Here is a 72,089-nt window from a genome sequence, read left to right as displayed (position 1 = left end):
AAAAAATTGTTGTTTTAGGCTAGTTGTGTGCATAAATTCCTAAGATTATATTTTTCATTGAAGATACTAGTTCTCCAAGATTAAAATTGTTGTATCTTTAATTATTCTATTGTTTTCTCTCAATTTCCTTCCATGTTCAATTTATATTGGTTGTATAAGAGTGTATAATTATTAGTTCCTTCATTAGAGCTAATATATTTTGTATGGTTTGTATATGCGTAGGCAAAATATTGTTAGGAAAGAACTAAGAAAGAAAAAGAAAAAAGTATGAAAAGTGCATGTAATGAGGATAATTAATGATGTGTGCACCAACAAATGGAACGAAATGGATATCACTTTCTATATGGAATAATAATAAGACTAGTTATATAACTTTGAAAGGGCCTAATGCTATGTTCCACAGTGGTTCACGAATGGGGACAAGGATGAGAACAATGAGGGATGCATTTAAGATATGATAGTCTAGAGGCCTTTTTTTTGGGATGGCAGGGGCTAGTAGTATATGTATATTATACAAATGTCTAGAAAGAAAGATATTTTATTTTAGAATGATTTTATTCCCTTAAGTGTATATATTTAGAATGCCTTATATAGAGAAACATTATAAAATAATTGTTTGTCAATTATAATTTGTGCAATTGGGTACATCAAACAATTTTGTAATATTGGAGAGGATCATAGTGTTGCAAGGTGTGCGGCCTTGGTCTTTATGGAGTACAAGTGGTGGGTTTGCGACATGGCTTAACCGCCTCTCATAGATTCTATGTGTCTGGTGGTTGTAGTGGGCATTGACAAGTCGACCTTTTGGTTCAACAACAACTGTACCCAATAAATGGTATCAGAGCTAGGTCGTGGGTTCAAACCTCGCTTGCGCTAAGGGGGGGATTGTTGCAAGGTATGCCCCCTTTGTCTCTGTGCAACACAAGCAGTGGGTTTGTGACATGGCTTAACCACCTCTCATGGATTCTATGTGTCTGGTGGTTGTAGCGGGCATTGACAAGTCAACATTTTGGTGCAACAACAACTGTACCCAGCATATAGTAATATTGTCTGTAGTACTTAAGAAATAAAGTACCATTTCTAGAAGAATTTGATGACCATCATAAAAAATCATCTTTACGTACATATTAGGTGTTATTTTTTAATATCAGGTGACACTTTAAAATGTGTACTTTTTTACCCTTGTGTGCATAAAAAATCCTACATCTTCCATTATTACCACCCAAAAGCCAAAACAATAGCTATAAGTCACATACAAAGACAACCAAAAATATCATCCAAATTTGATGTACTAGTTTGCAACTGTGGGTGCATCAAGTTAGCTACAACGACTTCTAGAACATTGCCCCAATATGTAGTCTTGATTTTTTAACCTCTAGATTTCTTATTTATGCCCATCTCTTTGGTATATAGATTTATGATATTCATTCATAGAGTCATCAAATTTTGGCTATCTATTTCTTTTCTAATTTATGCTCATTGTTTTTCCCCTTTCAACTAAATCTACTTCAATCATATAAAGTTCATCTTGAGTAAAAAAATAATTTATAGGAACATATCCACATTTTATCTTATAATTTTACATTTATTAAGAGAATTTCTATAATGTATTTTGTTGTGAAATTACATAAGTATGGTCATATAACTCTAAATATAATCCTTGACTACACCTTATGGTCATCATTTTCCAGACATGTATATAAAATAATCCTTGCATGTACTTAGACTAGGCTCAAAGTAAAATTATTTTCAATAAAATAATTAGCTTCACCTAAAATTTCTTTTCAAAACTAAATAATTTAAAATTGGATTGAACTATTTGATTATTGTTTGAAGACTGGTGACATTAAATTTTGGTGAAAGTAATTTTACATTGTATTCGATTTGTGAAACAATCAAGTGCTAGAAATATATCAAATTTCTCAACTGTACATATCATTTATTTCATTTATTTGGTCAATATTTATTTGAAAAAAGGCATTCTAAAATTACAGGGGCTTCACTTAGTAAACCTGGGTTATATCATGTGCGTTCATGGCATACTAAAGAATTCCCTTATTTTCCAAAAATATTGCCCTAAAATCCTTTTTTGTCACCCCCTCTGAATACACAACCTGAATTAAAAGCCCCCTTATTTTCACCAACTATTGCTTTTTTTCTTAGCCCGAATTATAAACCCCCCTATTTTCAGTGATAGGCAATATATTGTACCCTCATTTTTGGGATATTAAACCCCCAATATGAATGCACATGATATAATATTGCCTAGTCAATGAAGCCCTCGTGTCTAAAATATCTAGATGAGCAATTGATTCAGACGAGACTTGACATGTTTAACCATGTGTACATCCACCTTGCATTACCATCTATTTATTTAACTTATTTGAAATAAAAAAATATAGAAAAACTAAACACAACAAAGTTGATCATTTCATTACTATAGAATGTAATAAATAAAATAAATAATAATTAGAGTTAGATTTTTTATACATTTGATTAAAAAATTTATAGTTATTTTAAACATTTAGACAATATTAATAAATCATATTTTATGTTTTATTTGTGATTCAATCCTAAAATTGAACAATTATATAATTAAAAAAATCTTATATAATTTTAATAAAAATTCTAATTCTAAAAAAAATGATCTAAAATGAATAAAATATATTCTAATTAACTATAACCATGATTAGTTGTAATAATGATTTAGTTGAAAAAAATTATAATTGTAACTGAATCTTAATATTATTTTTATCTTTAATTTTAATTCAAATTCCAAATAATTATCCTTGATCTTAATACACACACACACACAAGACATCTTAAAAAATACCATTCTTGTTTTTTTTATAACAGTTAATTGGATATAGACTTCATAATATTTTGAAATGTTGTCATTGATGTTGTATTTATAAGACCAAAGAAAACTACCAAAACTTTATAGGAACGATCATGGGTTTGAAGAACTATTTTCTCTATAACCTAACTCTAATTTTATTTTAATGATAACTAGAGTAAAGATCAACTATCATTCTATAAACAACATAATTAATATTAGCTAAAAATTCATCAATTACTATAATGGAAAGCATATATTTTATCATCATTGTAAAAGAGTTGTAATAATTCTATTTCTACATGATAAGTCATGTCTTTAACATCTTTTTAACCATATTATTAATGCCACAAGTTAATATAGATGATACCGTAGGACCTAATTTTTGATGTTTGGATCATTAGTACTAGTTGAATTGCATGATCATTATCTCTTTTGGGTGGTATTCCTTTTATCATCTATATAAGAACTACTAAATACTTATCTACAAATATATGCATATCCAATGGTATGTAATTATTATATTTATATCCTTCTAATGAATATATTTGGACCAAAAACCCATATTTTTGTCTTGTTAATTATATTGTGCATATGGTGGAAGCTTATAATTTTTGTAGACTTTGCATGGAAGCCTCTCAATTCTACTATCCTTCCTTCTAACTAGAACTATAGTAAACTATAGAATTTCATCTTCTTTGTCCCCAATATGTAGTATTTCATTGCACCTAGTAAAAATAATAATTGTTGAATCCGTGTATAAATATAACATTAGGGAAATTAGATGGTAATATGGACTAGTAATAATTTAATGTTGTGGTATTTACCTAAATAACTAACATTAACCCACCTACAATCATGAATTAAAATTATTGAGCCAAATTAGTAAAATAGTGTTGTTAAGAAACACAATTCTTATTGCTTAAATTGTGAGTCCTTTATGAGTCTAGATAAACATGCTTACACTCTCTTTATTAGAGAATTTTGTTGCCCTTAATTTCTATAATGTGGCATATCTAGTTAGTACATAACAAAAAGATGATTTTTTTTTGTCCTTGAATTGTTCATCTATCTCATTTTTTTCCTCTAACATTTTTTTTATTATCTTCAATTTATAAATTTATTATTTTTAATACGCATATTGTTATAAATATATTCTGTCATAGTTAAAGCTTAAAACCTTAGCTCTCTTATATTTGATTTATTATGGAGTTAGTCCCATAGGATGATGAAGTAACCATGTGTTATTTCTTTTATCTATTATGTTTATAAGACCTTTAGTTCTATTCACCACAAAATTTTCTTATATTTCCCTCCCATAATCATTGTTTGGGCATAGAATTTGGTTGAAATATATGCACCTCATATTAAATTTTATAATTCAAACCCCTAGGGATATCAAACCCATATTTTAAACAATTCTATATTCTTATGTATAAATTCTTAAATATAAATTTTTAGAATTGGTAAATATTTGGCCATACATATTTGCATTAATTTAGTAAGCTATTGAAAGTAGTTATATGTAACATTATAAGCATTATGTTTAGTACGCTTGAAAAACAAACCATGTGATAAGATATCTCTTATTTTTCCTCTTCCCATATGAAACTATACCAAATTAATTGATTGTGTTTCAAGTGTCAGGAATTCTATTACAACTTATTATTTAGAATGAAGACAATTAAAATCAAAGAATTGTTATTTTTAGAATAACTAATTAGTTGGATCCTTACCATTAAATTTATATGTATCCATCCTTGATGTGAAATCCCTACCAATAATATATTAATTAGGTTATGATACATTCCTAGGTCCAATTAAAACTTAAAATAACCATTTTTATTAGTAGATCTATTTTGTTCTCAAATCTTGTTTTCTTGCATCATATAATTTAAATATCAGGGTCTATTAATATTATTATTAAAAAAATAAAAAATGAGATCTCCTATATTTACATTTATCTTTAGAAAAATATTCCTTTACTTTATTTTCCCCCAACCCACCTTATTTCTTTATCTTGTGTGGGTCTTGATTTGTCATAGTATCATTCTCTTCAACTAATACAATATCCTTTTCAATAATGAATATAGTCCTCTTTCCTCTAGTTCAAGATCTTCGCATCATGACAAAGTAATGTTTTAATAAATAAAATTAAAGATATAAAAAATTAATGAAAATAACTTAAGTTGGCTTAGACTCACCTTGTACAAAACACCATGAAATGCGTTAGTTTGTATCCTTGAGGGTGAACTTGATGAAAATGTTTATTTTAGTATGGTTTTCTCAAATGTGTTAACAATAACCTTCAACATAGATATTAATAGATTCAACGTATACTTGATTTCTCTTTCAAAAAAAAAAAAAGTTGCTAACATGTGAGAGATATGTGCTTCTTAACTTTACCTCATGATGTTAAGTTTTTTCTCTTGATTCTTTGCCCTTTAATAATCAAGATCATTCTTTGAAATCGATTGTAATGAAATAAATTTCAAAAAAAATAATTTGATATAAAATAGGCTATAATAATTTAGAATAACAAGTCACTTCAAAGAAGGAAACTTCCAAATATCTATAATAAGAACATCATTCAGAATATATTTATAATATATTAAAATTAACTCAACTAAATATAAATAAAGTCAGTATTATCACAATGTGATGGTTTAATTGTGGTTTTCTTGTTCTTGCAACCAATATTTAGATCCCTTTGAGTATTTAAGTTAGGATGAGGTCCCTTGTTTGAGATAAAAACTTTATATAAATAAAATTAAACAGCTCTTATAATTATAAAGAAGAAAACTCTTACTTGAGAAAACTAGCTATAGAATTATTTTGAAGTAAAGAATGAAAAAAACACTACAATTCCAAGATATCACAATTCTACCCATCAATATATATATTTAGAAATTTCCTCAAAATGCCACTTTAGAAAGTATTAAATTATTCTTCGAAGTAAAGACATAGCTAGTAAAATAAACCCTTATCTTTGTACTTTTTAAATCCATAGTATAAATTTTAATATTAAATTTGACAAGCTAAACAAGCTATGTGTTTAATAATTTAACAAAATAGTGTTCTAGTTAGATTAAACTAGGAGAGGCCCGGACCATTATATAACTTCTAAAGAAAAGAAAACTGGGTTTTCACAAGGAGTGAGAGACCAAAACAAGAGAGTAAGCTAACAAGAAGACAAACCCTAACTGACACCTAGAACCAAACACCACAAAACCTAAAGACGAGAGTAGACAAAAAGAATAAAAATTAAATAGTCACACCTCCATCAAAGACCGAAATATATGGTCTACCTGGTGGGGAGCTTCTCAATTTTCCAGTCTCGACTTATCGCTTTCACTTTGTCAGGAAATGAGAGCCTCTTATTTGAACCTTTAACATAAAAGATAGTAGGAAAATTCACTGTAGCTTTCACCATTGACACCAATGGATGAATCCAAGTTGCATTTCTTTAAAAAATAATTATTTAGATATAATATATAAATATATAGAAAGTTTTTAAAATCCCTTTTCAAATTATCTAAAATTGTCTCACTAAAATTAATTCTATTTTAAATTTCATTAGAGCCATAATATGGATAGTACAAAAATTAGACCATGGAAATGCCAAAGATACTACAATAATTATACTAAGTGAGAAGTGCAGTAGTTGCAAATATTGTGAAAATTTTCTTCCTCATTATTTTATCCTTGCCAAAATAGCTTCTACCAGTTATTTTATTACATTACATTGATTCCCAGTATGTGAAAAAATTATTTTATTTTCTTCATTAATGTTAATACCCTCCCTTCTTCCAACTTTGGTTGCCTTTTCTTTCTCTCTTCATCAGGTCATGAGTCTAAAAACACATTCAATCATCAGTAACTTCAATGTTAAGGTACATACTCACTTTTAGAGTTGAATAAATGAGATAGGAATATAAAACACCTGGGGTGGGTGGGAGAATAATTAATTTGATAGTACGGGATATACTCACTTTTAGAGTTGAATAAATGAGATGTGAATATAAACCACCTAGGGTGGGTGGGAGGCTAGATATTGGGTTGGGTGGGAATTGAAAATATGGTCTGAATTCTCAAAATACAAATAATCCACTTTTCTTTAAAAAAAATTAATATTTGTGTTTAATTACAAATTTTTATTAAAAAAATTATAAATATTGTAGAAAAAGAAATTGTTTGGATTAAAAAAAAATCAACTAAAAAACACTATATAAAATTGTACAGATAATGAGAAACTTTAAATTATAACTTAGAACTCTAGTAGAAAATTTTCATATATATAAATTTCTTCAAAACCATCTTTTGAAAAGATCTGAAGTGTTTCTCTAAATAAATTATGCATGTAACTACTAATATCCACAATGAAACAAACAATCTAGCATTCAATGTAGATGTTTATATTAGTTTTATCAAATCCCTAACATAGAATTATTTGTACTTATAATCCAAAGTAGATGCATAACAATTATACAAGACCCTTGTTTCATATGTTTGAATCCACTACATAAATCTTAAAAATCATTTTTAAGGGTCAAAGAAGATTTAAAATTATATATAAAAACATTTAAAGATCTAGCAATTTTGTGAAAATTTGTATTATGGAAAGCTTCAATTATTTTTTTTAAACCTAGCGCAACTCCACTTTTGCTAAGTTCAAAAGAAAATGAAACGCAAAGATATTTGAAGAGCCATTTGTAGAGTTTTTATATAGTTTCAATACTCTTTCATGCTTTTTGTATTCTTCTATTTTTACATTTATGTCAATCAATGCAATGGTAACAAAAAATAATTAATGAAATTCCTCTATCTTTAATACTTTGATCCATGTCTATACATCTTCCAAAAATACCCAAATTGGCATAACTTTAGAGAGCATAAAGTATATTAAACATCATTTGATAAGGCTCTTTACAATTTAAAACTCTTTTGTCTCCTTTGTATGCTTCTATATATTGTATTCATGTCATCCAACATAATGGCAACTAAATCATCTAACAAATTTTCTCAATCTTCTACATTGTGATGGATGGATGTCTATACCCAATTTGAAATATCTCTCTTTAGCATAGAATAGTAGTAAATATGAAACAACCACTCCCAAATGATAAATGTTTAATGTGAATAAGTAGTATACAGTAAAATATCATTTCATTGGACTTTGATTTTTCAATGTTTTTTTCTCAACTTAAACTTTTGTGCATGTTCTTAATATAATATGTCTATTTATAATTTTAATTAATTGTATTTCATCTATACTTAAACAAATAAAAATGTATGTTTCATGCATATCCATTCTAGGCTCATGATAACTAATCTTTTTATTTTAATCAATTACATTTTCTAAGAAAACTATATATTTTATCTTTATTGACACATAAACTTCTTTGATTTTCAATTAATTTATTAAGAGAGAAAAATTTATTCATGCACATCAAAAATAAAAGTAGCAAAACGATTTTTTTATTTTCTATTAGAACACATTGTCAACAACAAACTAATAGAAGATAAAAAGAAGCAGTTCAAATGTCACTAGAAATAAAGGTATAATTTTCTAATAAAGGCAACTAATTAATAGAGGAATAATTTCTTAATAAAAATAATAAATGAGTAGTTCAATAGAATATTCTGAATAGACGGGCGTGTAACACCAAACCACGTAGCTGACATTCAAACCAAACGTTCCCATAAAATGACACACAATTCAAACCACCTAGCTGACATTCAAACCAAACGTTCCCAGATTGTAAAGAATATGGAGAGTAAATATGCAGAGATGGTTGCAAGGTAAGAGAAAATAGTGAAATCTCTTGTGGTAGTTTTTCTATATTTATTTTAACTGGTGCATTTCATGCGTTTTCTATAAAACACGGTAATGATTTGCTGGGCCCGGCTGATGGTCTGTCGTAGGCATTTTACAAAGAGAGTTATCCCAATGTGGATAACAGAGTCAAAGCATCTATTAAGTCTGCCCAGTCCCGCGTCAAATGTGGTGGAGGAGCACCTAGGCTACCATCAAACCTCTTTGAGGTAAATTTTAAATCTTTTATGTTTTGAAGTATGAAAGTTGTAATAAGGTCATTGAGATCAATGGTTTGTATGTTGAGTTCTAATGGGGGCCATGTTGGCACATATTGACAAAATTGGCCTGATGTGGAAAATATGTCTCAATAGGTCAAATATAATGTTTGATGGTGTCTAAGGGTCTTTGTGGTCTATTTGGACCTATTTGGACTAGTATTGAGTCAAAGGAGTCCTGGATCACAACTTGGAGCAAAATTTTCAAATGTTGTCAAAAATTGCTCAAGCAACTTTTTGTGCATCTTATAGGTAATTATGTGTTATTTAGTAATACACATTCAAAAGGTGGTTATTTCAATTGGGAGGTCTTGGAGGCATTTATATAGGCCTTTCCCACGTTGATTCAGGGGATGGATGCATATTGGTGTGATATGTAACAAGAAAATCAATTAAATTTTCAAAGTTCCCTGCATATTTTCTAAGAACTACCACATGACAATCTGATCACAGCCTTAGTTCGTTATGTTTCCTTATAAATTTGCATTGTAAACCTGTTGGACATTGTAGGGGAGTGAATCTAGTTTGATTTTCATTCATTTTTTGAAGAGTTATTGTAAGTTTGCCAAAATCTGTCAAAACCCTCCTTAGGGTTAATAGTGTGCAATAAAAAAAATGTAAGCTCTCATGTTTGTTGATGAATAAGCCCCAAATTGGGCATTATCATGTATATTAGTGTGTTCTTTCATGTCTATATGTTTTCAGGGTTTCTACCAATAAATTGCATGTGCCAAATGGAAACCAAGTGACTGTTTCCTATCTTAGACTGAGAATGGACAGTGGTTTGGAGTTTGACAGGGGTACGACTGCCAAGGAGGGACTTGCAATGGTATTGAAGCCTTCGAGGGGGTGAAGAAGATTCCATTGAAGTGAACCAATGGTTGGGAATTGATGAGACATAATTAACAGGAGGATATCCTTGACTGTGACCAAAAACTGTGATATTAATTGAGAAAAAATAAGCAGTACCTAGAATCCTTGTTGCAGGTTGTTGATTGAGAGGGAAAATTGGGTGAAAAAAAGGGAGTGGGAACATTGAAACATAGTGACCATTTGGAGGGTATTTGGGACCCTTGTAACGAGTATGTGCCTCAATGCGTTTGACTGTCCTAAACTTGAGATGACTGCTCTCATATAACAGTGATATGAATAATACCACTATTTGTGCAAACCAGTGAAGGGGTGTTGGTGTGAGGGGTCTAAGGAAGGCCTAGGAAGTTTTTTTAAAACCAATGGAGTGATTGAAAGTCCCAAGGGGTAAGAAGACTTTTTGAATTGTTGACTATCCTAAAGTACATGACTGTCATAAAACATGTCAAGACTGTCCTATTGAGCAGTGTACTGATTATGAATGAAAAGTAACCATGTTGGGTTGGTTGGGTGTGTATAGAGTCAAGATTAGGAGTGTTGTGAAGTCCTTGAAGGGATCTCCATGAGTACATGTTTGGTTGGAGTAGCCATTGTATGTTGGAGTGGAGTTTCGAGTCCTAATTGGGTATGGTGTTGAGTGAGTGAGTAGTAGGGAGACTTATGGTGTTTAAATGTTGAAGGGTTTGATTTTGGTTCATACATGTTGGTGAGGGTTATTTGAGCATGTTCCAATGAGTGTATGAGGACTAAGAAGCAAGAGTAAGGTTTTGATGTATTATACCTTTGTGAGTAATAATAGCCTTGTGAGGAGTCATGTGAGGTTTAGAGGGTTATCACCTTATTGTATAGGTGAGTTGGGAGAAAGATCTCCCCTATTAGTTGAGTTCCTTGGATTCTCTGCTTCAAAGTGGTATCAGAGCAAGGAAGTAGATTATTTAAGGAAGAAGTTGAGGAGTTGAAGGCAAGATACCTCCAAAAAGTTGTTCAACAGTTGCTAGGGAGTTGAAAGCCCTGAGAGAGAAGGTTGTAGCATTGAAAACCAGAGATAGGAGAAGAAGAACCAATGAATTTGAGATTTACTAAGAAGGAGAAGAGATTGAGAATGAAGTCCCTCAAGAAGTAGAGTTTGACCCAAAGGAAGCAAGGACAGTTAGGCTCCTGAAGGCAGTGAAGGCAGGTGATCACAAAGCTAAGGTGGATCTACCAATGTATGGTGGTAAATTAGATGGTGAAGAAATCATAGATTGGATTGGAGCATTGGAGAACTACTTTGAATGTGAAGAAGTGGAAGAGAATCATAATGTTAAGGCAGCCAAATCAAGATTGAAAGGTCATGCTTTGTTATGGTACGATTGTCTATGAGAAGATAAATGGAAGAAAGAAAAGCCAAAGATCACTTCCTGGAACAAGATGGTGGAGAATTTGAAAGGAAAATTATTGCCTAATGACTACAATGTTCAGTTGTACAAAAAATTACAAAATTTGAAACAAAAAGATATGGATGTGCAAGCATACACTAAAAAATTTCACAAGTTGGATATAAGAGTATCACATGGGGAAGATGATGAAGAGAAGGTGACAAGGTATCTGAATGGATTGAGGTATAACATTCAAGATGAACTTAGTCTCACAACACCAAGAATAGTAGAGGAGTGCTATAAGTTGGCTATGAAGGTTGAGGAGAAGTTGCAAAGAAGGCAAGAGAGACAAGGAATAGGTAGAGGAAATACAAATAGAGGAAGAGGAACAAGGCAAACTCAAGAAGATCAAGGAGACACAAGCAAGGGTAAAGAGAAAATTACTAGTTTTAGAGGAGGCATAAGAGGCATAAGAGGCAGATTTCAAGGAGGAGGAATAGGTTCAACTACATTCATAGGAATGTGCTACAAGTGCAATGAAATTGGTCATCCAACATTCAAGTGTCTAGAAAGAAAAGGATCATCATCAGGAGGTGACAGAAGAGGTGAGAAAAAGGTACAACTTGTGCAAGAGGAGAATGAAGGAAGTGTCCATTCTCCAAGTCAAGGATGTGACCCAGAAGTTGGAGAGACTTTGATGCTAAAAAGAACACTATTGCGGGAATCCAAAGAACCATTTTATAGGAAATCTCTCTTAAAAATTGCATGTAAGTGCAAGAATAAGGTATGTAAGGTTGTAGTTGATTGAGGTTCTATTGAAAATATGGTTTCAAATGAAATGGTTAGTAAGTTGAATTTAAAAAGGATTCCTCATGAGTTACCATATAGGGTGTCATGGTTGAATGATAAGAAAACTATTTTGGTTAATGAACAAGCCTTTGTTGAGTTTTCTATTGGTGATTATAAGGATAAGGTGCTTTGTGATATTGTACCTATGGACTGTTGTCATTTACTTCTTGGAAACCCCTGGTAGTATGATAGGCATGCATTGTATGATGTGAAAGAAAATACATATACCATATCTAAGGAAAGACAAACATATACATTGTTTCCACTTCTAGAGGATGATGAGGTTGTAGGTACAAAGACTAAGGTGATCATGTGTGGGAAGAAGGAACTTATATCGGTTGACAAGAAGGATTAGAGTGCAGTAGTAGACAAACTAAAAACAAAATCAAGTGTAGAGGATGATTGGGTGATTGATTGGAAAGATAATGTTTTGATTGGAATGGTGTTGTTCCCATTGATGTAGGGTAAGGTCATTAAACCATGTGAAATTGCAGGTACAGAGGTACAAGTTGTTGTTAAGATAGTGAATTTATTGATAGATGTACAAGGACAGCTTGGTCACGGATATGAAGAACACCATGCACATGATGTTGCAGTGGAGAGGAAGACAAAGGACAGGGTTTCTCATTAAGGTAAGAGTTTGCATGAATGTATGAGGACAAGCCCAATGCCATGTCTCACTCCAAGGATAGTGGACAACCCACATTCTGATTTGATCACAAAAGTGCAATCCCATTTACATGCCAACAAGGATATGACAGCATGAAGCCAGCCACAAATTCAATGCTTGGACCGATGGAGAAGACCTGTAGATGATAATGTGTTTGGACAAAATAATGGATTGGATGTGAATACTTACTCATGGGGCATGAGTTCTTTTCTAGGGGGATTGTATGGTGCAGGAGCACCTAGGCTACCATCAAGCCTCTTTGAGGCAAATTTTGAATCTTTTGTGTTTTGAAGTGCAAAAGTTGTAATAAGGTCTTGAAAGGCCATATAAGATGTAATAATATAATATATGTTGTAATAAGGTCACTGAGACCAATGGTTTGTTTGTTGAGTCCTAATGGGGGCCATGTTGGCACATATTGACAAAATTGGCCTAATGTGGAAAATATGTCTCAATAGGTCAAATATGATGTTTGATGGTTTCTAAGGGTCTTTATGGTCTATTTAGACCTATTTGGATTAGTATTGATTCATAGGAGTCATGGATCACAACTTGGATCAAAATTGTCAATGTTGTCAAAAATTGCTCAAGCAAGTACTTTTTGTGCATCTTATAGGTAATTAGGTGTTATTTAGTAATAAATATTTAAAAAGTGGTTATTTCAGTTGGGAGGACTTGGAGGAATTTAAATAGGACTTTCCCACATGGATTTAGGGGTTGGATGCATATTGGTGTGATATGTAACAAGAAAATCAATAAAATTTTTAAATTTCCCTGCATATTTTATGTGAACTGCCATGTGACAGTTTGATCAAAGCCTTAGTTCATTATGTTTCATTATAAGTTTTCATTGTAAACATTTTGGAGATTGTAGGGCAGTGAATCTAGTTTGATTTTCTCTATATCTCATAGATTTTCATTCATTTTTTGAAGAGTTATTGTAAGTTCTCCAAAATATGTCAAAACCCTCCTCGCGGTTAAGAGTGTGCAATAAAAAAAATGTAAGCTCTCATTTTTTTTAATGAATAAGCCCCAAATTTGGAATTATCATGTATATTAGCATGTTATTTCATTTCTATATATTTGCAAGGTTTCTACCAATGAATAGCATGTGCCAAATGGAAACCAAGTGACTCTTTCCTGGCTCAGATTGAGAATGGATAGTGGTTTGGAGTTTGACAGGTGTATGATTGCCAAGGAGGGACTTGAAATGGTGTTGAATCCTTAGAGGGATGAAGAAGATTCTATTTAATTGAACCAATGGTTGGGAATTGATGAGACACAATGAACATGAAGATATCCTTGACTGTCACCAAAAACTGTGATATTGACTAAGACAAAAAAATAGTACCTAGAATCCTTGTTGCAGGCTGTTGATTGAGAGGGAACTTTGGGTGAAAAAAAAAGGAGTGGGAACATTGAAACATAGTGACCATTTGGAGGTTATTTGGGAGCCTTGTAGTGAGTATGTGCCTTAATGCATTTGACTCTCCTAAACCTGAGATGATTGCCCTCATATGACAATTATATGAATAATACCACTATTTGTGCAAACCAGTGAAGGGGTGTTGGTGTGAGGGGTCCAAGGAAGGCCTATGAGGTTATTTTAAACCCAATGGAGTAATTGGAATTCTTAAGGGTTGAGAAGACTTTGTGAATTATTGACTGTCCTAAAGTATATGACTGTCATAAAACTTGTCAAGACTGTCCTATTGAGCAGTGTACTAATTGTGAATGAAAAGTAACCATGTTGGGTTGGTTTTGGGGGGTATAGAGTCAAGAGTACGAGTTTTGTGAAGTCCTTTAAGGGATCTCCAAGAATATATGTTTGGTTGGAGTAGCCATTGTATGTTGGAATGGAGTTTGGAGTCCTAATTGGGTATGGTGTTGAGTGAGTGACTAGTAGGGAGACTTATGGTGTTTGAATGTTGAAGGATTTGAATTTGGGTTCATACATGTTGGTGAGGGTTATTTTAGAATTTTCCAATGAGTGGATGAGGACTAATAAGCAGGAGTAAGGTTTTGATGTATTGTACCTTTGTGAGTACTAATAGCCTTGTGAGGAGTAATGTGAGGTTTAGAGGGTTATCACCTTATTGTATAGGTAAGTTGGGAGAAATATCTCCCCTATTGGTTGAGTTCCCTGGATTCTCTACATAAAAATGTGTGTACATTAATGGGTGTCTTTGTGAAAAGGGTTTTACTAATTACCATGAACTTGTGGTGATTTCAGCTAACAGTTTATATTACAGACATTAAGTTTTGATTTATAGATTTAAAAATGTTAAACAATAAATATTGATTGGAGTTCTTTAGATTTAATATGTTTTATTATTTTAGACTATCCGTCTCTCAAATAGATTTGTTGGTTCAATAGTTTAGGAGGCATTTATAATCTAATATTCTTGCAACAAAGAGCATTTTAATTATCAGCAAAATATTAAAGATGCTATACCATTTTTTTTTCATTTTTTTGGCAAAAAGAAAAAAATACATTATGAATAAGAAGTACATAGAAACATATACAATGTTGAAGGATTTTAAAGTAATAGTGGACATGACCACCCAAAAGACATGAAGGAGCCAAAGAGGCCTCCTAATAAACTTGCATAACAAATAGATCCACAGGAAATCAAGAGGAAGCATAGAAACAACAACTTCACCCTACATCATACTGAAGAAGACTAAATAGCTGAGCAACTTTATTATCTGATAGATAATCCAAATCAATAACAAGCCAACCACAAGGAGAATTTGATGCCCATTTAGCAAACAAATCAGCAAACCTTTTCCACTCACGAGGAATATGAGTAAAGGAGATAGAACTGAAGCAAGAAGATATCTGCCGAATTTGGGCAACCAGAAATGAAAGTTGCCAAGAAGTTCTCTTAGAAGATGGATTCATAAGGAGAGAGACCAAAATCATTGAATCCAACTCATAGATAACATGATTCCATTGGAGCTTGAGAGCCCGTTGTAAGAAAAATAAGAGAGCACGATCTTCCATCTAAATTTTCATCCCAAAAATTATTTCCATTGAAAAAGAGAATTGCATAGTAGCATTACTATCCCTTCCAACACCACCAATTCCTGCAGGTTTAGGATTCCCACGAGAAGAACCATCAATGTTTATCTCAAGAACATTGAGAGGAGGAAGAATCCAGTGACCATCCATGTTAATCGGACGAGAGGAATGATAGAGAGAAGTCCGAGAAAGAGAGACAAAATTGTCAAGAATATACCCAAGCTGCAAACATTGAATCATCGTAATATCAACAGGGAAAAGATCCCTATCAAAAGAACACTTTAAATTGATTTGAGTAAGAGATTTTCTACTGAAGGAGTATACACCATTTTGATACAATATACCAATGATTATTACTTTCATCTTCAAAATTAAATATGGAGGACTTATTATTATTTGATAGTAGATTTAAGATTTTATAGATGTAAAGCTGAAAATCGCGAGCGAACCCTAAGTGTTCTCCCCACCACTCCAAGGGGAAAGGGGGTCACTTAGGGTTGACGGTTTTCACTTAGGGGAGACTTTACATTCAAAAGAGGGGTTGAAACCCACAAGATCCAATCCCACACAATGCAAGATTGGATTCTAAATGAGTTTCAAGGGTTAAGACAGCAAGGCTACCCTCTTTTGTAAAGAATGTAGATAGAAGGATTAAGCTAGGAATGCATAAAAAGTGAGAAAGATTCACCTATAGACAGAGATAGGAATATAGGATGAAGCTACGAACCTGGAATTAGCTGTAAAATGTCAAGACGGCGCTGTCCTGCAAATTTGAGTGAAAGTTGATGGGACGATGGTGCCCGACATGCACACAGTCCTCCGAAAAATCTGTGAAACGAAGGGGGATCTGTTCGTCTCTGCACAAGGATTCTACATCTTCAATTACAGCTGCGTACCTGCAACCTACACACAGAAAAGAGAAGATGATTGGGGGGTTAGGGATTAGGGGTTTTCCCTTAGGTCAAACCCCGGTTTTGGAATTAACCAAGAAATGAGAATGCTGTAAATGTAAATGATTGTAATGTAAAACAAGTACTAGTACCTTGTTGTAAGAATGTTTGTATTCTTACATGCAAAGGTGTAAATGTTGTTGTATGTTGTATGTTGTATTTTGTATGTGATCTCCTCTTCAATGGTTGAATCCTTGTCTTGAAGGCAACACTTAGCCTTGAATGGAGACTTAGAATGATCAATTGCTTGAAGGAATGCTTGAATGCTTGAATGCTTGAATGTTTGAATATCGTTTCCACCTTTTTTCCATCTCCCTTTCTAGGAGAGGAAAAGTAGTTTATATACTTGCCAATTAGGGTTGATAGACTGATTTTTCTGACCTTAGGCCGACCTGGGAAGATTATTTTCCAATTTGCAAACATAAAGACCCAAGACCCAAAAGAGACCAGGCCCAAAAATAGGGCCAGGGACTAGGGCGTTGGGCGCCATGTTCCTGGGGGACCAGGGCGCCATGGTCCTGGGTGGGTGCCCTAGTCCTAAAGGACCAGGGCACTGGGCGCCATGGTCCCACCTCCAGGGATAGTAGGGTGCAAGGAGGATTAGGCCAGGGTGCTGTAAAATGCACTTTTTGATGTCATGAACAAGTTTCGGGGTCTCCATTCAGGTTTAGTGTTGTGTCGCCATCATGAAGACCCAAATGCGGTTGAAATTGCAAGTGTCACAATTTTAGGACACTACATTTAGCCCCCACTTTAGTGGGAGTATAAGCGTACGCTCATACTTCCGGTAAAGTACAAGGAAACAACATTGAAAGACTTTCACCACGTCAAGGAGGCAAGATACACCAAGCCCCCAGTGGACTAAGGATCTTACGACTTCGATTGACAAAGTAAAAGGGAAAATCACGAGTGAGAACCATGACTGTCAGTAGTAAGGTTCCCTCACTATGAGTCATGCAAGAAAAATACCAAAAATTTTCAAGGCAAAGCTAAGTTCACCAAGAAATTTTCAAGTATCCTGAAGGGATAGACAGGGTGTATGCCCCCGTACGTTAAAGCGATCACACACGCCTCAATAGGGGTGATTGCTTTAAGGTAGTGATACACATAAGAAATGAGAAGGGAAAGGAGCACGTTATCACAAGGATTTAGCCCCCAAGTGTGAGATAAACCCAAGGTTAATAGACACAAAACACAAAGCACGAGGTGACTTTGCTGTCCTTGGGGTCAGTATGTTGTATGATAATTCATGTATATCATATGTATGTATGCATAATTGTTCTTCATTCCCCAATCAAGGAAGGTCACCTAGAAGAAGGGAACACATGTGTCTTTTGAGTCAACATGAGAGAGACCAAAAGAGATCTCAATGCTTTGTATCGTCCTCAAGTAGACAACACTAAGGACAAAAAATAGAAGAATGAGAATAACACATAGAAGAAGTAACAAAAGAGAGGAGGAGAGAGTCTGCCATGCTAATGAAACTAGTCTAGCATGTCATCTACCCCCCGATCTTTCTGATCAATGTTTTGGGAAGGCAGGAAACACGCTAGAGGAGGAACATCCAACACAGCAGACGGAGCTATCACAAGATCCAAACAAGGGCTATGTTCATGTTCCAAGCCACGTTGTTCTTTTTTAGGAGCTAGGATAAGTGCTTTAGAAAATTCGTTAGATAGATGGTTATCAACATCAACATATTCATATTCACTATCAGAAGCAAGAGAAGTAACATTTTCATCATGAATAACATTTTCATCTATATCATCATCAAGATTTATAAAAATAGGATCTTTAACTCGCACAGGATCAAAACCATCATGCATCTTATGTTTAGGAGATTTTGGAGAAAATGGAATAATGCTTGTTGAAGGTGTTTTTGGGGATTGCAAAGTTTGAGAAGCAGTTGCTTGAGCTCTAAGACGACGCTTTCATCGGCGTTCATGCGTAGAACAATTTCGTCTAGTCTTAGTAGGAAGTGGAGAAGATTGAGGAGGAGGAATGTTCTCATCCTTATCACTTGGGTGTTTAGGTTGTGGTCTCTTAGGCTGAATAATAGGAGAAGGAGAAGGCCTCTTCTCTTAGACATATTCACATCCATAGGAATGGGTTGGGAATCTTCTTGAGGAAAGACATTAGTTTTATCTTTCAAAGGAAGAACTTCCTTCTCAAGAACGATAGGAATATCAAGTTTGGGTGTTCTAGGTTCACTTAGAGATAGGATCATATCTGTTTTCCACTTTTGATAAGATTTAAAAAGATGATCACTTCGCAGAGGAAGAGATTGGAATTGTTTAGGCCAAAAATAATCAATAGGAACGCTAGAAGTTCTTTCAGTTGGTTTAAAGAGACTATGATTGACAGTAACAACTTCACCATTATGGGGAAATTTCAAACACTTGTGAATAGGAGAAGCAATAGCTTTCATGGAAGATAGCCAAGGATAGCCTAGCTTCACACGAAATTGTTCAGATGAAGGAATAATAGAAAAGTTCACATCAAGGGATTTGTTATGGACCTCAATAGGTAATGTAATAGAACCAATTGCAGGAGAAGAAAATGCATCAAATAATTTCACAACCACATTTGTTTTGTCATAGATCACTTGATTCAATTGCAAAGTAAAAAGGAATTCTTCAGTAATAACATTAACCATGCACAAAGGATCAATAAGCACTCCACGGCAAGGTGTATTCTTGACTTTTGCAACTATATATAAAGGACCATCAGGTGCCCTAATGGTTTCACTAGAATCAAATGTGATGGAAGGTTCTTTAGGGTTTTCTTGCTGCTCTACAAAGTTAATCACATTCGGAGTCATAGACACAAGACCATCAGATGAGAAAGAGGAATCATTAGTCTCAATCGCATTAGAGGTATGAGAAGGTAATGGATCAGTAAAAATATTAAGATTTTGGTTAGAAGGAGCTACAAATGTGTTGCCTTTATCATTCACTCCTGAAATAGAGATAGTATTATTATCAATCAAATCTTGAATTTTACCCTTTAAAGCAAAACATTTTTCAGTATCATGCCCAGGTTGACGATGAAATTAACAAAAAGATTTGTTATCAAAATAGGGTGAATTAATCTTTGTAGGATCGATTTGCCTTATAGGAGGAAGAGTAAGCACATTTTGTTCCAATAATTTATTCATAATACTATGCAATGATTCATTCAAAGGAGTAAACTTTCTTTCCTTCTTGAAAAACTTAGAAATAGGAGGCACACCTGATGCTGCATTCACATTGTTGTTGATGATGTTTTCATTGAATTTAATGGTCTCTTTGTTCGGTTTAAAATTTCCAAATGGTTGTTGACTACTATCACCCTTATCACTCGGAGCCATAGGATTTGCTTGTTCCATTTGACTCACAGTCAGTTGATAATTGTGAAGAGTTGCACACAACTGTCGGAAAGAAGTAAACTCAAAAAATAGGAGTTTGTCTGGAATATCTTTTTGTAAATTAGAAATAAAGATTCTTTGAATATCATTGTCAGGCACTGGAAAAGAAATTTGAGCATACAAATGCTTATATCTACCAATGAAATCAGTCACTTTTTCTTTAACACCTTGTTTACAATGCATTAAATCAATCAAAGTAACTTTAGGACTTATATTGTTTTGAAATTGTTGAATGAAAGCATTTGCAAGTTGTTCGAAAGAAGTAATAGAATAGGAAGGCAATGAGCAATACCATTGTAGGGCTTTGTCTCTTAATGTTCTAGTAAACAGTTTTGCAAGCAACCTTGGGTCATAAGCAAAATCAGTACAAATTGTTTGAAAAGTCTTAACATGTGTTAGAGGATCTCCTTTACCATTATAAAGCTCCAAATGCGGGATTTCAACATGTTTAGGGGGGATAGCTCAAACAATGTCAAGAGAAAGTGGGCTCGCAACATCAAATGTGGGCACACTAAACTTAGATTGATTCATAGAGGCAATTTGTTGCTGTAAAGAAGAGACAGTTTGTTCAAGATTGTTAATGGTCGCTTCAGTCGAGGAGTTCATATTAGACGTGTTAGATTGTGATGGAGGTATTATGTTATTGAAAGAAGGTATTGATTGAGAGTAAGGTGGTGGGACACTATGATAGTTAGTCATAGGAGAGGATTGGAAAGGAGGAACACTACAAGGAGGAATGGAATGGTTAAATGAATTGCCCCCTTGCATCATGTTCATTTGTGAAGATGTAATAGGAACACTCATTGAAGGAATGAATGAAGAAGTCGGATTGAATGAAGGCAAAGGGTTAATTGAAGAAGAAGGATTGCCCCCATGACTGGTGATCATAGGGGGAATGTCTTGTATAGAAGTAGTCATTATGTTTGATGTAAAGGTAGGTATGCTAGCAATAGAGGTTATCAATGGAATAGAATGATTGACTTGAGTGGGAGGTTGTGTATAACCTAAAGTTTCAGCACAACTCTTCATAGGCATCACATTCAAATCCACAATGTGTGCAATACCACACAAAATATCAATTCCATTCTTATCACTTTGAACCATACATTTTAGACCCTCAATTAATGAAAGAACTTGACTATCGGGATACTCTTGAGACATCCATTGCTGAAAATCATCAAATTGGTTATCCAATTTCAAAAGTTGTTCTACAGAAACCTCATGGAGAGCTTCTTCATCATTAAGAGGATTAGAGGAATTACCCATATCCTCGTTAAAAAGGCCATTCAAATTAGGTTCCATCTCCTCAGTAATTAAACCTTGGAAAGACTTAATTCTAAGGCTTTGTCTAGCGGGAATAGTGTAAGTAGGGCTTATTTGTAATAGAAGGGTACATCTAAAACAAGCATTAACAATTAAACATTTCACAAGCTCAATTACTAAAAAGAAAATTTAGGGTTTTTATGCATTCACCTCTAAAATTTGCAAAAGATCAAACATGGAAATGTAATCAAGGCATCCAATTTTCAGATCTAACCATGAATAATCAGAAAGGATGTTCACATCGGGTTCACCAAAATGTAAAGCGGAAAATCACGAGCGAACCCTAAGTGTTCTCCCCACCACTCCAAGGGGAAAGGGGGTCACTTAGGGTTGATGGTTTTCACTTAGGGGAGACTTTACATTCAAAAGAGGGGTTGAAACCCACAAGATCCAATCCCACACAATGCAAGATTGGATTCTAAATGATATTCAAGGGTTAAGACAGCAAGGCTACCCTCTTTTGTAAAGAATGTAGATAGAAGGATTAAGCTAGGAATGCATAAAAAGTGAGAAAGATTCACCTATAGACAGAGATAGGAATATAGGATGAAGCTACGGACCTGGAATTAGCTGTAAAATGTCAAGACGGCACTGTCCTGCAAATTTGAGTGAAAGTTGATGGGACGATGGTGCTCGACATGCACATGGTCCTCCGAAAAATTTGCGAAACGAAGGGGGATCTGTTCGTCTCTGCACAAGGATTCCAGATCTTCAATTACAGCCGCGTACCTGCAACCTACACACAGAAAAGCGAAGACGATTGGGGGGTTAGGGATTAGGGGTTTGCCCTTAGGTCAAACCCCGGTTTTGGAATTAACCAAGAAATGAGAATGATGTAAATGTAAATGATTGTAATGTAAAACAAGTACTAGTACCTTGTTGTAAGAATGTTTGTATTCTTACATGTGAAGGTGTAAATGTTGTTGTATGTTGTATGTTGTATGTGATCTCCTCTTCAATGGTTGAATCCTTGTCTTGAATGCAACACTTAGCCTTGAATGGAGACTTAGAATGATCAATTGCTTGAAGGAATGCTTGAATGCTTGAATGTTTGAATATCGTTTCCACCTTTTTTCCATCTCCCTTTATAGGAGAGGAAAAGTAGTTTATATACTTGCCAATTAGGGTTGATAGACTGATTTTTCCGACCTTAGGCCGACCTGGGAAGATTATTTTCCAATTTGCAAACATAAAGACCCGAGACCCAAAAGAGACCGGGCCCAAAAATAGGGCCAGGGACCAGGTTGCTGGGTGCCATGGTCCTGGGGGACCAGGGCGCTGGGCGCCCTAGTCCTGAAGGACCAGGGCGCTGGCCACCATGGTCCCACCTCCAGGGACAACAGGGTGCAAGGAGGATCAGGCCAGGGTGCTGAAAAATGCAGTTTTTGATGTCATGAACAAGTTTCGGGGTCTCCATTCAGGTTCAGTGTTGCGTCGCCATCGTGAAGACCCAAATGCGGTCGAAATTGCAAGTGTCACAATTTTAGGATGCTACAATAGATTTTAATTATGTTGATTAAATGTTATGATGTTTTACACAAACTATAGTTTATGTGGATTAATAATAGGTTGTTTTGGATATATATATAATTGTATAAAATCATTTTAGATGTACTTTTCAAAGGATTGAATAAGAGATTTGATGTTGTATTTATGAATGGTTAAAATTCAAAATGGTTTTTCCAGATAAAAATATTGTATTTTGTATTTTGTTTTAATGGTTTTTCTAGATAAAAATATTGTATTTTGTATTTTGTTTTATGTATTATTTTTATTACTTATTGTATAGCAATTAATCAACTGTTTTGCACCAATCAAAAGCGATTATTATTTTTGTTTGTAAAATAAACTTAATTATTATAAAGTTGAGATGTATATTTTTAAACTTAATATATTGTAGAAATTTTTTATCTACATTCTCATTGGTTTAAAAAAATTAGTGTTATAGGAGAATTTTTTTTGAAATGAAAAATTTTTAAATTTCTTTATATTAAAAAAAAAATGTCTATTTTAAATAGGTTTTTTTCATTTTTAATTTATAATATTGTAAACAAAGTGATGTTTCTATTTTATAGGATTTGATTCACACAAGATAAATAAAAAAATAAAATTATTTCATTACAAGCATTACACAACAAATAGCTCTATTGAAAACATAAACCCAATAATTGTAAGTATTCTTTATAATTATAGTTTCCTAATATATTTTTTTTGAAATCATTCTATTTGTTTTTTATAAAGATAAATGGGTTTTACATGGACCCGAAACCAAAAGTTTTATAGAAACTGGCCATTAGCCAACCAAATAGAAACCAATAGCAAAATGGGCGAGGACCCCAGATCAGACACTAAAGCAAAAAGAAACACAGGCAACAAAGCAGAAACACTCAAATAAGAGAGTGCACCAGATCCTTGTTCTTCTGGATGGTAATCTTGTTGATTTCCTCCAATTCATCCATAATGAACCTGGAGGTGCCCTTATTGCTGCTCCTTCTTCTAGTCCTGGAACTAGGGCCTGTGGTTTTGTTGCCGCCAGTAGCAGTTTCTTCACCCCCAAGATCTTTCTCAGGATCACTATGAATGGATCTGTACTTTGCAACCATGACATTGATCTTTTCGAGCCCCTCCATACTATTATTCATGGCCTCCTTTCTTATGTCAACCAGGTTCTTAAGGTTTTCCTTTATCTCTCCCATAGACTGTTCAACCTTTTTCAATTCTTTGTTCATGGTTGCACATCATAACCTCAACATCACGGGAGAGCTTCCGAGTCATGATCACGAGCTTCTCAGATTTGCTAGGCTCTAGCAAATCAATGAAGATATCTATTATCTCCTTAATCCCCTCTTTGAGGGTAACGATTCCCTTCTCCACCCACTTCCAGTAGCTCTCCTGGCTTCTAGTTGCTTCCATCACTAGGTTCATTAGAGTACTATTCTTTTGTAAACCATTGTATGCTTCTTTAGGACATTAAGAGGAATGTCCAGTTTGATTTCTTGGTCCAAGGTATTGGGACCATAGTCCTTAGCCGCAAGCTTCTTCTTTTTAGAAATAGGCTCAGATTTCAAAATCAACTCGCTGGTCGATTTATATTTATTGGTCACCCATCTAGGGGGATTCTTGCTGCTAAGAGTTCCACGAGTAACGAACATCTCACCCTCTTCAACCGGCTTATAATTAGGGTCATCAAGAGGTTTTGCACTCCCACTATCCTCTATTTCCATATCCGATTCAGAGACTTCTTGAATATTAGTCTGGATAATTTGGCTTTTCTCTGAGAGAGAGGGCACAACATCATGGGTCTTGGCATACTCCATAATGAACACAATAAGCCCTTCATGGAGGACGGGTTTATTTGGATTCTCAACATGTTTCTCAAGACTATTCTCCAAAGAAGAGTCCAGATAGAAAGGAATATAAATAACCTTGCCATGCCTAAAGTGATTCAAAATAGTACAATGATAAGAAAAGATACTAGCATATCTGTCATCAAGCGTAATGTACCTCATGATGAACTCAGCCATATCTGCCCAGGAAGCCATAAGATCCTTCTTGTTGTAGCCACCATCAGCCATTTTATTAACTCTTGAACGCTCCTTATCTTTGTCGAAAAAAATTCGCCATGTCTTCCTCCCCTATTTTTTTGTCTCTATAAAACCTTCTGCCATTCATCTCCAGACCCGTAACCATAGCCACCAGGGTTTCATCTAGCTGGAATTCAGTAACATAAGCCCTCAAAACCCCTTTCTTCCACCCCTTGACAAATGTTTGCGTGAGAAAAGGAGAAGGGTAATGGAGTCTTTCCAAGAAGGGGACAATTCCCCCATCAATGATTTCCTGCCACACCTCCTTATTTTTCTTCCATTTCTCAAAAGTGGGCAGTTCTTACCTATTCTTGTCCCCACCCATAATGATCCAGGTCACCAAACAAAAGTAGGAAATGTGCCACACCAAAGAAGTCTCCGAACAGTAGCAGGAAATGGGCCACACAATAAGACAAAAAATCTAGGCACAATAGAAGTTTATAGATCTTCAAAATGCAGTCATTTCCCCAATAACTTAATAAAATCATGATTAAAATTAATTGATTATTGCAAGTGGATGGGATCATCACAAGCTAGATCACACAAGTTTCTGGGGAAAGAGTCCCTACTACTCCACCATTTAGCCACCACATAGCCCACTGCCATATTGCCTAGTAAATCCATCATTTTATTGCCTTCCCAAAAGACGTGCAAAATTTTGAATTCATCCAACTCCTCTATCATATCCAAGCAATCTTTGATCAGGTTAGCAATAATCCAGCTAGGATTTGTATGCCCATTAAAGCAATTGATAATGTTTTGTGAGCCAGATTCCAGGTAGACCTTTCTAAATCCTTCCCTTTTAGCCATTAGTAACCCAAAGTGGGTAGTGTTGACCTTCATAAAGTGGTTGGACTAGGTGTTTAAAGGGAGCGCCACTGCAAAAACTAGCAGACCCATATGATTCCTAGCCACTCCCCCGCACCCAACTGGCCCAGGATTCCCTTTAGCTGCCCCGTCCACATTGATTTTGATCCATCCCATAGGGGGGGATTCCAAAGAACATTTTGTTTGCACAATTTTATTTTGTGCACCAGAATGGCAATATTCCAACCAATTTACCATTGTTTGATAGTATCCCATTCCTCCTGGAGAGTAGGGAAGGGATAGTCATTCCTTCTATTGGGGCAAGAGTGAAGAAAATTCTCCTTGATAGAATTATGAATTCTAATAGCCACAACAAGCGCAGAAGATTCCAGATCTCTAAAGACTATTGTTTCTTTCTTTTCAAATACCCTAAGCAATTTGAGGAAGAGACATATTCTGGCGGAATCCCAAAGCCTGATTGTCAAAGGGGCACTTCCATTGAAACCACAACCTTTGAAAAGAGTCAAGGAAGACCCAATTAGTGTTCTAGATATCAAGGAAGAAACTCCAGATATCCATGGCAAAAAAGCAATGCAGCAACAAATGACTAGCATTTTCCTTCGCTTCTTTGCAAAGGAAGCATCTATTAGTAAGAGGAAGACCTTTTTTGCAAAGATTTTCAATGGTAGAAATCTTAGCCTACATAAACATCCAAAACAAGATGTTAATTTTTGGAGTTAAGAGCTTATTCTAGATACCAGCCCAGAAGGGGGTGGGATAAAAGTTTCTAGAGATGAACTTGTAGGCATCAGCAACCTTGAATTTCCTAGAACAGGAAAAATTCTAGAATATTTCATCCTCCACATGAGAGCAAGGGATACGATACAATTTAACCAGGGTTGCAAAGGTATCAAAGCATTATCCACAGAATTAAGATCTAACCAGGTTCCATCTCTAATATAATCAGCCACCCAGGAGCCAATTTTTCTAAGACATAATTCTTTGAAGGAGGAGCCCAAACAGAATCCGATAGGGGGTCATCACCAATCCACCAGTCCTCCAAAAACTTGATTTTGGTACCATTCCCCAACACCTATCTACAACCATGTGAAATAATTTTGGAGGAGCCAAATAAATTGCTCCATAAATCAGAGACAAATTTGGGAAGGTCATAAGTTTCCAGAGTGTTTTGGATATCCTAAATGTGGTATTTACATTTGAAAATGTCAATCCATTCATTATTCTCTTTAAGACATCTCCACAGTTGCTTAGCCATTAGGGATTTATTGAAATCTCTTAGATTTCTAATGTCCAGCCCCCCCAAGGATTTGGGAAGGAAAACTTGATTCCAAGCAACAAGATGTAATCTATTCTTAATTTCACTCCCTCTCCACAATTATTTTTTTTGAATTCTTTCCAGTTTATCAGCAATTTTGATGGGGATTTTGAATAAACTCATAGCATAAACTAGGAGCCTCTGTAGTGAAGCTTTGAGTAGTTGAAGCTTACCAGCTTGGCTTAACAAAGCACCTTTCCACCTAGCCAACTTATTTTGGAATCTATCAATAAGGTTCACCCAGAAGGAATCTGGGGTCGGGCTATGGTAAAGGGGAAGACCTTAGTAAGAGCTGGGCAAAATTCCAACTTTACACACTAGAATCGAGGCAACCTTCATTTTCCTATGCTCTGGGGTGTTAAAGAAAAAAATGAGCTTTTAGCCAAGCTAATTTTTTCCCAGTGCCTTTTTCATAAGTATCGAGAGTCCTTTTTAAATTCTTAGCTTCTGTAACCGAACTTCCCCCCATTAACAAGGTATCATCCACAAAATGTTGGTGAGAGCATGAAGAGGCCTAAGAGGAGGGTTGTAAGCCCATAATATTGCCTTTTCTAACTTCCCTTTGGATAATTTTACTGAGAGATTCACTCATCATAATGAAAAGGAAAGGAGATAGAGGATTCCCCTATCTAATGCCCCTTGATGCAGAGAAGAAACTAGAGGCAGCTCCATTAATCAAGACTAAAAATTTGGGAGTGGACACACATTGTTCAATAATCATGATGAAGTTATCTTCAAATCCAAACACCCTAAGGATTCTGAGAAGAAAACTCCAGTTGACTCTGTCAAAAGCTTTCAACAGGTCCAATTTCAGAAGAAAAAAAACCAGGGTTTTTATTAATAGATAAGGAGTAAATTTTCTCATGCACCATAATAATAGAATCCAAGATCTGCCTCCCAAGAATAAACCCATTCTAGTGTTTTGAAATTAAAGGCAGGAGGAAATTCTTAAGTCTGAGCACCAGGATTTTGGTGAAAATTTTATAGATAGAATTGCAGAGACTAATAGGTCTAAAATCCTAAAAGGAGAAGGCATCAAGTTTCTTGGGGATGAGGACAAAGAAGGTGGCATTCAACTCCTTTAGGAGAGAGAGGGACCCAAAAAACTCTTATGTCACAGCAACCACATCTGAGCATAGGATCTACCAAAATTTTTGAAAGAAAAAAAGGGAAGCCATCAAGGCTAGGGACTTTGTTACCTTCAAAAGAGAAGATCGCATTGCGAACTTCGTCATGAGGGGGGATTCTGGATAGCTCCAATTTCATATCCTGAGAGACAATGTTGGGAACTTCTAGCAAGATCTCATTTTGGGCTAAAGGATTAAGAGGATCATCAACCAATAGGATATTAGTGGAATAAATGATGGCTTCCTCGCAAATCTCGTCATGCTTGTCAACCCATCTCTGGCCAACCTAGATTTTATTGATTCTATTAGTAGCCCTGTGCTTGAGGGTCGTCATATGAAAAAACTTAGTATTTTCGTCACCACTTTTAAGCCATAAGGCTCTAGATCTTTGCTTCCAGAGTTCCTCCTCTTTTGAAATAATATCAGGTAATTTAGTTAAAATCTCAATTTCTTTGTTCAACACATCATTATCAAACCTGAAATTGTGGATATGCTTTTGAACCTCCTCAAGATCCTTTTTGAGATTATCTTTAGTTTTGAAGATATTACCAAAAGAGGACTTTTTCCAGCATTGAATATTGGACTTGACATTGGATAGCTTCTTGTCAATATGAAACATGGTCGTACCCTAGATATCAATATTCCACCACTCCATAATTTTATCATGGATGTCAGGGGCCATTGGCCACATTCTCTCAAATCTAAAGGGGTATGCCTTTCTTATAGACAATGGAGTCACCGAAAGACAAATAGTGAAGTGATCAGATCCAACTCGGGACAATGCATTGAGTGTACATGAAGCATTCTATATCCAATCAAGAGAGACAAGGCCCCTATCTAGCTTAACCTAAATGAGATCCTCCCCACTGCGTTTGTTGGACCAAGTGAACTTAGCACCAATAAGATCCAGGTCCAAAAGGCTCAAAGAATTAATCATGTTAGCCAAGTCTTGTCTACTATCAATACAGATAGGCATGCCCCCAAATTTCTCCAAGTTTGAGAGTGGGGTGTTGAAATCACCTAGAAGGACCCATTTCTTATTAGGGAAGAGCGATCTAGCATGGCAAATGGAAGACTAAAGAGATTTCCTAGGAGTTCTCCCATTAGGAGCATAGATGTTGGAAATAATCCAAGAGGATCCATCTTTAAGGTTATAGAATCTAGTAGCAATGTGATTAGGAGAAGAGAGAACCACCTTACCACATAACAATCTCGGATTCCAAAGAGTGGCGATACCTCCTAAAGCACCATTAGCATCAACATAGTGAACACCACAATCTCCAAAGATCTCCAATTTAATCTTTTCCACTTTACTACTAGGCATTTTAGTTTCTTGAAGAGGGCAAATATATGGCTTATGATCTCTAACCAAATTGGATAGTAGATCATGCTTATGGGGATGATTTAATCCCCTTATATTCCACAAAATAACTTTCAGTTAGCAAGAGAGGGCGATCCCATCCCCATTTCTGGTAACGTTCTCTAGCCTCTGTTTGCAATGGAAGCCCGACTTTGCCTATCTCTACTAACCACATTGGGTGGCCTCCCCACCCCACTTGAATCTGACCCACAGTCTACTTTTTGTCCATTTCTGGTTAAAACCCCCCAAAGACATGAGTATTTTGGCCAATAGGGGAGTTCCTTCTTTTGTTTTTGGGTTTCACCTCAATAAAAGGACTGGAGTCCTCTTGGGATGATTCTAGTGTGGGAAAGATCAGGGGTTTCACCTCAATAGAGTTATCCATATCAATGACTAGATGAATGGGAATATCCGAGATAGATCCAATAGAATTAATAATAATCTCTTCTTCACAGGGATCATCCACAACAGGGGATTCCCCAACATTCTCCTCAAAGAGTGGAGGGTTAGGGTGAGGGATAGTAGGAACTTTTGAAGAAAAACCAGCAACAGGCAAAACCCCATCCCCCACAATCAGGGAAGGGATAGAGGGATCCATAGATCAATTTGAATCATTGCTCATTCCTTCTAAAGGAGGATTAGAGGGCAGGGCATCCATCTTTTCTAAGAGCGGCATATCATTCCTCTTTCTCCATTCCTTGTTTGGCTTAGACGGACACTGCCTGGCCCAATGACCCACCTTTTTACAATGGAAACATGCAAAAGGGATGGATTCATACTCCTCTTCCTGCACTCATCTGCCTAGCTTAGTGAAAAGATCAATCTCAGATGGCAATTTTGAAGACTATTTGACATTAACACACAATTTGGCATAAACCAGGTGTGTTTTAGCTACAGTCATTGGGTCAATTGAAATTAGCTCACCAAAACAAGCTGCAATTTCCACAAATATCTCTTCCCCCCAAAATTCTATGGGTAAACCTAGAAATCTGACCTATATTGGGGACTCATTACATTCCCAATCTTTGGGGTTAAAACCAAGTTCCCACTTTTTGAGGGCCAGCGAGGCTTTGCCTAGCATCCAGGAACCTCCTGCCAAAATAGATCAAAGATCTTCTTCATAGACAAATGAAAAAGAGTAAAAGCCACTAGCCATAGCAACAACATAAATTTTACCCTTACCCTTCCATTTTCTAGACACCTAAGATCTAAAAACCACAATATTGGGATGTGGTCCAATGAATTTACCCACCAAGACAAAGTTCATGTGAGCCATATTCTGATCCATAATACATTCTTGGATAGAGATGGAGCAAGCACTAGACTCCAGGTCAACTTTATGTAGTATCGACGAAATGGCCTTACCCTTAAGCCTAGTTCCAAATAAAGAATCCCATTTATTATTGCACTCCATAGATGAAATCTTGTTATTGGGGCCCTCAACACCACCAAGTTTGTTGGAGATGATAGATTTACCATTGGTAGTATTCTGCATGGTACCACCATCCCATGTATCATTTGAGGCCCCATCTAAGGGATCAAGAACCGAATCGGTGGGGCGAGTCACAGGGGAACCCCCTGGACTCCCAACACATGGGAAACCCACACTAGGGTCATTCAAATTCAAACTCCTATTGCTGCTCCTTCTCTGCTCATTGTTTTACATTTTAGTATCATTCTATTTGTTAATACTTTTTGAAAATCAATATTTTTTAATTATCTTTTTTATATGTAAAAAAATAATAATAAATTTTAATCATACATTTAAATAGTGTTCATTTAGTCATTGAAACAATACATATTTGTGCAACCTTCATCCTTTCTCTCATCAGTAAACATTTTTGGTTCTATCGATGATAGTAAACAAAAATTCACTTATTCAAATGTCTTTGCAAGTCTTTTTTTCTACACTCCTTCACTTTTATCTCCAATTACTTTATCTTTTGAGTGATTCTTCTAAACATATTTGGTAGGATTTTTAGAGATCTTCTCTACTGTTTCTTACTTTTCTTTAGTTGCTTCTTTTTCTTCAATCAAGGGAGGTTCATCTTATTCATATCCTTTTGATTCATATGTTTTTTAATGCAATTCTCCATTAATTTTAACATATCACATGATTCCAATTAACGCAAAGTCTTTGGGAAGGACAGTTCTCCATGAGATATGTACTTAGTAGGGTACATGGTGAGGTTTTCTAAAGCATGCCACTTATTCTCCTTGCCATTCAATATCTCCCCTTTTTATGAATTTATTTCCCTCTGATGTCAACAAATGTCGAGGCTTGTGCAAATTAACAGTGGATAGGTTTTTTAAGGTGTTATGTTGTCCCATTTTCTACCCATTCCCTAGAGTTGCAAAATCATTTCCTCTCATTTTGAAAGGTTAGGGTTTCTCAAGGTCTCTTAGTTTGATACTCTTTTCTATCTTGTCTTGCATTTATACTTTGGCTAAAAGAATCAATAGAGCATAAGCCACTTAACAAGAGAATTGTTGTTTCTTTCTCTCAGTGGGAATTTCCATATTCAAGAACATTCACTCTTGACCACATGAAGAAATTTTTCTCTTGATATTGCAAAAAGATTCTCAGTTCCATCATTACTATGATTTTTGAAGAGGTAATATATCCTAAATCTCCTTATAACATCTACCCATCCCAAGTGGTTTCCATTATCTTGTCCAATGCTTTTGATATTCTGCAGAATTATGGTTCTTTGTTGCTCTTAGCATCTCAATTCATCAAGCATGATTTCATTTTCCTTGATAATCTTGAAGGGGCTATGAAATAATATGGCTTGTTCAATGGAAAAGGTTGGGTTGTGGGAATTTTCCCAAGGAAATTCTTAAAAAAGAAACCCTAGTACTCTAAACTCTACAAATCTACGAAAATCAACCTGAATTCAAATAATTGCAAGCTTTTTTAGGGGGAATTAAGTGCCTTTTCAAAAATGATCTCCCCTTTAGAAGACTCTCACCTTTTTAACCTCTTTTATGCCTTGCATTGTCTCATGCTCCATCATCCATTGGATTAGAAACCTGTCAAAATACACACCAAAGGCTATCCTTCTAGGGGCTCAAAATATTTCTTTGTGCGTTTTAAAGTTCATGAATCTCAAGCATAGAGGGATGCTGGACTTAGCCATGGTGGTTCTCAAGTATAACGGGATCTAGATGTAGAAAAATGTGTTGTGAATAATAACCCCCAAAACTTATGGGGGTGTTGTGTTTTCTCTAAAATCTTATTTTTTGTAGTACCCTACATTTTGGTACTATGTATTCCCCCTCTATGTTTGTTGGTGATGTATTCTCGGTAAAGGTTTAATGCTCCCTGTTTAGTGTTACTGATGCATAATAGTTTCTCATTGAGATTGGCTCACTACCTTCAAAATTTTGTAAGGTTTTTTGTGTTGCAAGGTGTGCACCCTTGGTCTCCTTATGTTGTGCAGTGCAAGCGATCGGTTTGCAACATGGATTAACCACCACTTGTAGATTCTATGTGTCATGTGGTTGGATCAGGCATTAAAAGGTTGATCTTTTGGTGCAACTACAACTGTGTTTCCAGCAAGTGGTATTAGAGCTTGGTCACAGTTTCAACCCCCCACTTGCACTAGGAGGATATTGTTGCAAGCGGTGTGCCCTTGGTCTTCTTATGTTGTGCAATGCAAGTGATAGGTTTGTGACATGGATTAACCACCTCTCATGGATTTTGTGTTTCACTTAGTTGTATCAGGCATTAACATATCTATCTTTTGGTGCAACGACAACCGTGTTTCAAGCATTTTGTTGTTTAAATTTTGTAGCAGTTGCAAAATGAGCTCAGCTCTCTTCCTTTAATTTTTTGTAATTCTTTAGTAAGTCTTACATATAGTTTGAAACTTCTATAGACTTGGAAAAAGATAGAGCCATGCTCTCTATTTTTTCTTCATCTATTACGTATTTAGTCCAATTGTATAGTATTGAGTTTAGGACACACATATGGAGCTAGTCTCTCTGTGATTTTTGGTTAATTTTATTTTTCATGAAGTATTTATAAATATGTTCATAGTTAATAGAGTCAGTATGTGCTAATGCTTTGTACCTTATAAAAACCACTATATTTCTCTATCTTTTATTGTAGCACTTTTAAGCTTTTCTCCTAGTTGAGTATCCAAGAAATATTCCTTTATCAAATATAGAGTCAAACTTCCCTAAATCTTCTTCAGGTCTTTTGATGTAACATTTTATCCCAAAGACTCTAAAGTACTTGATAGTTTCCAGTCTTGCATGCCATATCTCGTAAGGAGTCTTGATACTATTTGTAGACATCTAAAATTTATTAAATTAATATTTAATTAATTTAAGCTTGTCAACATAATTAACCAGCTTAGTTGTGTTAATTCCCTTCTTCTTAAGGTTAATTAAATCAAATTTAATCAATCTTATCACTATAGTCGAATAATTAATTTATTAATAAATTAATTATTTCCCCATTCTTCTAAATTCACCTCAACCATTATTTCTTCAAAAACCCGCTTAGCTAATTAATTTTAATTAATAAACCTAACTAAAGTGATTCCTACAAATCACTTTCCCTAATCTCCACTTAGCCTAATTAATTCTTCCTCAATCATACTTATCATTATTCTCCAGTTTCATATTCTTCCACTCATTAGCTCTCCTCATGTCACATCCTCCTAACTTTCCCACTTGCACTCTAATCACTCATTAAGCCACCTAATCAATCTCCTTAATCATTTGCACATCCCTAATCACCTTGATCCTATCAAAGAAATTGAAATTCTTTGAATCTCCCCATGCATCCTCTTCCCAAGGAATTTTTAATTCCTTTATCCATTTAGTCTTCCCACGTATCCTCTTATTTTGGAATTTTTAATTCCCCCCCCACCCACAAGGAATTTTATATTCCTTTTTCTCTTCCCAATGTACTTGGGAGATCTTCCCCATGAACCTTGATATATGTGGAAACAAGAAATGCCTTTATGGCATATCTCTTGAATCCCACACAATCTTGGCCTCTCAATCCATGTGCTCCCTCTCAAATCGATCTCAACCCTTCATCCCAAAATCAATCTTGGCCCTTCAGTTTGGCCTCCTCCAATCTATAAATTGGAGTATCCTCTCCTCATAAATCATCCACTTTTCATACATTCTTATGTTTTCCATTTCAACCCTTGATCCACTTCCATCATACTCTCATGTTGTCCATTTGAAGATGAAAATCACCTATCATGCCATCATAATGCCAAAAATGTCTCCATAGTCAATCCATATCATCCATAATCATTCTTTGAATCATAACCTATCTTGTTGTGTAGTGGAGAGCATTCCACATCCCCATCAAGGACCAATCCAATAAAGTTAGGAAGGGGCACATTCTTCACTTCACCAAAGGTCTAATCCAAGGAGCAAGAGATCATCTTCATGAAAGTATAATTCTTTTTGTTATATTTGATTGTGTTTTATGCTTATTTTGATTCATTCTAGCCATTAACCCTCTTGTGGATTTTTCCTTGGTTCACTATTCATTATTAGTTGTCCTCTATTATGAATATAGACATCAACGTGCACTACTTCTTCACACTACACATTAGGAAAAGTGGATTCTTTTAGAATTGTTCTTGTTGTCTTCTAGTTAATAGTTTTGTTCTTTCTTTCTACAAGCATATAGATGCCTCTTTATTCCATGTTTTAAAAAATGTATATCAAATTCATTTGATATGAACCACCTCCTCTATCAGATGTCACACACTTGATTCTATCATTCATTTTATTTTCAACCATTGAGTTGGAGATCATAAATGTAGTAGATAAAATCCTTTGATTTTTCTTTCAAGAATGCAACCTAAGTCATTCAAGAAAAGTCATCAATGAGTAACATGGAATACCATTCACCTTGAAGACTCTCTACTTGGTAGGCCCCTAAAAGTTAGTATGAATAAGTTTTGATGGTTTTGTAGAAGAATAATTGTTAGTTTTGAAACTTAATTCTTTTTTGTTTTTGAGGATGACTCTTTAAACATGACGTTTACAGCCTTGATAATTTTTAGCATATCTCCAATTGGATGTATAGATCTAATATTTAGAAGATTTTGACTCTTTAAACGTGGTGTTGAAAACCTTGACAATTTTTAGCAAATCTCTCATTGGATGTATAGAGATAATATTTAGAAGATTCCAACTCTTTAAACATGGTATTTACAACCTTGACAATTTTTAGCATATATCTTATTGGATGTATAGAGCTAATATTCACAAAATTTTGTTTGCCTCATTCTTTTGTGTCATATCCAACATTCATGTGTTTTCCCTACAAGACAATTTCTACCATCAGCTTCCTTTGCATTATATGCATTGCCTTCAGTTCCCAATCCTTTTGTAATCAATCTTCTAGAGATTTTCTTTATGATTTCAAATCCTTTATCATGAAATCTGAAATTGTATCATTTTCAGCACATTTGAATTAAACTAAGAATATTGTGCTTGAGATCTTCAACACAGAGAACATATTCTATCATATTCTTTCCATTAATACTTATTGTGCCTTTTTCACAAATATTTCCAAAGGTGTTATCCCCAAACTTGAATAATCCTCTATTCCACTTCACAAGGTTGTTGAACTTTCTCCTATCACTTGTCATGTGGTTGGAACAACTGGTGTCAATCACATACAATTTTATCTCTTATTTGACATGAATGGAAGTCTACATAGTCATAGACTTTTCAATACTATTATCAGTCTCCAATGTCTTAGTTTTTTTAGTTGGATTAGATTCCTTTAAAACATTCTTATTCACACACATTTTATCATTAGCAATATTATTTCCAATATTTAGGGCCATGAAAACTATGCCTTCCCTATCACCATCTAGAGCACTAACTTCCTCATGATCTAAAGTGTAGCAATTCAATTTGTAATAGTGATTAATTTTGAAATTGATTCTTTTGGGATTTTTCTTGTTATTTTTTTATTCTCTAAAGGTACATTTAGAAGCATAATGGCTAGTTTTTCGACAATTAAAGCATTTGAATGGCAACTTACCTTTGTATTTTCCATTTCCCTTCAAATTTCTTACAAAATTTGCTTCCTCTTCACCAGAGTCATTGATTTTATTGTATGCTTCATTCTTTTCCTTCTTACTAGATTTCAAAGTTGCTTCCATTTGTGGAGCTTCCTTATTAAACTCTCTCATCTCATAAGCAATGAGAGCACCATACACTTGATTCACTGAAAATGTATTTTAAACCCTAGCTTCCTCAATATAAGACACTTTAGGACTATAAGCTTTAGGAAGGTATTTGAGTACCTCTTGTATAGTAATGAATTCTTTTAGTTCTTCACGAAGAACTCAAATAGTATTGGAGACTTCATCTACTCAGACCAAATAGTGAGCAATATCCTCATCCTTTAAAATCCTCAAATTCTTTAATTTATCTTTATAAATCTATAGCTTAACTTGCTTTACTTTAGTAATCTCCTTCAAAAATTCTTCTATGATTTTCAAAAAAATCCTTAGTGGGAAAGTAGTGCATCATTTCTACAAGTTTAGCATCTTCTAGCCCACTCAATCATATCATTCTTACCTTTAGCAGTATTCTCATATTCCTTGATCTCAACTAGATCAAATGGAGGAGCATAGGGAACATATAACCATTCTCAATTTACCCAAACACCAAATACCTAAGGAGGTCAGATAGGATTCTATCGATACCCACCAAAATGTGTAGTTTGTTTAAACAAAAGTAGGTACATTGTATGAATGTGATCCATCTTGATCCATTCTAGATCTTCCTCAAGTTGTTAAACTTCTTCTAAGTAACTTGGCTATGATAATAATTATTATACACACTAGAATACTAAGAGGGGGGAGAAAATCACTATTCAAGTAAATCTTAAAACTTTCAATATAAATAGTAACCCAAACCCTACTTAACATATATTAATAATAAAACATATAATTCATCATAATTGTACAAGAAAACACCAGATTTATGTGGAATGTAAGACCTCTTTGACTCTCTCACAATAAAATAGGTATTATTACATTAAACCTACACCTAAATGGAAATGATGCAAGTAATGAGATGGTAATAAATATGGATAAATATATTTGTTAGATCTAGTTCTCACTATGATGTTAGAGTTACTATTAATATGCTTAACTATCGAAAGTAGCTTGGTTATATTTTGGTGGACATTGGATGGAAAGGGAGGACATCACATCATTAGAAGAGATGATAATGCAAGAGATGTTAGAATCCCCTTCCAATGAATCTAATGTTTTGGTTATTTATAGGTATATTATGAGGGTGCCTCGGTATGATGTGTATATCTCATGATTGTGCTATTTAGGAGGTGGTCCATTATGATACTCTTTTAATGTTATATTGTGTTCTTAACAAGTGAAATGTTTGAACAATGTTTATTTTTTGATCTTGTTTGGGAAATGAATTATGATCTATGGTACTTCCTTCTATTTCTATTTTCCTGATTATTTTTCTTATGGATGTATCAAGATTTATTATTACAATTATGATTTTTAGTATTTTTTATATGATGAGGGTATAAAGATGATATGCTAGGATTTATTTATTTTGATTTGTTGATGATTAGATGTGAGAGGAAGTATCATGATTATGATATTTTATGCTTCTGGGGTTATACTAATGTATTAGGGTTTGGTGTTTATGATCTCTTAATGGTTACATATAAGATGATATATTATGTTTATGATGGAGTATGATGTACTAGTATATGCTTTAGCTGATTCTAGTTAAATATTGAATTATGATTAATAATGCTATTTTTAGGTGTACAAATAGATGTATATGCAATATAGGTGTTTTGTGTTGTGTTTTGGTGTAGGAACGAGGCATCGACTCCTTCTAGCTTCATAGGTTTGAGCATGCCTAACAATCCCTGATGGTGGACGTGGAGAGAGAATTAAGGCCCAAGTTGACTTAGCCCTACCCATTGTATACTATTAGGATAATCAACTTTGGTATTGATATGACCCATTCAAATTGGCATAGAGGCAAAATTCACATCCCTAAGTCAGTTGCCTTGGTTATGTGGTGAATGATGTTTATATCTTGGCTCTATCCTTGTCTATTTTGTGTTGTATTTTTAATTATAGTTATGAGTCGATAATATCATTTAAGGTGGAAGTATTAATAATTATTAGTATTATTGTTATTATTATTTAATTATATGATAACATTTACTTATACTAATATTAAATAATATTTGTTCTCATTTTGTAATTGATGAGCATATTATGTAAATGCATTATAGTTGTGATATAATATATATATTCTAGTTTTAATTGTATATTTATATTTGTGTGGGGATTGATTTTATATATTGGTAATTAAGATTCATATGTTTATTTGGTTAGTGGGAATTGGTTGTCCTTTTTGTGATTTTAATCATTGTTTATGTGTTATTTTATAATTTTTTATTTGGTGGGTTGGTTGTGAATTCCCATACATATTTTGTGAGGGAATTTTCATTATTCCATGTTTGGTTTTTGGAGAGGAAATGTTGGTTAGTGCTAGATTTTTTAAGACAAATTGAATTGGATATATTGGGAGAGGGTTTTGGAAGAGTTTTCCTTTTTTTTTTGTGCAAGCTTAAAAGGGGCAATCTTGGAGATTGCTTTGGGTGATTGATTGGAGGATTTTTTGGATTATTCTTTGTTGTTCTTGGCTTTCTAATGGTTGGAAACTCCTAGTTATCCATGGATTTCTTTTGTGCATCATCTCTCAATTATTCCACAATTTTTTTGTTGTCTCCATAAGACTCGAGCTACAGATTGGAAACCCCATTAAATGCTATATGGTTTTACTTGTTTTTGAAATGTAAAATAATTCTTTAAATGTTTTTTATTGTTATTTGAAAGGGCTTTCAATTCTGGATATTTATATTTAAGCATTGACATTGAATACACTTTATTTCCCAATATTTTTAAATGGGTTGTTCTTAGGGTTATCAGTACTCTTGTGAGTGAACTTCACTTCATGGACTTTGTATAAGATAAAATAATTTATTTGATATCTAAAAGTGATTTTAGGCTTTAGTTCAATGTATGTCAATTTGTGTTGAAAGGCCCTCTCTGAATGGAGTGTTTAAAGTGGGTCTTTTATGAATTTTGAGTCTTTCAATTTCTTGGTGTGTCTTGTGGGGAAATTTAAGGTCTTTTTGGAAGGGAAATAGGCCCCTCTAAAATGAGTTTTTTTGCCTGTTTTTACTTTCAAGACCTGTAGAGTTGTCATTTTTTCTTCCCAACCAAACCCTTCTCAACTACAACAGAAAATGCTCAATTGTGCAAGTTAAGCCTCATTTTCACATCTTCAAGTCCCAACCATGAAATTCCTAGGCCAATTGCATAGAAAAACCAGTTTTGTTCTTGTTTGGGTTGGTTCTTATTAGTGGGGTTCTGGGTGAGTTACAAGAGGCTTGGGATCTATTTGGAATCTATTGTTTCTATGTTTGGGGATTTTTAAGGCTTGATATGAGTTGGTTAATGTTTAATAATTTTTCACTATGCTTAGATGAAGAGAAATCTAGTGGTTACTATATTTGGAAGTCAATTCATTGATGCATCCTGATGGATAGGGCCTAGAGGGGCCTTGTGTATGATTTATGATTTTGATTCTTGATTATGGATTCATGTATTATTCATTTGAGATATCTATTATAGTGATTCCTATCATACCTTTAAATAAAACCCTAGGTTAAATTTTATATGTCTAGTATTAGGGGGAGTGGCTCGCAATGGGGGGTGGGGGCCGTAACTGGCTATTGAGGTAACTCATTGAGAGTTGTCTTAATCAAGTGATCATAAAATAAATAAACCAAGGGAAAAAAAAACACTAAAAAATATAATAATGGTACACCACCAATGGCCTTGAGTTCTCATTCACACTGATGACATGATTGGGAAGGCCTAGTCATACAAGGGGCATTGATTTGGCATGATTGAACTTCCTTGTCCTTGTGAAAGAATTGTTTTGTTCCATATGAGCTATCAAATGGGGGTCAGGATCTATAGAGACTACCAACGTAACCCATTTTGAGGCTATCTGATGAAATAATTCACTATGTGTACATTAAAACCCTATCTTATGTGGTTGACTCAAAAGCATCTGGTAGAACATTGATGCAAGTCATTTTTATCCATGTGTACCCTTTATGTCTCCTTTGTTTATAGATTGTGATTTGGCATAACTTGCTTGTGTGTCAGGCCTTGTGTCTATCTCCTTAGCATGGTGGGGTGGACCTTGTTACCTACCTCCATTGGGGTCTAGTGGATTTTTTCATATGCATCAATTGGATCTTTCTATCTTCTTTTGAGTGCCTCTATTTTATAATGCAACTTTCTCAGATTTTGTTTGAGTAGATGTTATATATTATTGGAATCATTGTAAATTTTTTATTATGGTTGTGATTTCAACACCCTCTTAGGGATATTGATGTAATGTAGTGTAGCTAAATGTAATTAAAAGAAATGTAATCCCATAATAGTGTTAAGTGGTTTGGTGTTGGTACCAACTATTCTTATGTGATTGGATGTTTAAATATATCTATGCAAAGATTATAATTGAAACACTTAGTTTGGTGCTTAAAATGAACCTAGTGTTATATTTGAATGTTTTAGCATTATGAAATGTTAATGATATTCATTATGGTTTTAAGTTTATTAGATTTTGTTTAGGAGTGTTTCACAAGTAGCTTGACATTAGGGAACCCATAGAGGACCTACTTTATGTTAACGGTAACCTTCCTCGTGTGTATTTGTTATAATTAGTTTCATAATGAGTTATTAATATAATGTGATCTCTTTAAAAGATCAATTATTGCTATATTTAATTGGTTAGTTAGTTGTTGTCATTTGGGGTTCCTTAGTGGGGTGTTACTTACAAAATATTAGAAGGGAAAAACCATAGTGGGGAAGCTAATTGGAGCTATTATCTATTTCCATCTTTACAATAATAAAAAAAATTATATTTGGTTTTATGTACTACAACCCAAAGGAAGTTACAAATCCTTGAAACACATTTTTATGGCTATAACCAAAGGAAGTTTGCTACTTGCTAAAAATCACAATACTTCATAGAAGGAGGCTTCAACCTAAAAATAACATGAATTTCTAATTAACTTCCTCCACAATACCTCTACTAAGAAATATCAACTACCTTTGGCTCACAGCCTCCAGCACACTCCCTTACTCATATGAATAATGATATCTTTGGCTCACTACCTCTAGTTCATTTAGAGTATTTCTTCACCAATTATTCTCATCATCTCATCTTGTAAAAAAATTAATCTTCTATTTATATCTTCTACAAACATCAACAAGCATTCTCCTAGTTGGCCATGATGAAAAGTGTAGACTTGAAACTTGCATCATACGTCAGCCCAAAAACTTCCTCAGAGGAAGGGAAATAGGTGTCGTCCAATCAAGGAGATAAAATTCTCTAGATTTACCTTAACAATTTATCTCCATGTGGACACATATATCAAAGCAGTGAGGAAAATATCTAGAGTTGGCTCAAAAAAACTTAATCATTCATGCATATACTTGAGACAACACATAGTGCTAAAGAGGCGAGGAAAAAATTAGTTGATCATACACAACCATTATGTGAAGTTTCAACAATATAAAAAAACTTCATTTCTACACCATCACAAAAAATTAAGCTAACATAAGCAAATAGATGTAGACACCTAAAATTAATTAAATTAATATTAATTTAAGCTTGTCAACATTATTAATTGATTTAATTGGTCACTATTGCCCAATAATTAATTTATCAAATAAATTAATCAATTCCCTTTTCTTCTTAAGTCCCTCCAATAATTATTTCCTCTAAACCCACTCAATTAATTAACCTAACTAAAGTGATTCCGACATATCAATTTTTCATAATCCCCACTCAACCTAATTAATTCTTCTAGAATCTCTCTTAATCCCACTTATCATTATTCTTCAATTTTAAATTCCCCTACTCATTTCACACAAATCTTGAAGCTCACAAAGAAATTCAAATTTCTTTGAGTCCCCCTATGCATCCTCACTTTGAAATTCAAATCTCTTTCCCCGCTTTATTCCCAAGGAATTTTATATTCCTTTTTATTTCTCCAATACATCCTTGATCCATGTCCACTATCTTGAATCAATCTTAGCCTTTCATGAGAAAATTAATCTTGTCCCTCCATTGGCCTCCTCTACTTTATAAATTGGAGCATCTTTCCTTCTCAAAAGAAGGGGGGCCTTCCATTCTTCTATCATCATGCTACCAATTTCTCCTCTCATCTCCCTCTATCATATTTTTATCATTTTATCATAGTCCTCTACCAAATCCTCATTATCCATATCCATCTATCCTTCATAAAAATCCAAATCTTATCAAATTATCCACCAATCATGTTGAGAATTTGAGAGCAATCCAAATCTACAAGAAGCAAAGAACAAATCAAGTGGAGCACCAAAGGGGCACCTTCACTTCATCAAGCTCAATCCAAGAAACAAGTGAATATCGGTAAAGGTATAATGGTAAATATTGAGTTTGTTTCAATATTTCATGCATATTTATGTTCAAACTAACCATTTATCTTCATCCTAGTTTCCCTTGGTTCATTTTGGCACACTTGATGGGACCCACATCCCTAATTTAATATTTTTTTACAGTTTTTGCAAGTTTTTAGTCACAAGTATAAGAATAGCATGAGCACCTACACTCGATCACGAGCGATACGGGTTCAGCATTGGCGATAGAGCCTTCATCGCGTGCGCATGCACTTCAATACACCAAGTTCAAATTTGAACTTTCTAACCCACCCTTTTTGCAGGTCTATCGATCAATGCGAGCATTGTGGGAACAACACGTTCGCTTACAAAATTCCTTCTTTCACCTTCCTATCCTTATTTCTATTCATTTTTCTTTATTTTTTTTTAATCAGCCATCTAAAAGCACATAAAAAGGCCAAATAATTTTATTTTTTTAAAATTAAGTTTATCTGCTTTATCTAGTGTTTTATTTGTTGACAAATGTCACTTTGGCGCAAGCACTCTACAAATAAAGCAAGTGCTCCGAAACATCTCGCTCATTTTCAAAAAAAATTAATTTTCAAATTTTTGTCTAACCGCTAACCTCCTTTTCTGTTTTGCCGCGACCAGACGCGCTTCGACGTGATGAACATCTCAGCAGCACAACTGCTCTAGGTATAATCTGTGCTTTCTAAAATTTTCTTTTCTCATTTTCTGTACTTCTGGTTTTGTGCTCTCAGACCTCTCTACAACACATACACAGGCATTTCAGCACTTGCATAGCACGTACTTCTAGTTTTTAGTCGCAAGTATCGAAATAGTGTGAGCACATGCACTCGATCGTGAGCGACATGGGTTCAATGCTGGCGATAGAGCCTTCATCGCATGCACATGCACTTCAACGCACCAAGTTTAAATTTGAACTTTCTAACACACCCTTTTTGCAAGTCTATCGATCAGTGCGAGCATTGTGGGAACAACATGTTCGCTTACAAAATTCCTTCTTTCACCTTCCTATCCTTATGTCTATTCATTTTTCTTTATTTTTTTTAATCAGCCATCTAAAAGCACATAAAAAGGCCAAATAATTTTATTTTTTTTAAATTAAGTTTATTTTCTTTATCTAGTGTTTTATTTTTTGAGAAATGTCACTTTGGCATGAGCACTCTACGAATAAAGCAAGTGCTCTGAAACATCCTGCTCATTTTCAAAAATTTTAATTTTCAATTTTTTGTCTAACCGCTAACCTCCTTTTCTCTTTTGCCGTGAGAAGACGCGCTTCGATGTGACGAATATCTCAGTAGCACGACTGCTTTAGGTATAATCTGTGCTTTCTGAATTTTTCTTTTCTCATTTTCTATACTTCTGGTTTTGTGCTCTCAGACCTCTCTACAGCACGTACACAGGCATTTCAGCACCTGCACAGGAGCTTCAACATGACTATCAAAAAAATAGTGCGAGCACTATTTCTGCAAAGTCTTGTGTATTGACTAGATTTTTGAGTTTTCTAGGTCCTATTTGAGTGGTCCAAGACATATTTTGAGACTACCAATTCACTGTTTTTGCAAGTTGCCTAAGGAGATACAAGCAAACATTGTGTCTTTTTTTTAAGTTGTTTTCTTAGGCACTTAAATATTATTAGGTAAGAGAACTATGTGTTTTATGTGTTTGAGGAAATCATAAATGTAGGAGAGTATGCTCTTGTCTATATTGACAATCAGAAATCTAGACCCTTGAAACTTTTCTAGTTTGCTTTCACGCTTTTTACCCTTAGCGGGCTTGCCCTCCTGATTTGCTTGGTACACTCGCAGAGGCATTGGTGAGAGGGGAATGACACAAGTGAGTATGACTAAACCCAAGCATTCTAACTCACTTTAATAAATGGGCCTCTTGGGATGAAAATATTAGAAGATGGAGCTATTTGAGTTTATACTCATATTGAGCACTCTGTAGGGCCCTTGAGGTCTAAATCACGCTTGTGTGACTACCATTGTGCTTGGTACTTTATAGGGCTAAAGGCCTCAATCACTCTTGTGTGACTACAAAGGGTAGTCTTCAAATGACAATCCTTACTAAGAACCCTAGGAATAGGAACTACCCGATTCAACTCCGAAAGGTGGAAAATCTTTGTGCAAGGGAGATAGTAACTCCCCCAAGAGACTTGCCATATCATGTCCCCATTAGCATTTGGAGTTGGCTAATACGACATTGAGAATCCACTATGTGAGACTCAACGACTGTATTTTCATTAGCTATTGTGTGTGTACACAAGTCAACAAGAAAAGTTTTTCCTCCTCAACCAACTTCCTAGGATAGCACATTGTGTGGCCAATGTGTATTCATTTCTTGATATCTCTTTCCAAGTCCATCCTTCCTCGAACCAATCAATCCTCCCTCTTTCCAAATCTGATCTTTTCATCATCAAATCCCTAATCCATTTCTATCTATCCAAGCAATTCTCCAATTCCCAATCCACTTTCATCCATCCAAACAATCATCCTTCCTCAACCAATATTTTTGTCCAAATCATTCATCCAACTTTGGGCAGCCTTCCCCTTTCTTCTTCCTATTATCTATTCATTCTTCCATAATCATTCTCCTTCTAATCCAATCAAATCTCCAAAATTCCCATCAATCAATCATCTAATCCTTTAATACAATCATCCTCCAATCAATCATCAACCCTAATCCAAGAATAATACCTTGTGAGAGTTTTATTTAGACCTTTATTTTAAATCAAATCAATCATCTTGGCTTGTGTGCTTAGGAAATCATCTCCCCCAAGCATATTTTCTCAATCCTTTTGTGGTTGATCCAGAACACTATCCTAAATATCTCATCTTTTCTTAGGGTCATAGGTCTATCCTTAGTAGAGGGATATTTGATGAATCTTCATAAGGTCTAAATTTTACCCTACCTCGGTCATCACCTAGGTTTTTGGTCTTTATCATTAATCCTCCACCTGAAATCCTAATCTAAGGACTAGGGGCAATCCTCATCAATCCTCAATCCAATCCAATCCAATCCAATTTAATAAAATCCAGTCCACTAAAATCAAGTCCAATCCAATCAAATCAAATCCAATCAATCCTCAATCCAATCCAAATTTGCTAAGTCCTAGTCCTCATCTTCATCCAACATCATCACCTTTATCACATGGCTACCCAAATTTCACATCCAAACTTCATGGTTTGGTATGAGAAGATGCTCAAGGAAGTTCACAAACCAACTCAACCTTCCTACCAAGTCAGTCCCATAACCTCCCATCCATCTATCATATCTCCATCAAAACCCAATCTATATCATATCTCTTAACCTTCTTCTACCTTTGACAAGGGAAATCCATCTTATTCCCCATCTATTTCTCCATACTATCCCTCATCCGCATATTCCTCTAATCCAATATGTATACCTCCATCTACCCTCACATATACACTCCAATCCCCATCCTTTTACAACACCTTCATTGCCTCTACTCCCCATCCTAACTCTTTACTCCATAGTCCTCCAAGCCTTAAGCCTAATCCCCCAGTCCATTATCCCAATACTCCATCTAATCCCAACCCTCCATCTAATCCTATTTCTTCAAATTCCGTATTATCCACATCCTCCAAGTCCTTAATCCATAATCTTATCCAAGGCATGCTTAGAAAGGAGACAAAATCCGCTTCTCAAAATCAAGTTGCCAAATCTTGTCAAGTCCTCCATCCACCTCAATCACCTCCAACTCCACCTACTCACATCAAAAATTTTGTATCCTCCTCCATCACACAACCCTCACAACTCCAAACATGCCAAAAACTTGTTCCAATGCATGCTAGCATAGATTGCTCTTCACCTCAAGATCAAAGCATTCATCCATCTCATGATACCTCTCCATCTCAAAATCCATGTTTACACTCCACTCCATCTGATGATCTCATCCCTTCCACTTTGTCTCATGATCGTATGATCCATACATCCAATCCTCTCCTACCATCGTATGATCCTCTTCCATCTCATGATCTAATCACCTCTCCCACTCCACCACATATATCCATCCTTAGTCAAGATCAAAGTATCCATGTCATGATCCCAATCCATCTCACACTCCTGATCCTCAACATAATCATAATCCTAAACATAATCCTAATCCTCCACATAATCTTGAACCCCCACATGAACCTAATCCTCCTCTAGATCCCATCACTCCCATCCAAGTCGATTTTCTTCAAGCACCTACAACTCCTTCCACCTCCCATCCCCCTCAAAATAGACTAGCATCTTATTTCTGAAATAATAAGTAACCTATTAGGAAAAGAAATTCTCAAGATGTGGGTACATCTCCTATTCCTCCAAAAGCCCTTTAAATAAATCAAAATCCCATCATCCCTCATCTTCCACATCCATTTTGGGACCTTATGTTCCAAAGTTAAATCTTCCATTCCTTCCATCCATTTTGGGTCCTTACACCCCTCCATCCACCACTCCATCATCTCAAATATTCCCTAAGCAAGATCAACAATGGCACACATCATTGAATCCCTCCCAACACTTTCCCTCCACCATCCCATCCATAAAATCCATCAAACCTTCATCCTCATGCACCCACCCCATTTCTATTGGAAGCAATTTGGATGACCAATCTAAACAGCACAAATCTCAAAAATCCACAAAAATCAAAGGATGAACAAGTCCCCTCAAAACGACATGCTCAAAAGAAAAATATGATCCGAAATTAAAAAAACAATCCAAAAGGCCACAAAGGCCCCAAAAGAAAAAAACAAAAACTAAGTGGATTCCTAAGCTACTTCTAGAAGCAAAACAATCAAAATTGGCATCCAAACTTGCTAATCCAAAAGCTCCATCCATTTATAAGTCCTCCAATCCTCCATCTAACACTCCTCCATCATCAAAATCCATATTGGGCCCTTACACTACCACCACTCCATCACCTCCTTCATCTATTTTGGGTCCACATTTCCCAAAATCCACACTTTATCCTCCATCTAATTCAAAACCCTCTCCTCCACTACTCCACCACCCTTCAAGGTGTGTGCTAATGTTGGTCTGCCACAAATTTTACAAAACCCCATCCATTATCCACCATCCATTTTTCACAATCCCATTCTGTTAGTCCAATCCTTTTCAAATTGTTATGTTTAGTCCCCTATCCATTTCATCTCCCCAATTATGGTTACCAACATCGATGAGCATACCTCCAGTTCAAATAAATAATAAGAGATACCATCCATGGAACTATATGCTTGAGTCCTACCTCCCCATTTCACATATCCACTATCCTCCAAATACACTTATCCTCACCCTTATCCATCCAAACCATTCCAAAAAATCTCAAAAAATTCAAAAAAAACAATCAAAACAATCAAGACAAATACAAAAAAAAATTCAAAAAAATGATAAGTAGGAGATATTTTCCACAAGTCAAATTATGATATTGCTATCAGGATTCAACTGCATATTTTACAAGTCAAACTCATTGACCCATGATTCATGAGTAGTATCTCACAAGAACCCATCTCTCATGAGAATGAATGGTATACTTAGCACTCATTGCATCTAGGTGATGCTCACAAATGTGAAGCATTGGTCCTTCTCAGGAGGTCACCCATCCTAGTACTACTCCAACTTGAGTGTGCTTAACCATGGAGTTTACTCCAAGGTTAACCCCACTCAGCTTGCAACCCCATTTCCAAAACCTTCAATAAGTGTTGTGCCTTATGAACCATCCATTATGGATCCCCTTTAGCTCATCAAGTGATAAGTAGGAGATATTTTCCACAACAAGCCAAATTATGATATTACTATTAGGATTCAATTGTGTAGTTTATGAGTCAAACTCATTGACCCATGATTCATGAGTAGTGGTTCACAAGAACCCATCTTTCATGAGAATGAATGGTACACTTAGCACTCATTGCATATAGGTTATGCTCACAAAGGTGAAGCATTGGTCGTTCCTAGGAGGTCACCCTTGCCAGCACTACTCCAACTCGAGTGTGCTTAACCATGGAGTTCCCTCCAAGGTTAAACCCACTCAGTTTGCAATTCCATTTGCAAAACCATCAGCAAGTGTTGTGCCTTATGAACCATCCATTATGGAGCCCCTTTATCTCATCAAGTGATAAGTAGGAGATATTTTCCACAGCAAGTCAAATTATTGCTACCAGGACTCAACTGTGTAGTTTACGAGTCAACTCATTGACCCATGATTCATGAGTAGTGGTTCACAATAACCCATCTCTTATGAGAATGAATGGTACACTTAGAACTCATTGCATCTAGGTGATGCTCACAAAGGTGAAGCATTGGTCCTTCTCGAGAGGTCACCCATCCCAGTACTACTCCAACTCTAGCGTGCTTAACCATGGAGTTTCCTCCAACGTTAAACCCACTCAGCTTCCAACCACATTTATAAAACCTTCAACATGTGTTGTGCCTTATGAACCATCCATTATGGAGCCCCTTTATCTCGTAAAGTGATAAGTAGGAGATATTTTCCAGAGCAAATCAAATTATGATATTGCTATCATGACTCAATTATTATATTGCAATATCATAATTTGACTTGCTGTGGAAAATGTCTCCTACTTATCACTTCATGAGCTAAAGGGCCTCCATAAAGGATGTTTCATAAGGCACAACACTTGTTGAATATTCTTCAAATGGGGTTGCAAGATGAGTGGGTTTATCACATAGATGCAATGAGTGCTAAGTGTACCATTCATTCTCATGAGAGATGGATTCTTGTGAACCACACTACTCATGAATCATCGGTCAATGAGTTTGAATTGAAAACTACATAGTTGAATCCTAATAGAAATATCATAAATAAGAAAAAGTAAAGAAAAAATTCATTTCATCCAATGGTGAATACCACTTCTTGTTGCACCTTGGGTAAGTACCATGATGAAAAATTGGTAAACAAGCATCATGTATAATCCCCTCATCCTCTTGCACTCTACACTTGGGGGAAATATTTATCCATGTGATCCTACCATCCACTTCCTTATCTTCTATCTGCATCCTATCAAAGTCCATCCTCCTTTCCTATCTTTGATCTTGACTATCCTATCCATATCCTCCATCGCATATCCCTCATCCTATCCAAATGCAATCCTCCATTCTTATCTTTGGTCTTGATCATGTTAGAGGCAAAATAATGTATATGCATTCTTTGGAACATACAATCCCTAATTTCTCTACCATCCATATCTATTACACATTATCCTTCCATCTCATTCATCTTTATCCACCATCCTTACATCTTTAATTCCACTACCTCTAGTGTGGGGAATTACACGCATTTGCAACATAGTCCTTGAGTCTCCATCATCCTCCCCCCCATCCTTTATTCCTCCATATACTATCCATATCCATCCACTCAATCCATCTATCTCATATTTAAGCAATATCTCCCTCTATCCATTCTATCTTTTTACCAATCCTTGGTTATCCCTTGTCATTGATCCACCAATCCACCCCATCCTATCCAATTATAATTTTAATCCAATCATATTCTCCATCTCTTCCAATTCAATCATTAATCCCATCCTCAAGCCAATCCTATTCAATCATCCATCCCCCTTTTTCATCCTATCTAATCATTTATCCTTCTTCCATCCTATTCAATCCATCAAACTGAGATTTTCCCACCTACCCAAGCTCACATTGACGTGTGCCTAATCCAAACACCCATCCATATTGTTCTAATCTAATCCAAGAAATAATCCTCTCATCTGCAGATCTTGCACATCCAACTTTCCTTTTGCCAATCATCAACCTGTATCCAAATCCATCACCTACCCATCAGGATGCATCCTTCCCTAGTCCTATAGTTTATCCAACTCTACGTCCTACTCTTGGCAAGATATGTCAGTTGGTCATGTCTATGTTGTTGCATGAGTGAACTTTTTTCTCTGAATTTTATCTTGTGCCCTACAACTATACTTGTTCAGGACTACCTTGATCATCCTATATCTTGGTATGTCTTGGTTGATGTATAATAGGGCAAAGTTTTCATGGTATGTTGTGTTTCAACATTTTCCTTGTACAAACCGACAACCCTGCATTATTGTTTATCAACTCTTGCATGGTTGTGTGCAAGAGATTCTTGCTTGTCTGCAAGTCAGTCCATGTTGTAGATCTTCATATCATCCTAGTTCTTATAATTAGTGGTGTATACTATCCATGGAAATATCAAACCTAGGTTTTCTCTATATATTTTCTCAACAAGAAATCTCATCCATTTATCATTTCTTTATCTCATTTCATTCACAAGACTCCAATTCATTTATTCCCTCTTTCATCATCTTCATCCTTTCATTATCTAGTCTTCTAAATCCATTTCGAGAGTGGACACCCGTGTTCTTTGAACTTGCCTGTCCTCTTGAGGGGGCATACAACTACTTCCTTGTCATCCTTCCCCCTCGTCATTATTCCTTAGCTTATGGCTGGAGCATCATGCTACTAGTCCCTATCCTTTTCTTCCACTATGTTTTACTCTTCTTTGATATAACATCACTTCATGACACTATATCAAAGAGGGGTAAAATGTAGACACCTAAAATTAATTAAATTAATATCAATTTAAGCTTGTCAACATAATTAATTGATTTAATTGTGTTACCATTATTATTCTTAGTGTTAATTTAATTTAATTTAATTAATCCTGTCACTAATATCCAATAATTAATTTATAAAATAAATAAATATTTTCCCTATTCTTCTTAATTCCCTCCAATAATTATTTCCTCTACACCCACTAAGTTAATTAATTTTAATTAATTAACCTAACTAAAGTGATTCCTACAAATCACTTTTTCCTAATCCTCACTCAGCCTAATTAATTCTTCTAGAATCTCTCTTAATCCCAATTATCATTACTCTCCAATTTTAAATTCACCCACTCATGTCACATCAATCTTGAACCTATCAAAGAAATTCAAATTTCTTTGAATCCCACTATGCATCCTCACTTTGAAATTCAAATCTCTTTCCCCCTTTTTTTCCCAAGGAATTTTATATTTCTTTTTATTTCTCCAATGCATCCTTGATCCATGTCCACTATCTTGAATCAATATTAGCCTTTCATAAGAAAATTAATCTTGGCCCTCCATTTGCCTCCTCCAATTTATAAATTGGAGCATCTTTCCTTCTCAAAATAAGGGGGGCCTTCCATTCTTCTATCATCATGCTGCCAATTTCTCCTCTCATCTTCCTCTATCATATTTTCATCATTTTCTCATAGTCGTCTATCAAATCCTCATTATCCATATCCATATATCCTTCATTAAAATCCAAATCTTATCAAATCATCCACCAACCTTGTTGAGCATTTGAGAGAAATCCACATCTAGAACAAGCAAAGAGAAAATCAAGTGGAGCATCAAAGGGGCGCATTCACTTCATCAAGATCAATCCGAGGAACAAGTGAAGATTGGTAAAGGTATAATGGTATTTCATGAGTTTGTTTGAATATTTCATGAATATTTGTGTTCAAACTAACCATTTATCGTCATCCTAGTTTTCACTTTGTTGAATAGGTACTAAACTTAGGAACACTTGAAAGACTGAAAAACATAATCTTAAGATAGACCCTACTTGCAGTACAACTATATAGCTAAAACTTGTGATAAGGTAGTATACAAATAATGTGATCAAGTCCCCAAAACTATAAGAACAAATATTTAACTCTAGAGAAGTGTGGAGTAGTCTTCTAAGCCATCCTGTTAGGCAACAATGCCAACTACACACTACATGCCTCTAAAACTTCTACCTTAAATTTTGTGATTTGGAATGAGAAGAATACATATTTCCACATCTTCCCATTTCATTGTTTCAAATATTGAAGCCATATCTTCAAATGTGGAGAAATGTGGTACATTCTCTAGAGCCTATGTGACACTTTTCCTAAATTGACCTTAACGCAATTTCTTCAATTTTTTTGCAAACATGAACTTCAGAAGATAAGGTGTAGCAGTGAACAAAAATATATAGAACTAATTCCTAATCTTCCAATTTCTAGTCTTCCATTATCATTTATGTTCTAAACTATTTCATTGTCATCACCATATAGTTGACATTAATGACAACATATGCAACAAAGAGAATGATATAAATCCCCAAGAAGCATGCACACTTAACAAAGAAAAAGGAGAGGGTATTCTCGAGCAAGGTTTTCTACCTCAAATCAAGTTGTCCATGCATCTAGTAAGTAAATTACGACAACCACACTGGAGACTATTATGTTTGTTATCCTAGAAAATAGAATAATTTAACTCAAGATTGTACTACAAGGAATGATAGTGAGCCCCCATATAGAGATACAAATGTCTCAAAATGATGAGTAACATAATAGTAAGATGTTTTATTTAGAGCATACATGAGAAATGTGGAACTCATTGTGATTGGTCATATAAATTATATGAAATTTGAGAAGTTATTATATTTTTCTTTCCAAGGCTTGGCATTCATTGGTTGAATGGCTAAACACTTAAGGACACCAACAAAAATAAGGATTTGTTCGATTATTTTTATGTCTTTTCTTACATTTTGGAAAGGACCCGAGTAAGCAAGTGGTCCCTAATAAGCGTAACAAAATACACTCTTGTTTAGATGGATGCTGACAAGTTGTATGTAACCCTTTCTGTTGTGGAGAAAGGTTTTCTTGCACATAAGAGTAAGATGTAGAGGCTCTAGACAATGGAGGAGATGTAGACAAGGGGGGTGGTAGAAATCCTAAACCCTCTTTAGAAAAGTGTGATTTAGGTTTTACAGGAGCCTCAATACTTTGTTCCATACACCATAAACCATTTCTATTATATCCAAGTTTACAAAGGATTTTAAAATAAACTTCATAATGCTTCTCCAAATCATATGCATGATTAGTAGTGTAAAAAGAATCAACTCTTTTCTTAGAATACATATCCTTATTGGGTGTTGGGATGTTAGGATGACAAGGGTCAAGTTTAGATTCAATTGGTCCATGCAGGGTGAATTCTAAGGAGCCCCAATCATCATTAAGACATGTGTTAAAAGAAGAAGTAGTTGGAAGAGGTTTAGAAGTAGCTTGCACAAATAAAACAAAATGCTCCTTTTAGTCTTCGGATGTCTATTTGGTGAATATGTATTCTCCAACAAAGGAGGGTGCAAAGTCTAATAAACCATTACATCCTCTAAGAAAGAATCATCAATAGGAGATGGTGTGTCTTCTTTAGTTATAGATGGAATTATAGTGTTAAGGGAAGATATAGATCTTACTTCTATTTGGACACAATTATATGGATTTTTATCAACTTCTACTATGTATAGTTTATTCCTATGTATGGATTTTATTATGTGATGAAGAGTAGACATGATTTCTTCCATAGCATGAATAAATGGTCTAACTAGAAGAAGATTGTATGTTAGAGTATGAAGCATGACATGAATAGGCATGTGGGTAAATTCACATGTCATACCTCAACACGTAATGTGATTATACCTCATGACTGTCAACCAACATTATCAAAGCCACAAATAGAGAGAGAATCTAGTTGAATAGGATAGGTATCCACATTCATTTTATGCAACAAGTTTATTCTGCAAACATTAACAACTAGTCCATTATTAATTAAGATATGCCTAATTCCATATTTATGAATGAGAACTATAATCATGAAGAAATCATGATGATTTGAATTTCTAAAGAAGGTAATTCTTGTAGTGAGAAAACAATATTCAACTTTGTTGCTTGTAGACAATCAAACTATTAGAATTTTACATTAATCAGTTTAATTTTAGGCTAATAGTTAAATAAAATAAATTAGATAATACGTATTATTCTCATAGCTAGTTTTCATAAGAAAAAATAAGGCTTTAAAAAAGCCATTAACTATAATGTAAACGTATCCCGTTTGAATTCAAATCTGAACTTTTTGTTTTGTTTTTTTATCTACGTTAACATGAGAGTAAGCACCAAACTCCCATGGAAGACATAATCAAAGATAAGAGGAAACAATGCTCCAATGCATTGATGGTTCTTCTAGTCATATTGAAGATAACAATTATTTGCAGAATGGTTGATGGCTTCTCAAAGCAATCGTAATAGAACACATGACAATAAAACAGTTTATTTCTTAAGCTACAAAATTGTGTTGACGCAATCAGAAGGAAACTAAATTCGTTATAGCTTTGATAGAGACTTTTTCAAGGGTTCCACCTGCTAGTCGCGCTTCATTTTACCGCGCATTTCTTTTCCTTTATGTTTGTTCATGGTATGAGATTCTAATGAGCATTTGGCTTCGAAAAGACAACAGCTTATGAAACAACGTATTTAGTCACTAGTTGAATATAATTGATATGAAGACTTGGGGACATATTCATGTTTTTTTGAGTGATTTATTATTTTTAATAAAGCATGGGGACATAACGATGTGGTTTTATTTTTAAAAGCATAAGATTTCTAAGTTAAGAAATAAGGTTTGTTATCCAAACATTGGAGAATTTTAAGGGTATATGATCATATTTCTTGAAGAGTGATAAGGATTTTTCAAAACAAAGAAATTAGAGAATTGATTCAATTATAAGAAAAGTCAGGGGTTTCTAAAGTATATTCATTATAACCACAATTTATGTGATTAAAGATTTGTTTACATTAATGTCTTATGTATTCATACTCACCACTAAGAATGCACTAATGGTGATGTAAGGGAGATATTGTGTGAAAGTTTGATTTAAATGTTTTATGGAGACATAAGGTTTGAAAATGATTGTACCCAACATTGAAGTTCAAATCATTTCATGGGTACTTGATTTAGCATCACTAAGGTTGTATATGATAAACTTGCAAAACAACTTGTTGTGAAGTGTCCCATGAATGTTTTTGATTGGGCATTGTAATACATCCTCTAGTGCTACTTTTAGAGGATAAGTGTATAATAAGATCATATCAATGGATAGAGGAAATTGAAGTAGGATGATATCAATCATCCTAAGATAGATTCTTGCTAAGGGATGATCATTACCTGAGAAACATCCTTTCACATCTGTCTCCCTAAAGAAAAGAGGGCGCTTGGCATTATGTGTCCCTTCAAGGAGCAAGAGGGGAAAAGATTTCTTGTGGGTGCACTTGGCGTATTCACATTTGATTGGTGCTTTGTAAAACTGAGGAGTGTTTTTTTCTACAAGACTTGAAGAGGCACTATGCACACTTGGAGGAGTTGATTGCTTTCAAAGGAAATGTGTCTCGTGTATATAGTACTACTAGAGGCATTAGACAAACTTAGAGGAGATGAGAAATTTAACATGAAATATGTCTCATTGGGCATGGAGGTTGGAAACATTTTTATATTCTCTCATGTTGTGTAGATGGTTGCAAGCTCTATAGTTAGGAGATCTACTAATGTATTCAGTCTAGTATTTCCTAGGTTAGTGAGGAGGTTTGGTGAAGGTGCTTCATCAAAGTCTCCAAAAGGGTTGTTGATGTAGCTTTAACCTGGATGATCCTCATAGAGAACAGTCTAGATCATGCAACAAGAGTAACACAATGGAAGCATGACCATAAAACATAGAAAATGCAATCAGAGATATCTGCATCATCATATATTCATCAAAGAAGATTCGGTAACATCTTGTTACATAGAGCCTCACATGCATAGTTACAAACTAAATTCTAGAATACAACTCATCTGGATCTCAAAGGGATATCCAAACTATAAATTATGAATCTAGATCATCATATTAGTTCGATATATCCCAAAGGATCACATATAAAAATATAAATACCATCATGAACACATTCAGGTTAGCCACAAAAGATCACATTCTCCAAAAACAGAAAAAATGAAATGTCTAAAGTAAGTTAGCCCAAAAACATGAAGATCCCCTCTGCTAAGAATGCAAATGAAGTGCGGACCACCAAGAAAGGTTGACCAAAGGCCCAATAACATTGAGAAAGGTGCCAAATTGATCCGCAAGACAAGAAATTGCTTCACATGAGAAGAAATCTCACACTAGGGTTAAGCTCAAAACTAATCTGGGAACCAAGAACAACCAATCCAAAAGCAATAACTCATCGGAAAAGAATCCAAATGAACTGCAAATCTATCACAAGAAATAAGAACATGTCTAGAAGCCAAAAAATTGGTCCGCAATAGAAAATAAACAACTAGCTCAGAATGTTGGAAGATACATAAAAATTGTAACACAAAATAAGAACAACTAAAAAGCCAAATATATTTTTGATTGATACAAGATTTCTCATCAATCGGGGTTGCTCCTGCATTAATTATGTTCAACCCCATTCCACTCTTGTTCGAATTAATTTTATAAGGGGGGAATATTTGATTTTTATATTAATTAATATAGTATTAGGTTAATAGCTAAATAAAATAAACTATTTTGTATGTTATTTTAGGGGAAGATATTCCCACAGGTGGTTTTCATATGAAAAAATACAGCTTTAAAAAAGTCATTAACTATAATGTAAAATTATCCCATTGAATTCAATTCTGTGTTTTTTATCTACACTCACACAAACAAGGCTTATACATCATTTGGGCTAGAAGAAAGTATAACAACTATTTTCTACTGGAGGATCCTTGGAATATTCGATGGTGCATAGGTGAATTTTGAATCAAATCCAAAAGGGAGATCTTAACTAGAGTAGCATGAATCTCTTAAAAAGGATCATAGTCCCTACCAACATGTTGTGAAAGATGTGGTGAAGTTTTATCTTGTCTTTCATTAGAGGTTCATGTTTTGATTCGAAGAAACTTTTTATGTGGGGTTGAAACCTAAGGTAGTTCAACCCAATCTCAACCTTATTTTCCTTGTAATCAATTTTCTTTAGTTTTAGAAGTAATCACGGTCTATTTTTTATAGAGTTTAATACCTCTAATTTTTCATTGTCATGCTAAATCCCCAAAATTCACATCCTAGCATACCCAACATTTTTTGCATTCTCATTATTCGGTACTAAAAGTTTTAAAGAAAATATAGGTTTTTCCTCCATTACATCCTTAAAATTTTTGGGTTTAAATTTATCTAGGGAATACATTGACCAAGTATGTCATAGGTGTTAATAATGAACTTTCATTCTTAAGGTTGTTTTCCTATAAAAATATTAGCCTTGGAACATTAGAGATACAAATTAGTAGCCATGAAATCTAGTCCTGACCATATTTAGTCTTCAAATATGTGTAGTTCTCAAACTTTAGGGATTCAAAAATATAATTTTATATAAGTATTAATCATCTAGCCTATTCCTTAGTGACTCACTCATTTGGTTTCATATTCTCTAGGTCCAAGATTTTAGGAAACTCACTAAGTACCCCATAAGTGATGGGTCTAAATCCAAAACGAAAACTATCTTTTGAAATCAAGTTTTAAATTCTATGATTTTTTCCTTCCAGGATGATAAATTGCACAACATGTATCTTGATATAATGAAAAATTATTTAATGCCCCATCAAGGAACCCCAAAGGATCTAACTAAACAAACTCAAATAAGAGTGATATATATATATATACATATATATATATATACATATATATATATATATATATACATATATATATATATACATATATATATATATATACATATATATATATATTTATATGTATATATATATATGTATCTATATACATATATATATATATATATGTATATATATATATATATGTATATATTTATCTATATATAGATAAATATATATATATATATATATATATGTATATAGGTATCTATATACATATATATATATGTATATATATATTTATCTATATATAGATAAATATATATATACATATATATATATATATATATATTTATCTATATATAGATAAATATATATATACATATCTATATATATATATATATCTATATATATATATATATCTATATATATATATATATATGTATCTATATACATATATATATATATATGTATCTATATACATATATATATATATGTATCTATATACATATATATATATATATATGTATCTATATACATATATATATATATATATGTATCTATATACATATATAGATATATATATATACATATATGTATGTATATATATACATATATATATATATATGTATCTATATACATATATATATAGATACATATATGTATGTATATATATACATATATATTTATATACATATATGTATGCATATATATATACATATATTTATAGATATGTATACATATATATATATATATATATCTATATCTATATATATATATATATAGACACACACACACACAGATGTATATATATATATATATATTTAAACACTAAGTGTACCTCTTATAATAGTAAAGGAACAATATTAAACCTAATTGCACAAGCATAATGAAACAACTAAACTATCCCCTAAGATTCTTCAATATCATTACTATAATACCCATATAACATTAAAGAAATTAAATCTAATCTTAGTTAACATTTGATTCATAGATGAACATAACCAAAATAACTATGAAAATAATCCATCCATACATATTACAAAATCAGGAAACTACATTGCATTCAAATAACTTCTTAAGTTAAAATCATTATATAACCAATATCACTAGTGTTGGACATTGTTGTTGCTAGGATATGGTGTTGTCATCGATGTCAACATATTCTTGTGATTTATTGTTTCGATGATTGCAGATTGGTTTGTTGGGATCATGATTCAGTGTATGGAGTATTTCTAGTGTCATTATTGATTTCAGTGATCCAGGAAGCATCATTGATAATATCATATAATCCGGTTTGTAGTTTGCTTTTTTTATCAGTGCTTTGAAGAGTTCAGTGTTTCCTCTGGTATATTTCGGTGTGATAAGATCTTAAGATGAGATTTTGGGAGATCATTTTGGATTCTCTTGTGTATCTTCATTTTAGATGGTTCATGGTTTGGTGCTCTACAAGTTATCTTTCTTCATGATAGTTGTTGTTGTTTGAGTATTCTTGAGGTTCAGATGTTGATCAATGAAGATTTGATTAGTGGTGTTGGTGCAACTATTACTGATGATTCTAATGTTCTTTCTGGTGTTTCCTAATTGTGTCCTATTTGTTTTTATGATCCACATTGATCGTTGTGCAATTTTTTGGTGATTTTGTTGAACCAATGATGTTCTTCGTGTTATACAGTTTTCCTGTTTGTGTAGCATGTTGTTGTTGGCATTATGGATGAATTGATTATTGTTGGCAAATGCACATTCCAATAAGAAATTATAGGTGATTGAAGGTATTTTCATTGATGTCAACCTTACAATCATGTGATACTGGCAGACAGACATATGCATCGACACCGACAGACTCTACACCCACATATAGATCACCGACACTGAAAAGGAAGATTACCGACACCTTGGCCGACAACAATTTTGCATAAATGTATTTTATAATTAATTGTAAAATCTTTTGTAAGCTGACATGGTAGATTGTAATCTGACTCATATATGTATGAGATCATTGTAGATCATTTAATAGGTGATTGATGTATGGAATATAGCAGACCTAATATACGAATTATTGAATAAGGGTTTATGTATATTGTAGAGCTTAAACTAGTATTGAATCTGGCATAGTAGATGCTGATCTAAAGCAGTACAAGACATTGGATTAGTATGATCCATTTTTGTAAGTCAATGTGACTTCTTTTGTAATTGAGCAATGAGCTCTAGGCACTTGGCCTTCCTGCATGTGCAGGCCCTTATTCCAAGCAATAATATTCTCTTATTGGCCAGTAAGTGAATATTGTGGGTCACAAATCCCACTGAGGTTTTTGCCACACTGGGTTTCCTCATTAAAATATTGTGTTATGGTGTGTTTTTCATGTTGTGGTTGTTATTCTTATTTGTTGCATTATTTCTGGTTTACCGGTACATAGTTTTAATATGCTTTTCATGTTATAAGTTAAGAAAATTATTATAGTGGTCAGATACTAATTCACCCCCCCCTCTCATTATCTTTGGGAATCCTAACAATTGGTATCAAAGCCTAGTTCTCTATTTTCAAAAGCCTAACAACTTGAGGAAGATCTGACACCGATAGAGATGGAAAATTTAAGAAAGCAATTGGAAATAGCTCTTTCAGACTATGATGCAGAAAAAGTAAAGAATATCAAACTTGAGGATGATCTGAAGGCTGCTGTCATGCCCAAAATTTAGGGCAAAAACGGAATGATTTTTTTTTAAAGACGACTAGTTAATTAACAAAGTTTGCTTTCATGACATGTGTTAACATGTTGGCCTTAACAAAAGTCATATTAACACTGATCCTAACTAAGTATCGAAACCTAAATAAAATTTGTTTGCGGAAACTAAATGTTTTTAATTTATTTTCTCATCAAATATAGTCGTTAGTTTAATTTATTAAACTCATTTAAATTGGTAGACGTAGATAAAAAAAAATGGATCTCCAATAAAGTCATAATATCTAAATTCCTCTTTAAATCATTAATTAATTTAATGGATTTAGGTGTCAACCTAATTTTCTAAACTACATTATCCAATGAGGAAAAATTATCTTTCCAAAATCAAATTTGGCTTTCAAGGAATTAATTTCTTTCTTTTTTTTTAATTTAATCAAGGCTTCACAACAGTTAATTTAATAAAATAATTAATTGGGATTAAAATTCCCACGTCTATCTAAAATGAAAACCCTAACCAAATTTAAATATAAATTTCTTTTCCACAACTTTTAAATTAAACTCATGAAAACCCTAAATTATAACTCATTATAAAATTACTTCTTGACCCTTCTTTTTTAAAGCCCTAAACTTATTTATCTTTCCCTTTACCCTAGCTCTAACCGAGCTAGGGTTTTCTCTTCTTAAATTTATTATTCTTTTTTTTAAAACTAAACCGCATTACCCCACAGGGCAGCCATGGCGGCGGTCGGATTTGGGCACACGCAGGAGGGTGGCGAATGGGTCGGCGCCGATGGAGACTCCACTATGCAAGACACAGTGGGCTCGGCCGCCGGCCACTGTGCACCGCACAGTGAGCACGGCCGCCGGCCACTGTGCATTGCATAGTGAGCTCGGCTTGCCAGCCACTGTGTAATACACAGTGCGCTCGACCCACCGGCCACTGTGCCATGTATAGTGCGCTCGGCCGCCGGCCACTGTACATTGCATAGTGTGCTCGGCCCCAGCCGAAACCCTCTGCTATCCAGTTTTTTTTTGTTTTAAATTAATTTTTTTTTTTTTTTAAAAAAAAAAATAATATAAATATATCTATATATATATATTTATAAATATTTATATATATATATATAGTTATATATATGTTTATATATATATATATGTTGGTTATTATAAATGATAAAAAAAATTCTGAAAGAAGTTTATATTTTTTTTTTTAAATTTATCTAATACAGAGATAAATAATGCATATATATCAACATTCTGATTTTATTTTAAGTTGTGTAATATCAAGGCATAAATTGATTTTCTGCTAAAATCTAAGGTAATTAAATGTAAAATAAAATCACAGCAAGTAAATAGATGTAGATTTATTTCCTACAATAACATAACCATAGGTATCAAAAAAAATTTCAATAGCATCAAATTAATTGAGTAACTTCATTCTTGCAACTATCATTTTCTAGGATTAAAAAAAAATCACAAAAAGAATCTTACAATAGGAAATTTAAACATAATTTCATGCCTTTAAAATAACATGCATACAATCATTAAAATATTAACAATAATTACTACTCATATTTTTCTGAAGGTAGAATGAAATTAAAATTAATTAAAGACTGATTTTTTTATTTTTATTTTTTCATATTACAAAAGAAGCTTTTGCATGCAAATCAAAGCAATTCTTTTCTTTTTTAGAAAATAGAAGCATATCTAGCTCTTTACAACTCTAACGATATTCTGCAAATCTACAAGATGTTTCTTTATTTAACTACAACAACCAATCTCATGTCTGTTTCCAAAATTACAACTTTGCCTCTCATTTCTATGACTGAGGATGTATTTCTCTTTTCAAATTTTAAAACTAATAACTGCAAATAAATTTAAGTATCTTCAACAATATTCTTCTGCATCTTTTCACTGTTCCTATTCTCTTCTCCTGACTTTCCTGCATAATAAAACACAATATGACCATGGAGTGCTCACCTCCCAGCCTAGGCTAACCGGTAGCCACCCCCGAGCTCGGAGAACCAATTCCTAGATGGGTAACTAACATGCAAATTCCTAGAAAACAAAAAAAATACACACATAGATTTTCAGGCACACTCCCAACTTGGCTACACAGCACCACACTTTGGTGATGACCTTTTTAAGGGTGGTAGTGGACCAATACCCTGAGGAGAACTGCAAGTATGGAAAAATAAGTAGCCACCTCATGGCACAATAAATACACCAAGAATCTCAACCCCATATTCCTTATGCCCCTCAAAGGCATTCTAGCCTTATATCCCTCCTTATGACCCCCATTGCACAAACAGGCCATGCAGCAAGGGTCACACAAAGATCCCTTGTGATCGCTCTCAAACGAGAGTCTCTCACTCGAGGGTTGTCACTACTACCACCCACAAGATCCTCCTCTCTCCCAAGAGTAAGAGGTCTTGAGAAAACTCCCAAAACACAACAAAGCATAATGCAAAATTTTCAAATGAAATTCTAAAACAAGCCATTCAAGAACACAGATTTCTTCACCAATCATACACTCAAACACATGCAAGAAAATAAACATTTTAAAGAATAATCAAACCAACCTTAATCTACCCAATGGTAGTATAATATTTGAGGAAGAGCTGCCCAATCCACGGATCTTCTTCTTCTACCCTTAGTTAAATTTTCTTTTCCAAACTATTCTTTTTCTTTTCAAAATTTCTCTTATCTCCAAAAATGGAGAGTGGGTGATTACCCTCAAATTCTCAAAATCTTCCTTAAGAAGCTCATTCTCTGAGTTCTCACAAGTTTCTAAAAACCAAAAAGGAAAGAAAAGCGGAATGCAAAAAGACTCCCATTCGAATAGGAAAAATCTAAATTAGATTTAACTTCTAATTTTGTCCAATTTTCGCACAACTCAAAAAAACCAATTTTTAAAGTGTCAAAAAGATCATTTAAGAGTAGAAACTTGCCTAAAATTACCCCTAACCCCTAGGTATACCTTATGGGCTTTAGGAAACCCTATTAAACTACCCCTAGGTGTTCATTTAACCCATTTTAAACCCCTCTGAAGTTTATTTTTGGGTCAAACATATGTTGACCACTCCAAAGATTTCTTTTCCCAAAGTATTTATGACAACATGTTATATTACTAAAGAAAACTATTGTTAAACACTTTCCCACCAAGAGACAAAAATAAAACATTTAAATTTAAATCCACACATGTGTCAAGTGACACAAATAAAACACTTTTACAAAACAAAACATGAAATTGTCTCTTGTGGTTTTTACACATTAAATTTAAATAACGCTTAACACTCATGCAGCATGTACTGTTACGAATAAAATACAACACAAACGGGTTGTTGTCTCTCCAAATAGACAAACCCTGGCTTACGAATATACATAAGTCTAGGTTTGGTTCTCCATAAATTTCCATGGTCACATGGTAAATTTCTTGCGCATCTCAATTTCACATTAGTACTTCCAAATATCCATATATAATATAATTCAAAAATCTAATAATACACATCATCACTTGCATAAAATTTTCATCTGCACAGATTAAATACAACTTTTATCAAGCAAATTCTCATAAACAATTTCATCCCAATTCACATAAACTTAATCATACATCATAGTTCTATATTCATAGTAAAGTCCTGCAAAATTAATAACGACATCTATCATTGCAATATCATCCTATCTAACAATCATGTAGTGTTCTATCTCATAAAGCATATAAGTAAATCATCAAATCATAGCAATGTTATCCAAATCCTGAAATCATATAAGTTCTAAGTCTCAAAATGCATGAAAATAAAGTATCCATGATAGTCTAAATATAAAATCTACTGAATGTCAGACTGAGTCGAGGTGAGGCCTCACAGCTGCTCAGGATATTATTTGAGAACTTCAAGAAAATTTCACTATAGCAAGAAATAAAAGAAGAGAACTTTGTGAGAAGATGCAGAATGAGGAAGATGAAAAGGAAACTCTAAATGATCTGGTGAACCAACTGAGACAAGATACCTATACAATGAAGAATCAGATGCAAGATATGACTATGAGATTTTGTAAAGAAATTGAAGATATAAAGAAGAATGAAGATGATTTGGCTAGAAGACTAAATGATGCTGGAAATGAAAATATAAGACTCAGTCATAAAAATGATATGTTGAAAATAGATTTGATGCACACACAAAATGACAGAACTAAACTCATAAGACAAAAAGGAATCTTGGAGAATGAACTGACTACTACAAATCAACACAAGTTGAAATTCAAGAAAAGTTTAGAAGAACTGGCTGACATGCTAGAGAATCAGAAACCTAATGGTGATACAAATGGCCTTAGTTTTGAAACTGGTGAAAGCTCCGGTACTGCAAACAATCATGATCATAGCAATCCAGTAAGACAACCTAATGCTTACAAATTCAATGGGAAATGCTTTAACTGTAACAAGTATGGTCATAGAGAAAATCAGTGTAGATCTAGAAATTATCAAAACACTAATACACCCATCGGTCAATGTTCTAATTGAAACAATGTTGGTCATATTTCAGAAAATCAAAGAATGAATGTAAGATGTTATGTTTGTGAAAGATCTGGACACCTATCTAATCAATGTAGAACACATACTGGCATAGGATATGGGAAAGCTATTCAAAACAACAATGTGACTTGTTATGCTTGTAATAAAATTGGACATATTGCAAAATTTTGTAGAAGTAAGGCATCATCGGTAAATAACAAAGGTCCTAGTTTGAAGGGTAAAGAAAAGGTTGAAGAGGTAAAACAAGAATTCTCAAAACAATGGATCAGAAAGTTAGGTTAGAATGTTGATGGGAATACTCCTCTACCAGTAGAATAGAGTAACACTCCACCGATAGGAGAGTCTTCATCTAATTGAAGGAAAATCCTTTGGGGGTTTACCAACAAACTGAAAAATATGCTATTATACCCTCGATTGATGGTGAGAAGTTGAATTACTTCTTTACCAATAGATAAGTTAAGTTGTGACATAACCGGCAAGCATTAAATGTGGTAGTTGGAGAAAAGAACATTATAAAGCAAGTGTTTTGGCTCCTTTTTCATTCACCGAGCATTCAAATCTTTGAGAGCACGAAAAATTCCCGAGCGAAGGCATTCTTAGTGAAGAAGAGAAATAGTTCATCCAAGCAATCATCCCTATGATAGATTGAGGTATTTATAAACATGGCATCCTCCTTTGTTCCTGAATTTATAGAAAACCCTACTATACTTGAGGTTACAAAGTGCCCTAGACCTGATTCCAAGCTTGTTCCTGAAATAGCTAAGAAAGATGATAACGTGCATTCTCTCAAATTCCTAAAGGAGAAGTATATGTTGAAGATCCTAGGATATACATACATTGTCATATAGAGTAATTAGGAGATGATAAAGTCAAGAAAATGTATAGCATTGTGACTTGTGATGAAAATGGCAATGTCAAACTAGAACACAAGGTAGTAGAAACCCTAGGTTTTCTGGATATTCTTAGTATTCCTAATTTTCCTGAAGACGTGATAAGAATATTCCTAAGTAGAGTCCATGGTGAATTCTTCTGGTTAGATTCGATTCATAAAATCACAAAAGAAGCCGTTAAAGTAGTAATAGGGCTACCTTCCACCGAGAGCTGACCTGATAGAACTAAAAGGGTCTGTAATGACATAGTGATATATCTAACTGTTGCAACATTTGACAAAAGGTCTCTAAGGGTGAATGATGTGAAGGACATCAATGTCAAATTTATCAGTATGATCTTAGGCTACAAAGCTACACATGCAAATAGGTTAAACTGAGCATCTAGCCCATGTATTAAAAGTGCATATGACATGGTTAATGAAAATGCTAGAATAGATGTGTGTGAATGGCTCAAAGATGAATTGATAGACAATCTGAAAAAGATAAAAGGAGATAAAGAAGGAACCTTTAGATTTGGAAATTTGCTTGTTTGCTTAATGTTGTACATTACTAAGAAAGTACTCGATATTGGTAGAAGAGATTTTGGCTTTGATATACTGGTAGGAAAGCAACTATTGGATTTATTAAACAACATGGGAGAAAACAGAGAGAAAAACATTAACAAACATTTTCAAGCACTAAAGACTCAAATGAAAACAAGAATAAGACTATCACAGGCTATTGTAGATAACTATCATAAGGAAATATGTTTTGTAATCAAGAAAGATGAAATCAGGATGGAGGTAGTTGTCCCTAGATCTATCTGGGTATCTGAAATGGGATATGAAATAGATGATAATATCATAAAAACTTATGCGAAAGCCCTCCTTGAAGCACCAAAGAAACCCACTGAAAAAGTCTTTGGAAATGCAAGAATGATAGAAAGTGGAATTTAGTCAAAGAAAAGGGTTAAAAAGGTTGAAGAAATAGTAAGGAAAGGAACCCGACAGACAAAGGCAATTAAGGAAGATTTTTTGAAACAAACTAGTATAAAAGAAAGTGAGTTGGAAGGACTTCAACTAGAAACTCATCTTTCACCGATTGCAACTTCCTTTGAGAGTGATATGTTAGCGGTATTCAAAAGGGTAGAAAGGAAAAGAAAACCCTCACTGATACCCTCACCCACTCATAGAAAAACAAGGCAAAAGCAACAGGCAGTGAAGCCTCCAGTGAAGAAGTTAACTCCTAAGAAGAAGAAGAAGGTAAAACAAGATATTGCTCCACTAGATAAACTTTAAGTGAAATAACTGAAGATGGAAAGTTGAAAAACATTAGCAAACTGTACAACACACTATCTACTAATGACAAAGAAAGCATAGAAAATAGTGTAATTTTACACTTGGATATATACAAGAAATTTTTGATGGAAATTGTTGATGAAATACCAAATGATTTGTATAGAAGACTAGAAGCTAGAAGGGTAGGTATTGTTGAGCTGGGTAAGAAAATAAAAATTGAAAAATTACTTGCAATGCATCCAGTCAACTCACCTGATGAGATAGACAAACTAATCAGTGAAGCAAACTGGACAATACTTTCAACTGCTCACTGGCATGTAGCACTGATGGCAGGGAGAGTAAATGAGGTAACAGAAGAAACTATAGACTAATGGGACATATTCTTTGTAGAAAAAGAGAAACAAAAAGAGCTACTAAGACCTAAAACCATCAGGGTATACTAAAAGGACAAGGATAAGGGAAAAGGTAAGGTAGGTGGACCTCCAAGCCTAAAAATAAATGACAACTTACCCCCACCTCCTTCGGATACTCCACCGATAGAAACTACACACAATCAACCAGCTACTAAGAGTATGGAGACTCCTCTAGAGGATACTAATCCTGAGTCCATAATTTTGTATATTGTAAATATAGACACACAAGAAGTAAATGTTGTGGTTGACAGAGAAACCACTAAGAATAAGAAGGAAGATGTGACTACTGATTCACCGGCTGTAGATGTTGAGGTTGAGGTTAATAATACTATAAACATAAGTATAGAAAAACCTACTCTAACAGAGCAACCGACAGAGGACACCACTGGTAAAACATTAGAAGAACCGGATAAAATTGAAAAACAATTAGGAGAACCAGAAATGGATAGTGCAGAGGTACAAACTAAGAAACCAGAAGTGCATACAAAGACTACATCTGAGAAGCCGGCAGCTGAGAGCTCAGAGAAACCTTCTGAGACATAGATGGAGAAACTGGAACAGAAGAAGGTTGAGACACAAGTTCAGACAGAGACAGTGCCACTGGCTAAAACTAAAAAGCCTAAAGCTTTGCTAATAGAAATGCAAACACAAACTGTCCTACCAGAGGTCGAAACAAGCAAGGTTATCACTACAACCGATAGCATGGATATTGTGAAAATAGTTGGACAGACATCTGGTACTTCAATAGATGAATTTCGGCCTACAAATGTGATAGAGGTCTTACTGGATTCAATAAAGAAAATCACAGATTGTAATGCACAAGCCTATAAGGCTATCGATGACACCATTCCTATTCTCAAATTAGTAGCACCCAAATGCATTATGAATAATAATGATTATTTAGCTCAACTAGACACATTGTCTAAGTTCATCACTAACAACATTTCAACAGTTGATCAAACCAATGAAGACACATTTAAAGAAAGGATGAATAAGGAGAAAGAGAAATTCTTTGAGGAAATTGTGAAGAAGAACAAGGAGAAAATGGACACCTTATTACCAGAACTAGGAAAAACAATTTTGGATTTTAAGAGAATGTACAGGGATACTTGCAAAATAGACATCTTGACACAAGATATAGATTCAGAGATCAACAAAACTCAAACTGAAATTAACAATATTACTGACAATCTGATAGGCACATCAGATTCATTTTTGGAGATACAAAAGAAAATTGCAGATTTTGAAGAGAAAATAGAGAAGTTAGAAAAGGACAAAGAAAGAATAAAGGATAAAGAAAAGAGCTTAAAATGTAAACTTGGTCCTAAACTAGATTACCTCATTTCTTTGAGAAAAGAAATTTCTAAGGCTTTGGTTCCCAAACTTAAGACACCAGAAGAGAAGATGCACATACTCACCGATACAATTGAGAGACACAAGAGGCATTACAGGAAAGCAAAATATTCAGCGATAATTTAAATCTGGTTTTGGCAGATATATTCCAGATTGTAACCCACCGGTTACAAAAATCTAGGTAGGAACAACACTCCACTGATAGTGAATGACAACCTTTGTCATTGATGTCAAAGGGGGAGTAGTATGATGAGAAAAATGATCAAAACAGGACATCATCAGCTCAGGGGGAGCATACATTTTTGGACATAGTTTTGGTAAGACAAATTTTGGCAGATTCTTTTTGGGCATCTTTTTGACACTTTTTGATTTTTCTCATGAGTGTTGCCATCAATGCCAAAGGGGGAGATTGTTGGTAAATGCACACTCCAATGAAAAATTGTAGGTGATTGAAGGTATTGTCATTGATGGAAACCTTATAATCATGTGATATTGGCAGACAGACACAGGCATCGGCACCGACAGACTCTACACCAACATAAAGATCATCAGCACTAAAAAGGAAGATTACTGACACCTTGGCCGACAACAATTTTTTATAAATGTATTTTCTAATTAATTGTAAAATCTTTTGTAAGCTGACATGGCGAATTGTAATATGACTCATATATGTATGAGATCATTGTAGATCATTTAATAGGCAATTGATGTAAGGAATATAGCAGACCTAATATGTGAATTATTGAATAAGGGTTTATGTATATTGCAGAGCTTAAACCGGTACTAAATCTGGCATAGCAGATGTTGATCTAAAGTAGTACAAGACATTGGATTAGTATAATCCATTTTTGTACATCAGTGTGACTTCTTTTATAATTGAGCAGTGAGCTCTAGGCACTTGGCATTCCTACATGTGCAGGCCCCTATTGTAAGCAGTAATATTCTCTTATTGGCCAGTAAGTGAATATTGTGGGTTACAAATCCCACCGAGGTTTTTCCCACACCGGGTTTCCTTGTTAAAATATTGTGTTATGGTGTGCTTTTCATGTTGTGGTTGTTATTCTTATTTGTTGCATTAGTTCTAGTTTACCAGTACACAGTTTTAATATGCTTTTCATGTTATAAGTTAAGAAAATTATTATACCGGTCAGATACAGATTCACCCCCCCCCCCCTCTTAGTATCTTTGGGAATCCTAACAATTATGTGTTACATTGATGTTTTTTCATTGATGTCAACACTAGCTATTATGGTTGGTTATCAGCAAACAGGTTTTGGTTACTGGTAGAAGATCTAGTGTTACCGACAGAAGAGACTATGTTGGACACTTCCAACATGTTTGGATCAATGGAGTATGTTCAATTTTATGTATTACATGTTCCTGGAGCATGTTTTGATTAGTTGATATTGACTTGGTAATTAGATGCTATCATGCACTCTTGTAAACCCTTACAAAGATTAGTTTAAGGTATAACTGGCAGAGATATCACTGAGAAATCTTGACATGATGTATAAGTGGTGTTGGCGTGGCTTCTACATGGATTTCAGGATGCTGAAGATGTTCTCTGATTGTGTTTCAACTAGGTGGAGACATCACTTTGGTGTGGTGGACCTAGAATAGGTCTGGTTACTATCTAGGTTATGGACCAGTATCATGTTAACGTGTACTCTACACGTTATTGGGATGTTCTATGAATTGGTTATTATTGTTTTGGTCTTAAGCCAACATGGCATATCATTGTAATATGAATTTATGTAATGATCTTATTGTAATATCTTTTAGGTGGCCGACCTATTTGGTTTAGGCCTTACGGTTGATATAAAATGATGTAAGATCTCATTGTAGATCATGGGGAATAAGTGTCATGGTCTTTAAATGCAATATCATATGCAAAGGATATTTGGTTGATCATAGGTTATCGAATTAAGATTAAGGAAGAGGTTAAAGACCTCTAGTATTGAGCTTAACTAAGATTGTAATCAGGCATTGTAGATACTATCCCTGGCAGTTCATTACTCTAGATTGTTGTCCATTTATCTTGAGGTGGTTATAACCTCTCTGTAGTTAGTGAGACTCTTTTGTAATGAGTAGTGCACTCTAGGCAATGTGCCTTCCTACATGTGTAGGCCCCTCATTGTATCACATACTTTCTATAGAAGTCTCATCTGACTATGGGTAAGCTTCCCATCGTGGTTTTCCCCTTTCCAGGTTTTCCTCATACAAATCATGGTGTTATGTGGTATGGTTGAATTGTGTTGATTATCTATTTCATTATTAAGTTTTATTGCTTACTGGTATTTGTTTCTTCTTTATCGGTACTTAATCTAGTTAAAGGTTAT

This window comes from Cryptomeria japonica, chromosome 10 (assembly GCF_030272615.1).
Source record: "Cryptomeria japonica chromosome 10, Sugi_1.0, whole genome shotgun sequence".
NCBI lineage: Eukaryota > Viridiplantae > Streptophyta > Pinopsida > Cupressales > Cupressaceae > Cryptomeria > Cryptomeria japonica.
Note: the sequence above shows the minus strand (reverse complement) of the source record.